The 72089-nt window shown below is 46.9% G+C and overlaps 1 protein-coding gene across 1 annotated transcript; it reads left to right on the top strand.

The window, feature by feature from the left end:
• Window positions 1–14674: 14674 nt before the first annotated feature.
• LOC122386429 (katanin-interacting protein-like) lies at window positions 14675–69946 on the top strand. Its single transcript, XM_043375608.1, has 20 exons — window positions 14675–15078; window positions 17724–17825; window positions 18381–18472; window positions 18749–18928; window positions 23168–23289; window positions 23639–23803; window positions 24040–24175; window positions 24470–24677; window positions 25145–25342; window positions 25593–25730; window positions 57843–57983; window positions 60551–60722; window positions 61169–61265; window positions 61788–61953; window positions 62070–62273; window positions 65544–65688; window positions 66341–66480; window positions 66904–67005; window positions 67312–67463; window positions 67867–69946. The coding sequence occupies exons 1-20, from the start codon at window positions 15049–15051 to the stop codon at window positions 68036–68038; spliced, it is 2862 nt and encodes a 953-aa protein (XP_043231543.1). The 5' UTR covers window positions 14675–15048; the 3' UTR covers window positions 68039–69946.
• The last annotated feature ends 2143 nt before the right edge of the window (window positions 69947–72089 follow it).

Raw genomic sequence — 72089 nt, 5'->3', positions numbered from 1 at the left:
AAATGTCCTATCCCCAAGACAGCGCCTATCATCATACTTGCAATGCACATTACGACACACTTAAGCGTGGCAATGGGATAGCCGATAGAACTTATGTCACTCGTGCATCGAGGTGCGGAGCTATATTTTGTATAACATATTAGTATTAAGGCCTTGATTGAGCAGATTGGTGTCTATTGTTTCGCACGGCAAGTTATTGAGTAGTGCCGCAGCCAACGCTCCAATTTAAAGCGATTATTACTGTTGCTCTAATATGTGGTCGCAGCCTCCAATAGCAAACCGTTCCAACTAGGAGCCAAAAAGTCGGCCACTCAGGGGGGTTCGAACCGGGCTTCTCCCACCGGCCAATTCACGACACGAGCGTTCATCCACTGAGCTACCGAGAATGGTCCTCGTCCGCACAAAACAAAATGACATTCACCCGCTGACCGCCAATGACAGTATTGTGACATTTGATCGCGTTTGACCGCGGCGGGTGGTCGCTGGTTTCGGCAGCTCGGTGAATACACGCTAGCGTCGTGGGGTGACCGGTTGGAGAAACCCGGTTCGAACCGTCCCAGGTGCGCTACTTATTTGTTCCTAGATGGAACGGTTTGCTATTGGTGGCTGCGACCACACATTAGAGGAACATAAGAGTTGCTTAAAGTTGGGACGCCGCGCTATCCAAAAACCCCAGTTCCCACGTCTCTGGACGATTGCTGTGCGAAATAATAGACACCAATGAGCTCAATCAAGGCCTTAACCCGGCAGTTGCTGGGGTATTTCGCCACCCACCGTTTGCTGGGGGGGGGGGCGTTAAACGCCCCCAGCCGATAACTCGAGAACCAATAAGCGCAGCGAAACGCACGAGGCGGCAAACGAAAGAGCGCGACGAGACGCTTCAGATGAGTACTTTAAAGTTGAATTTTGAGGTCACAGGTCGGGTCAAGGTCAGGTCAAACACCTGAAATCGGGCTTTCAGTAGCATGGACTTCAGGACTTCGCAATGGGCGCCTCTCGCCATAAACTCTGTCAAAACGGTGCACAATCCACCCTCTAAGGCCTACAAGAGTGTCAGCTCCATATAGGGGTCAGTCAAGCATAGGTCAGGGTCAAGGTCAGGTCAACCGGGTAGGCACATATCCCCGAAAATCAAAACTGATATTCGCAGCCTGTGACACATGTTTTATAGGTAATTTGGGGCGTAGAACACGATGGTGACATTCATTTTATCATATGTGTACGTGTTTGGCTCAAAAACTTCAATTTAAGAAATTCATGTATCATGGTCGTGAAGTAGTCACGAAAAATTGCCAAGATTCAGTTCAAGATTTTGGAAAATGCGGAACGATAATCAATAATCGAAGATAGCCATTTGATTGATCATGGTATTGGCAGTCTAATGGCGTTTACGGCATGTCTGTATGTCTATTCTGTGATTTTATATGATTTTTTGAACATATGCCGTTTTTGGTCGAAAACTCAGAAATCATGACGTCACTAAAACCTCGATATCTCAAAAATTTTCCGACCGATTTTTTTTGAAACTTTGTCACAATAAACTTCAATCAATTCCCTACAGGTACCCAAAATTTGGCGCGCCTGCGGCGCGCCGTTTTTATGCTATGGCCCGGCGAAAAAAGTGGGGGCGTTTAACGCCCCCCCCCAGCAACTCGCGGGTTAATACATATCTGTTAAAAACAATGTAGCTCCGCAACTCGATGCACGTGTGATATAAATTCTATCGGCTGTCCCAATGTCACGTTTAAGTGTGTCGTAATGTGCATGGCAAGTATGATGATAGGCGCTGTCTTGGGGATAGGACATTTTAACAACTGCTTTAGCACAATTGTTAGGTAGAATAATTGGCGCCTTGAGACGCGAAAGTTAACTACACTCGCTCAGCCGCGCGATGGTCCGTGCTCCCACCCCACCTCACTCCCAGCCCTCGCCAGCCGCCGCGCCGCGCCGACCCGAGCCATGCCTCCGGGCTCGGCCTTCACCGCTGCGCTGACGTCACAGGCGGCCCACATCGCCTTCCAGCCACCGACCCAGACCGGTGGCATACGGTGTGGGTAGGCTGTGCCGCTTGACAAGTAAGTGAAGCGGCACAGTCTACCGGTACCAGGCGGCTGCTGCCAATGCTGAGCCATAGGAACCCGGTGGATAAAGAGTTGTGGAACATCAATCTGCCCCCGAGTGTACCGGTAATATTGATATTAGCTGATGTATGACGCTAACAGGAACAGGCTCTGAGCCGGTATAGAAAAACCATCCCAAGAGTCATTTGACAACGTTGAGGTGACACCTACGAGGGGTGTTTTTTGAAGCGTACCAAAAACGCGCAGTTTCCAGGAGTCCGATTACACCCGGAATCAGACACCCCCCGAGGTAATCTGACTCTGGTTGGGAGTGTATTTTATACCACATGTCGTCAAATGATTCCCGGAATCATACACCGTGTGGGATCAAAATACACCCTCAAAATCCGATTACTCCCTGAAGTGACACCTAAAAGGGGTGTTTTTTGAAGCGTACCAAAAACGCGCAGTTTCCAGGAGTCAGATTACACCCGGAATCAGACACTTCAGACACTTCCTAGAGTATTATGACTCTGATTTGGGGTGTATTTTATACCACATGTCGTCAAATGATTCCCGGAATCATACACCGTGTAGGATCAAAATACACCCTCAAGATCCGATTACTCCCTGAAGTGACACCTAAAAGGGGTGTTTTTTGAAGCGTACCAAAAACGCGCAGTTTCCAGGAGTCAGATTACACCCGGAATCAGACACTTCAGACACTTCCTAGAGTATTATGACTCTGATTTGAGGTGTATTTTTATTCCATAAGGCGTATGATTCCGGGAATCATTTGACGACGTACGGTGTAAAAATACACCCTCAACCAGTGTCATAATACCCTAGAAAGTGTCTGATTCCGGGTGTAATCGGACTCCAGAAAACTGCGCGTTTTTGGTACGCTTCAAAAAACACCCCTTTTAGGTGTCATTATTTTTTTCAGTGTAGGCCTTGCACCTGGCCGGGCTCGGAGTTAAGGTTCCGCCCCATGCATTGGCTCTCCCCCGCGTCCGGCCCCCGATACGGCTTCAGAATATTGTGGTGCAGCACCCTCTCTCCACCATCACGTGTTAGAAATCGTGCGCACGTCCTTGTTCTTGTATTGTGCATGCCAACATACCCCAGCCTACCATTCGTGGTCAAGCGCACCGCCTGACTGACTCACAATGATAAATCACTTAACTCGTCGACTCAATGACAATAATCGACAACACATTGTGAATAACACGTGCGCCTTCGGCGCTGGCGCCTTTAACATGTATCCCTAACACCCCTCCCCTCTCCGAAACACACGCTCACATCATACGGCTATGTACACATGTCATCACTGCAGTGCGCCTCATTGTCTTCTTCCGGCTCATCCATTGCTGAAAGGCGCCACTGGGCGCGACAGGCGCCCGTACCGTGTGAACACCGGGGTGGGTGGGCCATAAGCCACTTCCCGCACGCTCACGTCATACGGCTATGTACACATGTCATCACTGCAGTGCGCCTCATTGTCTTCTTCCGGCTCATCCATTGCTGAAAGGCGCCACTGGGCGCGACAGGCGCCCGTACCGTGTGAACACCGGGGTGGGTGGGCCATAAGCCACTTCCGGACCCTCCTCAGTAGCGCCGGGACGCCCCACTGCGCCCAGTGGGGCTGGACCGGGAGCGCTGCCCAGCCATGCATCTACCAATGGGTCGGACACCCCGCCCCTGCCCTCTGGTGTAGGCGCTCCGCCTTGCACCTGGCCGGGCTCGGAGTTAAGGTTCCGCCCCATGCATTGGCTCTCCCCCGCGTCCGGCCCCCGATACGGCTTCAGAATATTGTGGTGCAGCACCCTCTCTCCACCATCACTGTCTTTCACTCGGTACGTGACGCCCCCGCCACCTCGGTCTGGTTGACCAAGTACTGTCCATGGCCCCTTATATTTGAGTCCCAGTTTAGGTTTCCCTCCCGCCGATGCTCGGAAATCGCGAACCCACACCAGGTCCCCGTTGCGGTAATTCACCTGCCGGCTCATAGCATCATAGCGCTGTGCTGCTTCGGCGGCTGCGCTCGTCATATTGGACCGCGCCCTGGCATGTGCTTCCCTCAGCGCACTGAGACGGTTTTCCATGTAACTGCTTGGCCGAATCAGCGCGGTCGGCATCTCGTATGCGACGTCCAGCGGAGACCGAGGTTCGAGTCCATGCAGTAAGAAGAAGGGTGTGTGACCTGTCGCCGCGTGCACCGAAGAATTGTACGCGAAGACACACGGCTGAACTTTCCGGTCCCAGTCCGTCCCGTCGGTTCGAATATACTTGCTGATCATATCCTTTAAAGTCCTGTTGAATCTTTCAACCATCCCATCACTTTGTGGATGGTAGGGAGTAGTCCGAGTTTTCCGAATCCCCATCGTCTCACACATGGCCTGGAATAGGCGCGATTCAAATTGCCTGCCTTGGTCGGAATGTAGGCGTTTCGGAGCACCGAATGCGTATACCCAGTCCATGAACGCATCCAACACCGTCTCCGTCGTCTGGTCCTTCAGCGGGTACACGCGTACATACTTGCTGAAATAATCCATTATCACCAACGCATACCGGTTGCCCTCGGTAGACGTCGGCATCTCTGTGATGTCGATACCTACTCTTTCGAATGGCTCCGAGGGCGTCTCTGTTTCCAAAGGAGCCTTCATATTCGGCCCGGGAACACTCCGCCGCTGACACGGCACACACGAGTCACAAAAAGCACGCACATCGCGGCTCATCCCTGGCCAGATGAAGCGCTCTTGTAGCCGACGCGCTGTTCGTTTCCTTCCCATATGGCCACTGCTGGGATGGCAATGCGCCATTCTCAAGATCCCCACACGGAGCTCCTCAGGAACAGCGACCCTAAATTTGCCATCGTCTGCGATGCCGACCACCCCTTCGACAATCGCCATTTTTCGACCATGATGTTTCAAAGTCCCTGACCATTCTCCGTGCTCCTTTGGATCCAGGGTCAGGCCCTCCCGTATACAGTTTCTAATGGCCGCCAGAGACGGATCGTCACGCTGAGCCTGTTGCAGGTCGGTCGGGTCCATGGCTGTTACGGGAGAACGATCCGTCGCCGCTCCGGTGCTGGTGACCGGTGCCGCGACACGAGGGACGGCGTCACCGCCAGAACACCCAAGTGTTGGTGAACCGGCCCTCACCGGGTCGGGCCCTGGCGCACCCAGCCGCTCACTCGACCCTGCGTCCGTATTGTCGCCCGTTGACTCCTGTGCCGCCTCGGCGCTGTCGTCTGGTGCCCCAGCCGCCGTCATCTCCGGCGGGGGCACACCGCCCCACGTCGGGTCTGACCCCAGACACGGCTCCGGCGAGCAACTCTGTACCGAACCTGACTCCTGACACGCCCCCGGCGAGGGCGCACCGCCCTCCACCGAGCCTAGCCCCTGAGACGCGACCCCATTCCTCAGTGGGTCTGCCACTGACTCATCGCGGGTGGCGGGCGAGTACCACCCTGCGAATATCCGAGAGAATAAGGACACGACGGCCACAAGCAGACACCGGATCATAACCGAAGCCGTCGGGGCGGCGCGACCGGTCCGTTGTACCTCCGCCGCTCGCACCGCTGCAGACACGACCCCCCGACTGAGGACCGGCGCGACAATGGCCGGCTCCTTGTAAGTCTCGGTCCCAGACGGCCGCCTCGAGAGGGCGTCTGCATTGCCATGGGCGGAGCCCGCCCTGATTCTCACCTCGAACTCGAACGAGCTGAGCTCAACAGCCCATCGGCCTCGACGGCCAGTTCCATCGCGCTCCACCGCGATCGATCCTGGGATATTGGCGAGCGGCTTGTGATCAGTGACTATGACAAACTTTGACCCGACTGTATATTGTCGGTACCTTCGAATGGCGTGAACCACAGCCCACAGCTCCTTGTCATATGTGGGCCATTTCACCTGGGCCTTGGTTAAGACTTTGCTGTCATAGGCGATTACTCGCTCCGTCCCATCGACCAGCTCACTAAGAACTGACCCGACGGATGAGTTGCAGGCATCGGTGTACAAGATGAAAGTTCCTCGGAACGTGGGAAGGGCCAGAACTGGGGGCGCCGCCAAGACTCGCCTGAGATGCTCAAACGCTTCGTGCATTTCATCGGACCACTGCAACCGTCCCGGTCTTTGGGCCGCGTCGCGCAGTGGTTTGCAAACCTCTGTGTAGTTCGCTATGAACTTGCCGTAGTACCCACATAGGCCGAGAAAACTCGCCATCTCCTCTGCAGTTTCTGGTTTTGGCCATGAGAGTACCTTCTCAACGTTTTTCGGGTCTGGCTGGATCCCTTTTTCCGTCACCAAATGTCCCAAGAAAGTGACTTCCTTTTGTGCTATCTGGCATTTTTTGGGCTTTAGTTTGAGTCCTGCGGCCCGGATGCGTTCGAATACCGCTTCCAACGCCTTTAGATGCTCATCCTCCGTCTGGCTGAAGATGATGAGGTCGTCCAGGTATACCAAGCACGTTTGCGTATCCAGTCCGGATAGCACCAGCTCCATTAACCGCTGAAATGTTGCGCTAGCGTTTTTCAGGCCCATTGCCATGACCCGGAACTGGTGCAACCCTGTCCCCGTGGAGAAGGCAGTCTTCTCACGGTCTTCCTCGGCAATCCCCACCTGCCAGTACCCCGAGGCTAAGTCCAGCGTCGAATAGAACCTCGCGCCTGCCAGACAATCCAGAGTAGAGTCTACACGGGGTAGCGGGTGTGCGTGACCTTTGGTGACCCCGTTCACGGCGCGTAGGTCCACGCAAAATCGGAACGTACCGTCCTTCTTACGCGCGAGCACCACCGGCGACGACCACGCGCTCGTGCTGGGTTCGATAATGCCGTCCTGCAGCATACGCTCTTTTTGCTCCTCAATTTCAGCTCGCACCGAAACGGGGATACGGCGTGGGGGCTGTCGAATCGGTGCTGCATTTCCCGTGTCGATGACATGCTCTACCAAGTGCGTGTGGCCGATATCGCCGTCATGCCGACTGAAAATATCCTTATAGGCGGACACAATTTCCTGAGCTCTCTCCTTTCCCTTCGGTGATTTCCCTGCAGCCCAAGATGATGTGCGCACCCGAGTAGAAGCCCTGCTGTCCCAGGCGAAAGAAGATCCTGGCCCCGCTAAGCGCGTCACTGCAGGAGATGTAGCTCGCTTGATCCCGCAAATCAACCGCAACGCATCACCAGGACCGGACGGCGTCACCGCTGAGCATCTTGTCTACGGCTCTTCAGGACCACTGCACGAGGCTATCGCCTCTCTACTCTCTGCCTGCCTCGCTGAAATGCGTGTCCCTGTCAGTTTCACATGCAGCACAGTGGTGCCTATCATGAAGAAGACCGGGCTGGACCCCGACTCTGCCGATAGCTACCGCCCCATCTCTCTCGTGTCGACTATCTCCAAACTTCTGGAACTGATCCTTCAGGAAGAGATCGACACGTCATTTGAGGCCTCTGAACTTCAGTTTGGGTTCTTAGGGCATAGGGGCACCAGCGAAGCGTCTATGCTTGTACACGAGACCGCGCAACATTACCTATGCTATAAACTCCCGCTGTTTGCAGCTAACCTCGATGCCAGGAAATGTTTTGATCGTTTGTGGCATGATGGCGTCCTCTTCCGAGCGAGTGAGCACCTCCCACGCCGGAGCTGGGCGCTTCTGGCCTATTGGTACTCTCACCTGTCAGCCCGAGTACGTTTTGGTGGGAAGCTGTCAGACGCCTTCTGTGTGCGCCGAGGAGTGAGACAGGGTGCGCTTTTATCGCCGTGCCTCACCAATATGTTTTTATACCCGCTCATCCAACAGCTCGATGACTGTCGCTTGGGCGCCACGCTGTATGGCCACCACATCCCAGCAGTTGCATATGCTGATGATATTCTGATTATGTCTAGTAACGCACGCGATCTTCAATCAATGCTTCATATCGTCTCCTCCTTCTCAGTGTTGTGGAGGATAGATTTTGTACATGTGAACCAAAGCTTGACCAAGAGTCACAGCTTTATATTCGGGGCCGAGTTCCTCTCTCGGACGCCTCAGTGGCAGCTATGCGGACAGATCCTGAAGCACCGACAGGAAACCACACACTTGGGTGTTGAGCTGCGCTCCCAGCTACACGGTGCCGATCAGGTGACTGCCCGAATTCAGCGGAGCAGGGGTGCGTTCTTTGGCCTAACGCCGGCCGGCATGTTTAATCAGCACCTCTCCGCTGTTGATAAGGCATTTCTATGGCGGATGATTGTCGCTCCTGTTCTGATTTATGGATGTGAGGTCTGTTTTTTAAGCTCTGGAGATATTGCTCGCCTCGAAGGCTGGCAAGCCTCGGCGGTCAAAAGCGCGCTACGCCTACCGCGCACTGCCCACCACTCCGCACTAATGGCGGCACTTCGCATCCCAAGTGTACAAGCTCTCGTCCGGCGGTCTATTTTTCGCGCTACTCAAAACGCTTTTCGTGGCCAGCACCGCCTCCGTTGTGTGCTGGTGAGTAGCCTGGCCCAGTTGGCGACCAATGCGAGATTCGCGGAAACATCTGCTTCTATTGTGTGCCATCTAATGTCGCTATGTGGGGGAAACTTCATGAGGGTACTGGAGGCTGCCAGCGGTCATATAAACGGAGACTGGGTGCACACGCCCAGGCCCGAGTGTGGCCTTGCGGACTCGCTCAGCTGGCTGATGGACAGCAACAGCGCCGAGTCATGGCAGCTAGTAAGGCTGCTTGTAACAATACATCCAAACTGATTCTCCTAGTCCGCCTGATGTAAAAAGCTGCCCGTGCTTTGCAAACGTGACTTTGTTGTGCCGTGCTGTGTTTGTATCTTCATGTGTCACGGTTATGTTATGAAGATATGTTCTCCTTGTTTTGTCCTCAAAGGATGTCAAATAAATATGATGATGATGATGATGATAAGGCTGTGTCTCCAAGACCCAAATCCGGTATGACTGAGTTTGCGGGCTCAGAGCCAGCGCTGTCACGAGGCACACCGCCGTCTGCGACAGTGCTGGCTACCACGTGCGGAGCCTGGTCTGGACACAGTTGGAACTCGCTCTCACCGCTCGGGAAAAAAGGGTAAAAAGTGCCACAGTCAGTACCCTTTAGAAGCCGTGCTTCCTCGTAGGCTGTGTTGGTGAGCTGCAGCGGGACTAGTCCGCTGCCGTCACTGGTGACTATTTCCCGCGGGACCAGCACATCAGCTATCCCTTGGGTCGCACTGGGTTCCAGAACCCCTTGAATTGCGATCAGCCTGCGCGACTTACCGCCCACTGGGTTTACCCTCGCTCCCACCAGCATGGTAGACCGCGGCGGGATAGTGACATTAGTCACCAACAACACTCGTGCACGGCGAGGCCAGATGTCGGAGTAGAGAGGCAAAGGGACGGTTAGCTCCCCAATTCTGAGCGTGCCCTCCTGGTCATCGATTATCGTGCCGAATCGGCAACAGAAATCTCGCCCTAGCACGAGGTCGTAAACCAAACCCCTTACAACAGCGACGCCGTCACACAGGAACTCTTTACCCTGGATGGTGATTGGTACTTTGTGAATTACCCCCGCGATGTGGAGCGGCTCTCCGCCCGCTCCTGTCGCTGATTGAGTGGGCAGTGTCAGTTCCCTTCCCAATGTATCGTGTAGACCCTCGCGCATCATCGAGAAGTCGGCCCCGGTGTCCACCAGGGCCCACACTCGCCTCCCCCCAATCTGTATTTCAACGACCGACGCTGTGAGGTGGGACCCTGATGGACGCCCGGCTGACATTTGTCCCTCAATGCCAGCTGCATCTAGTTTCCCTGGGTCTGTCCGGCACCGGGGCACGCGGGCGCACCGCCCATCGTGGCCGGGCCGTGCAGACTGCAGTCGGACATCCAATGACCATCACGTCTACAGCGCAGACAGAAGGGCCCCCCTGCGGTACAAGTTTTGGGACAATCACGAAATAGATGCCCCATTTCCCCACACGCGTAGCACTGTCGGCCCTCAGTATGGCCGCGCCGTTTGGGACAGAATCGTCGGGTGTGTCCCGAATCGCCACAGTCAAAACACCGAGGGGGTGGACGGCGGTTTCCTGATACGAATGCGGTGCCTCTCCGGGCGCCGCCGTCGCCATCTTCAGCGAGGCCGCCGGTGTTCTGCCTCCTCGGGGCGTCGGTACACAGCTGCTGCAGAGCCTGCTGGATGTCGTCCATGCGGCGCTCCAGAGACTGGAGAGCCACGGCCTGGTTAACGCCGGAACCGCCGCTTGAAGCCACCATGACTTGCGGTGTCATTGCCTCGTGTGCTCCCACTGCCGTTCCAAACTGCTGCATGGCCACGAGCGCAGTCTGCTGGCTCTTGAATTCGCGAGCGATCTTCACCGCCGCGTCCATAGAGTCTGGGCTTTTGTTGCAGAGCACGCTCTTCAGTCCAGTGTCTCTCAGCCCACATATGAAGAGGCCTCGCAGACTGACGTCGAGCGTCGGGTCATCTGGGACGGCTTGCGGATAGGCTAGGCGGCCCAGCTGCCGCAGTCTGTCGGCAAAGTCCGATACCGTCTCACCCGGCTGTTGACAGGCGCGAGCCAGCTCCACTTGTGCCTGCAGCGGATTCTGTAGCTGGCTATAGCGCTCTGCCAGGGCGTTCTTGGTGGTTTGATAATCCCCGCGAATTTGCTCCGGCAGGGATGCAAAAAAAATCCAGCGCACCACCCTGCAGCACGCTGATCAGGCACGGAAGTCGGTCGGCAGCCGGTAGCGCCGAGGTCTTGGCTTCGAAACGACGCACCCATTGCTGCCAATTTTGAGAGCCGGTTCCAGAAAAATGCTCAAAGTGGGACATGAGCAGTATGTGGTGATCCATTTCGATATAACAGTTAAATGACCGCCAAAAAAGTCACGTGAAAAACGACAAAATATGCTTACGTTATCCGAGTGAAATTAATAAAACCGCTACAACTTCAGCAAGGACATGACTTAACAATGAAAATGATTTAGCGGCACGTAGGAAAGTGAACATGCGACCGCGCCAGTGTTAGAAATCGTGCACGTCCTTCTCCTTGTATTGTGCACCAACATACCCCAGCTCACCATTCGTGGTCAAGCGCACCGCCTGACTGACTCACACACATAACTCACTTCAATCGTCGACTCAATAACAATAATCGACACACATTATGAATAACACGTGCGCCTTCAACACTGGCGTCCCACGTCTTCTATATTCCTAACACGCGTATAATTTGGCAATTTTTGAAGATATTTGGCCAAAACTTGCTTGAGTAAGACATAAGCATGTGTTCTATTACATATAATCCGTTTTTTTCAAAAGTAAGAAAAGGAAAATATATAAAGTCTAAATTATATTCTATATAATTTTCAAAATTTTTATAATTTTGAAATCCGATATAGCAGTTTGATAGCGCAGTCTATTCTGAGTCCTCTCATGCAACGAAATTGGATCTAGCTTAACCCTCTAATGCCCACACATAGTTCCACGGTTCCTAAAATTAGCACCTTGTGACATATGATTCATTTTGGGTCCCTTGTTCGAAATCTGGAGTCAAATATTTTTTCGCAGTTCAAATTTCGGAAATAAATTTTGTATCAAATATGATACATTGGGCATTCCACTTGGTAATTTTTAGTGGTATCAGACCACACAGAAGGAAGTGAAGACATAGATGAGAAAACGTTAAAAATTGCAGTGATAAAAGTGGCAGTTAAATTGTGTAAAATGCCAACAAGACATAACGCTAATCATAGGCATCTATTTACGAGTGCCTTCTATTCCTTCAATTTCCACGATACAGCGCGTTGCACTTGTGCAATTTTTTCATAATTCAGACATGTGGGCCGTGCTTCTCAAACGTAGATGCGTTATGCATACTTGATATAGAAATGAAGACATTACAGTTGGCTCGCGGTAAGTGCAGTTGAAATGAAGCAGTTCTGATGCAAAATGCTGGTCAGCCTGCCGACGGACCGGAATCAATGCCAAAGACGATGTTGGTTTATCTTCATGATAGCCGGACAATCTCGGGTGACTGAAACTCTCAGCCTGTGAATCGTCAGTTAGTACTTTGACTGGTCGTGCGGTCCTGATGTCATCGGCGCCAGTATAACAGCCGCGCACTGACCAGTGCAAGAACCGTTGTACGTGTCAGACAACAAAGGTACAGGTAACTGTGCACCGATCGGCAGGAACTTGCACAATATTCATTGACCTCATATGGAGGTGAGCATACGCAATACGCAATGCCGCACTTTAACTTTTATTCTTGTGGTCAGTACAAAAGTAGTATCCATGTTTTAGTACCTATAAATCCTTTTTGTTCAGTGGCACTCAGCTACCACAGTTGGCGGTATATGTCAATATATGACAACAAATGACATGCCTGGCAGTGAAAATGCTTGCCAGGTGTCAGGCACCTGCTGGAACCTGGCAGCAGTGCATGGTTGCCTACTTCTTAGATAGGAAATCAAAGGAACCACGGCCTTCGGTCCGGAGTCTGTCTTCATGGCGAGCCCGTTTAGCCAGCTTCCTCTGAAGATGACGATATAGTTTTCCACTCCACATTCAATCTCTTACTACTGGGATGAACGGAGGAGATTTGAATCGCAAACAAATTGTGAGTCGTTCTCCAATATGAATGAAAAATGCTGGCTGGCTGCTAATGCAAGTCTTCAGCCATGCCCAGCTAACACATAGACCCACAAGACATAAATAAGCCCGTCCACAACCCCTGTTGGAATATCGAAATTGTGCAAGAGACCGCTGAATCCTCCTGTCCCTAACATCAAGTCTCAATTTTTGGTTTCACGAGTATAAATGCTCGCACGGATGATCGTTCCTTGAAATCAACAAGCTTGTCATCGATAGCATGTCATTCCTAACGTGGTTTTAGAAGACCTGCGGGCCCTGCTAGAATACAGGTCTGCTAGTGTCCTGCAGATCAAAAAGTTCACTATTGTCATCGTCAAACAGTTGCAAAACCATATTCCTATGAGCGTTAGAAAAGTCGAGATGTATGAGGCATGTAAGGCCACTCATAGAAAGCTAGATGTTGGAAGATTGACAAGGATGAGAGGCGGCATAAGCGTACCAATATCGTTAGGACATTTTAAGTCTGGAGCGAAATAGAGTTACCTATCTGGCGCAAGAGGTGCGAACTTCACAAATTTATGCATCTTGTACCATCGTCATTTGCAATGACTCACAGGCCATTGCAATGCTTATCACCTGAGAAAACTATGGTATTGGCACACCGTATGTTGCAGCGGCGAAAATTTCATAGAAAATATTGGAGTGCTATGCCCACTGTATCATATCTAGTATCCCCAAAAATAGGGGTCCATATCTTTGACCCTGAAAAAGTTGCGATGTTTTGCAACATACTATGATATATGTTGAACATTTGTCTCACAGTATACCAAGTTTCTTTCCAAATAACTAATTTTTGTTTTCAAAATGCTTAAATTTACACTTGCATCTCAAATTGATTTTCGGCAAAGGACAAACTGACCCTCTTCAAAATCACCTGGTGGGAAACTGAGAAATCATTACTTAAAAATTTTGCCACCAGGTGGTTGCCAAAACGTACCACTTCTGATACAGCAGGGTTTTCAACAATTTTCACCTCTATAATTAGCAGGCGAATTTTCTGCAAATTGACTTACAGATATGATACCGGGGGCACTAGAGGGTTAAAAACTGAGCTCTTGGGAGCGACTGCCGTGGTTCAATGTTTTGCGTCGAAATTGGCCGAACATGACGTCACTCTGATGTCATTTCCAGCCGACGTATGGTAGCTACGAAGTTCATATTTTGACACAAGGTGCAAATTGATGCAGGCGAAGATACTTAAAGATTTGCGTTGATACGTCAATCGGTTTGGATGTTATTGCAGTAAAACTGGAGGGGGGCTATGAATAGCCCCCCCTCGCGGGGCGCAGGTGAGAGCTTTGTTATCCCATGACCGCTGAGCTAGTTCAAGTTTACACTGACCTTGTAAGTACCAGTTTTGTGACCTGGCGACCTGACCTGAAATGGCTAGAACCTAAAATTTCAATGGAATGTGCTAAACGAATACCCCAGAAGGTACCCACGCTAAATATTGGCGTCGCTTGGCCGCCATTTTTACGCTGCCTTCGAAAACCTTAGAGTTTGCATCAACCCCCGTAGCCGGGCGAGGGCTAATAATGACATTTACCAGAATGGCCCAGAGGTTTATTCTAAATGCCGGCACCTGTGCCGCGGTGTGCCGGTGAGGAGTCAGCTGGTCGGACGGCGGACCTGTGTTACCGTCGTATCCCTGACAACCATCGACCAGTGGTGGTGCAGTGAGCTCCCTCCGAGCGGGCGGCAGTGGTCGCTCCGGGGTGCACGGGGCGCAGCCGGAGCCCGGGCGTTCGACCCCGTGTCCGCCGGCTCTGCGAGCGACACAGTGTGTGCTGACGGTGGCAAACAGTGCAGCGACGGTGGGACAACAGTGAAGCGGCATAAGAACAACAGTGTGGTCACCGTGGGACAATAATAGAGCTACAGGACAGCAGTGCGAGCAGCGGCAGGGGTCCCAGTGCACGCACTAAACTGAATGGGCGTGTGCAGGTGACAATTTAGTCCTCGCTTGTTGCGGCTGGACGGTGCACTCTTGGTTTTTGGTCCCAGTGGGACACTGTAATGTGGTACATTGGGTGATAAAAAGTGGAGGGCTTGGCGAGGCCCTGGAAAGTTAAAAAGTTCGGCACACATTGCATTGCGTATAATTGGACGTGACTCGCAACAACGGCCAGTTCTTTTAAAGAACTGTCAACAGCGCAGAAATAAAATGAGAGATCTGCATAAGTTATGACCAAAAATGTAGGCAATGAATATCATTCCGTTGCCAAAGCTCGGTGGTGAACTGCTCTGTCAGTGATTACTTCAGTGCAAAGTAAACACGTGTCTTATCTTTTATTTTGGTTTGAACTGGTCGCATTTGATGATCGAATCACAAAAGAAGCAAAAGGGAGAACGAGGACGAAACTTCAGATGAACAGCAATTCACTGAAGAACGGAGAGGTAAGTCAATCTGCTGCGCAAAATGATATTTAGATTAACCCGCGCCCTGATGGGGGGGATTTTGGCCCCCTGTGGTTTTTCTTGAATAGCGAGAAGACGGCGGCGCGCAGCGCCGCCAAATTTTGGGTAGCTTATTGAGCATCAATTTGACACCTTTACACAAAATTTCAAGTCACAGGTCACCTCGAGTCAGGAGTTATTGAGGTGAAACTGAGGTCATGTTCGAGTAAAAATGAGCAAAAAACTTGACATCTTGAAACGCTCACCAATTCTACAGTTAACAAGTAATTTTAAAGTTCTTTATGTGGTTGTGTAGAGAAAAGACGGTGCTACAAAACTGCTATCTCCGATTTTCGAAATTTGGGGTTTTTGACCCGAAAAATAAAAAAATGATTTTTTTTTTAGAAAAACTAAAAAAAAATCCAAGAATTTTTCGAATTTCGAAAAAAAAACAGAATATTTGTGATATTCCCTTCGCTCTTCGATATACATACCAAATTTCAGATCAATACCTCTTTTTTTGGCCAAGTTATAGCGAAAAAACTGTTAAAAATTGATGACGTCAAATTTTATAACTCAATTTTTTTCACTTCTAGACCACGTAGCGCAAAAAAGAGACCACCATTGAACTCCCCGTGACGAGCTGCATCGAATCGATACCCATTTCATGCAAAAATATCAACTTTGAAATTTGACCTAATTTGACCTGACCTTGACCTGACCTTGACCTGACCTTCACCAAAACATAATCTGAACCGACCCCAAGGGCGGCCTGTCCCACATAATCGCATTTGGCATATAAAATGAACCATAAAACATGCATCACATGATATTCCTACTTTGTGACCCTCAGTGACCTGACCTCTGTGACCTGACCTGGTATCAGTGACCTCAAATTGCAAAATATGTGTTTGACCAACATTTCCCCATCGATGATTTTCAATGAAATGCATTTTACTCGATTTTACAACGCATTTCTTGAAATACCTGTAAACGGTGAAAATTCGACCTTTGACCTGACCTGTGACGTCATCGGTTTGACCTAGGTCAATGAAATTCGGTCACAAGGTAGTTCCCCATTAGGGCTATCCAACGCCGTTTGCTGCTTGTCGCTATGTTGCGTAGTTCTCGAGATCTTAGGGGGCCAAAATGCCCCCCCCCCATCAGACCGCGTTACTCGGCAGACCCCATCAGGGCGCGTATCAAGTCCCACGACTTGATAGGGAGGCGTTGGGTGTTGGGAGATACATAAAACGTCAATAAATTTTTACCATACCTCAGATAAAAAGAAAAATAAGGAACGGATACGTGTTGCAAATTAATTGACGCCTGTTTTGACAGAATTTGAAAAAAAGTCGGTACAAATTTTTAACCCTCGCCGGACCTATTGGTTTTCTACATACGCGCCGGCTGAGGGGGGGGGGGGCGGGTACGACCCCCTCGCCGTTTCGCCCCTGGTGGAGCTAGCGCGTCGCGGAAAAAACGAGCGTGTGCGCCTTTACGAGACGCAGATATTGATACCCATCTTTAAGGTCCTAGGTCATCCGGTGACCTCTGAGGTCAGGTCAAGTGCCGCAAGGTACGGTTCCGTTTTTGGTGAATAACTTTGCAAAAAAACGGCCGCAGAGCCGCGATTTTGGCAGCATTGTGCTCGACTCGCTCAGGCGCGTCGAACGATTTTTTGTTTGTTTGGGTGAAGTCAACTGGGTGTTGACCTCAGGTCACGGTCAGGTCAGCGCCCCCAGGTCACGAAATTGGTCGAAAGAGGTCATGTCGCATATCATTCGATTCGGAAGGTTTTCCTGAGTCCATTGGTGGCTTTCCCGACTCGCTAGCTCAATTTGATCGGGAGTTATTGACGAAAAAGTAATATGACCCTGATGACGTCATAAATGACGTCACGCAAGGTCAAAATTGCCAAAGTGACGCATCAAACCTTGCAAGGAGTGCATCAAATCACGATTCTGTGTGCTTGAGATAGTTGGAGATCGTTCCCGGCGCCAGAATAGCAGTTTTCATTTTTCCCCTTTGACTTATAATGGTGAGGTCACGAAAATGACCTGACCTCATATGACCTTTAGAAAAAATCCGAGATATAAAAGTTGTGAGACTCGTAATGGATAATAGATCCTGCAAGTTTCATTTCCCTGTGAAAGCTCCTCTGGCAGTGAGGGCGTTGCGAAGTTGCGACATCTGAAGACCTTGCAGAGGTTCACTTTTGACGTAGGTCAGTGACATGACCTGACCCGAAAATGCGGTTGGTGTAAAAAAATCCGGCTTGAATCAAAGGTCAGGTATGCAGAGTTTCAGCTCTCTATCCTCAGCGTGTTCGGAGCTATCGCGAAAAAATTTATGTGTGTGGGGGGGCGGCACACGCCCCCCCCCCCCCCCCCTAGGCCGGCTTGGGTTAAGTTTGCCTCTGCACCATAAAAACAGCAGCAGCAGCAGCAGCAGCAGCAGCAAGTGTTATCTAACCTGACGCCTCCATCAGGTGCTGTCTCCCGCTAAACTGAGACCTTCTGTTTATCCGCTGCTGTCTCCCACTAAAATGAGACCCTCTGTCCACCTGCGGCTGTCCCCCGATAAACTGCCGTCTGTCCATCAACTGCTGTTTCCCGCTAAACTGACGCCTCTCGTTCCATCAGGTGTTGTCGATGGCAGCTCACGAGAGCCGTGAATCTCGGCCCCGTACCAGCTGGAATGGAGAGGCCCTCACACACACATCAGCCGAGATGGATCGGTTACAGGTGGGTCAAATAATAGCATACACACACCGAAACACACCTTCAGAAACTCCCAACCCGCCGATTCATGATATTTGACGTCAGGTGTTTTGTGAAAACTGTCTGAAAAAGTCTGAACTCTGAATTTCCTGAGCTAGTTAGTTGACATTTCTCCGCAGGTACAGCGTGCTTGGATAATTTACTTGGCTTATGTAACATCAATGCCGTGTATGTAATGCACTCATGTCTTGCAATCTGCACTATCTGAATAGCTTGAAGCCTTAGAAACTTCATTGATTTCATAAATGAGATGGTTTTAGCAGGCGATACCTAACAACCGAATAACTGTATCTGTACTGCTAGATGATAAAGTAACGCAAAAGAAGATAGCCTCATGGTTCATGAAAACCATTGATACCTACAATTCGTGACTAATTGAATGAACATTTGTGCTTCACAAGCTTCAGACATTTTGAGATGGTTTTCCTCGCGACCTATCGCCCATTCTTGAATGCACAAGCAGTAAGCACCCCTATATCCGTGCACGTGGCGGTATGATTGAAATAATTTCTTTTTCAGCTGTTTCGTGATGAACATCGACCGCCCACCTCCAGTCCCGGAAGTGTGGGCAGTGTGCCAAAATGGTTCGACTCTATGCTGAAATGTGATAGGTGAGCTGCAGTCTTCGATTTTTTTTTTTCTAGCCCATGCTCACATTTACATTGCTGTGAAATGTGCATCACCTTTGCGATATGATATTTGGACATGCGTGATCGATAATTTACATAGAACTTTTGTTTATGCCTATTATTTACGTGTTTTTACTGCAACTCCATAATCGGAGCACCATTGTCACTCTACATATCTGTCACATGTCAGGCATCCCAAATGGTTTTCAATCCATGTCGCTTTCAGCTCACTGCAATAACCGCTATCCTGCGCTGCAGGGGCTCCCGCTCCTCCTCTCAGGAGAGGATGGCTCCGCGGACTGCCGAGCCAGCAACTCGCGTCTTTGACCTTGACCTGGCCGGAGCGACGCGCCTGCGGACAACGTCAGGCCTGAGGGCGCGTCACCTCTCTGAAGAGGTCGACCTGGACCTGGCCGCCGGCAGTCGTCGAGGATCGCGGTCAGTGCCGCCCCCACTCACAGCCAATCAGGAGCGCAGTGTCCGCTCAATGAATGTTTCAGTGTCTTGCGTATGCCGGCCAATCGATTAATTTTTGTAGCTTGCTTTGGTAGTCATAACGCTGGAAATTATTTACGCTTTAGTTGATGTCGTTTAGTGAGAGACAAATATATGCAGCCGACAGTGAAGCTGTATACCTATTGATTAGCTTTCCAGCCGACTGGTGGCCTTGACAGTGTTATCCCGCGCCCCGTTGGGCTCTGCCGAGCAACGCGCCCGGTTGGGGGGGGGGGGGCATTTTGGCCCCCCCCCTAAGATCTCGAGAACCACGCAACATAGCGACAAGCGGTAAACGGCGTTGGATAGCCCCAACGGGGAACTACCTTGTGACCTAATTTTATTGACCTAGGTCAAACCGATGACGTCACAGGTCAGGTCAAAGGTCCAATTTTCACCGTTTACAGGCACTTCAAGAAATGCGTTGTAAAATCGAGTAAAATGCATTTCATTGAAAATCATCGATGGGGAAATGTTCTTCAAACACATATTTTGCTATTTGAGGTCACTGATACCAGGTCAGGTCACAGAGGTCAGGTCACGGGGGGGTCACAATATGAAAGTGTCGTGTGTTACATGTTTTATGGTCCGTTTTACATGACAAATGCGATTATATGGGTCAGGCAGCCTTTGGGGCCAGCTTAGATCACGTTTTGGTCAAGGTCAGGTCAAGGTCAGGTCAAATTAGGTCAAATTTCAAAGTTAATATTTTTGCATAAAATGGGTATCGAATCGATGCAGCTCGTCACGGGGAGTTCAATGGTGGTCTTTGTTTTGCCGTACGTGGTCTAGAATTGCTAAAAATTGAGTTCAAAAATTTGACGTCATCATTTTTGAACAGTTTTTTCGCTATAACTTGGCCAAAAAACGAGATATCGATCTGAAATTTGGTATGTATATAGAAGAGCGCTAAGAATATCACATATATTCCGTTTTTTTTCGAAATTCGGAAAATTTTTGGATTTTTTCAAAGTTTTTCTAAAAAAATCAATTTTTTGAATTTTTTTTTGGTCAAAAACCAAAAAATTTGCAAATCCGAGATAGCAGTTTTGTAGCGCCGCTTTTTGTCTACTAGACCATATAAAGAACTTTGAAATTGCTTGATAACTGTAGATTTGGTGAGCGTTTCAAGATTGCATGTTTTTTGCTCATTTTTGCTCGAACAAGACCTCAGTTTGACCTCAATAACTCCTGACCTAAGGTGACCTAAGACTTGAAATTTGGTGTGAAGGTGTCAAATTGATGCCCGGGAAGGTACTGAAAATTTGGCGGCGCTGCGCGCCGCCGTTTTCTTGCTATTCAAGAAAAACCACAGAGGGGGCCAAAATGGCCCCCCCCAACGGGGCGAGGGATATTTGTGTCGCATTTATAGGTCAGAACGAAACGCGATAGCTCGGATTGTTTCGGTCTTAAATCTTCGAGAAAATAGTTATGTTCTTAAAGGGACTATCCCACCTTTAACATGGGGTTTGAGTTGAGATAGCCAAGTTTGAGGCGAGGTTCAGAAACCACTATCTATCTAGGTTGCAACCCCCGCGGCCTCTTGGTGTTGAAGAAATTCGTTCCCTTCATTTGAAAATGGGCCTTGTACAAGGCCCTATCTTCAACATGGAGCGACCGTTAGTGTGACGTCACCTCGTTTAGTCATTCTGATTTAAATGGGTTTGTTCGTTGAAAAATCGCTTAAAACTTGGTCTGAACTTTGTTGTGGTGCCTACAGAGTAAAAAGAATCAGCTTTATGACAGTAATGTGGCCTGGGGAAGGAGGTACTTTTGGGCTGTGACGTCACATATTTGAAAGTTTGTGTTTGGAATAGGTATGGGAAGCCTAAGATGTTTAATGAAAAATAAATGCCAGAACCGTGTTCCTGGTCATCCAATCTATAAAGTCGGGCACAATTTAACTGGTTTTAACAACATTTTAGAAGGTGGGATAGTCCCTTTAAATGGAACTGTCAAAAGCCGCTCCCAAGATTAGGAAGCAAAGCATACAAGCAAGTAAAAAGCTGTGTTGCATTGGATGATTTTTTTTTTTCGATTTTTCACCTAAAGCCAGATACAATACATCCAATCGCCCCACGTCACATCGGTAAAACGTCCACTATGGTCGAATGTTGGGCTCAAATAACGTCGAAAAAAGGCAGAAATTGCACGGGATTCCCGTGAAAGCTGACCGTAGCGTGCTCCTAGATTGCCATATTGACCCGGGAGCCATGACGAGCCTATAACCGGCTATTTAGTCCAGGCCAGCCCACACGGCTTCAAAGGTCAGAGGGCAATGCTGGCCCGTGTGCAATGGCTAGGCCATCAGATGCATGCATTACATAACTATACCAGAACAGAAAAAAACAAAATTGGATATGCATCCATTTTGTACCCAGAGTATGGTACCAGAGTATGGTAGCTAGAAGAGTATGGTACTTGCCTTGGTATCCGACTTGCCATTAGACATTCAAGTTGGATACCAAGTTTATGGTATACGGATACCGAAACAATATCAAGCTGATATTTGATATTTCAATTATTTTATGCTTGGCATATTTCAATTCTATCATGGATCCTGACTAGTGTATTGTATTGAATGATCTGAACTCGCTAGAAATATTACATTTCTATCAATTTCTAAAAATGGTTCGGTTTTGGTATTTTATCGTGGTTTTTGGTCGGTATTTGGTTTGATATCACATTTATGTTCCTAGACATAAATATGTTCTGTTCCTTCACATTTAACAGCATTTCACCGGTGCATTTTCGGCTGAATGATATCTCTGCTTTACTTAACTGCGAGTCAATGACTAACGGTCAGACACTGCATGCGTTTCGCTTAACAAATTGTCTGTTCAACAGCCGCACATTTTGGTTGTCTGTCTGTCTGATTACGCCGCACATTTTGATTGTCTGTCTGCTCTGTCTGACTGCCTATGTGCAGCTCCGTAGCTCGTTCAGTTAGTCTAACTGTTGGTCGGCTTTACGGTCGGTCAGTTGATCTAGCCGTCGGTCGGTCGGTCTGTCAACTGACCTATCCGTCGGTCAGTCGGTCGGTCGGTCGGTCGGTCTGTCGGTCGCTAGTGTCTCGACGCATGGGTCACTCGGTAGATCGCTCGCTCGCCCGCTCGCCGGTCCGCCGCTGACAGGCGTGGTGTGTATGTTGGTGGACTGGTTGGCATGGCTCCGTCTACACTGTGCCGTGCCGGTCACCGGAACGGTCTACCCACGGGCTCGTACTCGGGTCGCGTGACCCCAGTTCACGGAGCCTCCGCTCCCTGTCACTGCGCGAAAATGGACCGAACAGGGGCCCGTGTCTCGGTGATGGAGCGAGCAGAATGGTGCACACAACTGAGCCATCATAGGAACGGAAATGGAGCACGCAGAGGCGGAAATGAAAGTGGGTCTAGAAGACATTGGATGGGAGGCTCGCGGCCTACTTGCAATGGCTAATCGGATAATACTTCAAAAGCATCACGGCGGACACGTGCGTTATCAGTAAACGTGAGCGCACACTACGCGCTTCATAGAAAGTATATGTACATTGCACACACACGCAACTCTTAAGTTTTTTATGTCTTTTCTTTAGATATCATTAAAAGTTAAAACATTTATTGTTTCTCTTCTTGTGGGAGTTGTGCCTGAATTCTAGTTGATTCACGATACACTGAATTATGAAGCTCGTTATCGATTAGAGTCACAAAGGATGTGGGTCAGTTAGTGGATCCAGGCGGGGCTGAACGAGGGACAAAAAGACGAAGTTGTTGTCGTGTGTTCTCTTAGATACCGTTGTGCATGACTTCAGAGGCCTGTTTGGAGCACCTGGAGTCCCTCAGATGTCTTCGTGAGAGCCCTCAGAACGCTGTCTCCCTAAGCCCCGTTCCCTCTCGAGTACCACCCTCCTTCATATCCGATACCTAGCGCTTTCCTCCATCAGCTCTCATCCCGTTACCCTTTCGTTTGCTGCCCTCCCTCCGTCATTCCCCAGTTTTATCTCGCTTGCTGCCCGCCCTCAGCCATTTTCCGTTCCCTCTCGAGCGATTTCCTCCCTCAGCCTTCCTCCCGTTCCCTCTGGTTGCTATCCTCGCTCAGTTCTCCTTTTGTTCCCTCTCGAGCTCTGCTCTCCCTCAGCCCTCCTCCCGTTCCCTCTCGATTGCCACCCTCCATCAGCTATCCCTCCGTTCCCTCACGTTGCAGCGACCAGGAGCTGGTGGAGGTGGAGCGACCACGGAGGGAGGGATCGGCGCGGTACGGTCGGAGGGCAGCCGGCACACCCAAAACGCCCGACAGCTCCCGCAACACGGGCACCGCTTCGTCAGGTAGGCAGGGAAGGGCTGGTGCTGTTTCATCAGGTAGCAAGGGCAGGGACAGGGCCTGCCACGGTAGGTATGTACCAAGGGCAGGGCTGGCGCTGCTTCTTATAAGGTAGGGGCTGGCGCTTCTGCTGCCTCAGCGGGGAAAAGAAAGCCGGGGAGGGCAAAGCCTGTGCTCCGTCGTAAAACATTGGGGAAGGGTATGCTTTGGTATATGCCAATCTCCTGAATTATGGAGCCTTTGAAAGGGCAAGGAAAGCAACCACGGGATCATCAGTGGGCCTCTAATGCGGGGCTTGCCCAAACCTCTTGAAACATCTTGATCGTCAAACTCTCCGCTTGGCCGTGCCGTCAGACTCGTCCAGCGGCCGTCTGAGCTCGCCAAAGGCGATCCCGGAGGACTGGCTAGACACGATGCCCGGGCATTCAGTGTTGTCACCCATACCGTCTAGCCGTGGCGACCTGAGCTCCCCGTCAGCCGGGACGACTGGACCACACTTCTGGGAGGCCGCTGCGCCAGGTTAGAACACCCTGCGTCTGTCGGTCTGTGCGTTTATCGGTCCGTGCGTTTGTCGCTTATGGTCGGTCTGTAGGTCTATTGGTTTGTTGGCCTTTTGGTCTTGTTGCCTGCCGATCTGTCGGTTTATCGGCTTGTCGTTCTGTCGGTCTGTTGTAAGTAACCTTGTTTCGAACGCATTACCTTGTTTCGCATACGCTACGCTCACTTCCACCCTAACGTAGTGTGTTATCCGACAGGTTTGCCGACCGTGGTGCACAACCCTGCCTCACTGGAGGAGTCATGGAGCCACCTACAGATGTTTAACCGGCAGCAGCGAGGTCGGATCAGCAGTCTCCAGACCGACTCCGAGCTCTACCAGTTGGGCAGGGAGAGGTCAGTGCCGGTACACTACCAGGACTGGTGTCTGACAGCCATCCGTTGTATGCTTCAAAGTAGCTTTGGAAAGTGCTTTGGAAGCGTTACCTGCGTTGGACTCCTTGCAATGCGTTTAAGGGAACTCCGAAGCACCAGGAAGTGTTCTTGCATCTTCGATGAATGAAATGCAAAAAGCGATGTTTTATATATTTTATATCGAAGGCCATCGTTATTAGTCATCGTCGAGGCCATCGGTGGCCTCGTCCCTCACACGGACACATATTCACCTGTCTGTTCTCATTCCTGTAACAGGTTCGCTGGCGCCAAGCTGGCCCTGCTTCCGCAGGTCGACGAGGGCGCCGAGTCGTCCTGCGAGGAGGAGGACTTCTTCATCCCGGAGCTACCGCGAGGCAAGAACCTGACCATCAACATCAGGAGCACCTGGGGCGACCGGCACTACGTGGGCCTCAACGGCATCGAGATGTTCTCCGCCTCCGGCGAGCCCATCAAGGTGGACAAGGTCAGTTCTGAAGGGAGTCCATCGGGGAGACATTGTCAGTCCTGGAGTGGGTCCATAAGGCCGACAAAGTCAACTGGCGCCAGTTTGTCAGGAGGACAATAAAAAGTCTGGAATGAATCTGCCAGGTAAACAAGAAGACATTCAAAAAGTCCCCCTAAGAAGTTATTCACTTACGTATCTTACAGCATACGCCGATCCTAAGGCTTATCATTCGATATGAAAGCGCATTGTTCCACAGTACACACTCCCCTGTGGCCCGCCTCTCACTCATGCCTTCTCTCGGTATCCATATCCTCGCTGACATATGTCCCCTTTTCACCCATCTTCTCTCGTTTCTCTATCGCTTTCCTCTTCTTCTTCGTCTCACTACCACCTCCCCACTCGCAGATAGGTACATCTCCGCCAGCTCTGTATAGTTTCTTCCCTCCTCCCCCACGCTTCTTCGCTCACTCCTGTCCATCCCACAGATATCGGCCGACCCTGCCGACATCAACGTTCTTGACGAGTACAGCGGCGACCCGCGTGTAGTCTCCAACCTCACGGATGGGGTGTACCGCACGCGCGACGACATGCATCTGTGGTTGGCGCCCTTCACTCCAGGCGGCGACCACCTGGTCAACGTGCGCTTCGCCCACACCTCCCAGCTGGCCATGCTCAGGATATGGGTGAGTTAGAGGAAGGGGGAGGGATTCTGGGATGTGAAGGTGGGGTTCTTTTGAGGTGGAATAGGTGGCAAGGAAGTCATTGAACATAAGGTGAATGTAGATGTTAGTGCATGGCAGATGTCTGGTTTTAGCTTTCCTTCGTTGGTATTATTTCTACGTCATTTACATCAAATTAGGTACGTCATATATCTTTTCCCCAGGCCTGTATAGTTTCAAACCTGTTTACCCCATACACCACTTGTTTTTTCAGAACTACAACAAGTCGCGGTGCCACTCGTTCCGTGGAGCCCGTCACGTGGACGTAACGCTGGATGGAAAGACAATCTTCAGTGGCGAGATCGCGCGCGCCTGCGGGGGCATCCTCGGGGGCACCGAGGCCTTCGGAGACGTGAGTTCGGCAACGAGAGGGTTAGAGGGAGAGAGAAAGAGAGAGGGGGAGAGAGAGAGAGGGAGAGGGGAGGGAGAGAGAGAGAGAGAGAGAGAGAGAGAGAGAGAGAGAGAGAGAGAGAGAGAGAGAGAGAGAGAGAGAGAGAGAGAGAGAGAGAGAGAGAGAGAGAGAGAGAGAGAGAGAGAGAGAGAGAGAGAGAGAGAGAGAGAGAGAGAGAGAGAGAGAGAGAGAGAGAGAGAGAGAGAGAGAGAGAGAGAGAGAGAAAGGGAGAGGGGAGGGAGGGAGAAAAGAGGGATATTGGTTGATCAGATAGCATTTTAAATGCATACAACATTAAACATTTGAGTAGATCTTCATTCTTCTAAGATTAAGGAATATTTTATGAGAATGTGTATAACGCACGATGGCACTTATACTTGGCACTTACAATGACAGCGCTTAACCCGCGCGGGGCTGGGGGGGGGGGGTAAATTTTACCCCCCCTGTTATCTCCCGAACTAACGGTCCGATTTGGAAAATTCAAACGCCAATCGAAAGCTCTCATCACGAACTACTAAAAACATGTACTTAATTGAAAGTTTGAGGTTAAGGTCAAGGTCAGGTCAAGGGTACAAATTGCAAGTTTCTACAGTATCGGCCTTGCACCGTAGTTGCCGAAGGATGGAGTCATGGACTGAGACTGATCGCCCAAAACGTGTTCTTAGGCTACCAAGACAATATTCGTTGCATACAATATCATTCAGAGGTCAAGGTCAAGGTCAGGTCAGGTCAGGTCACCAAAAAACAAAATATAGAAAAGGGCATGTGCGACACATGTTTTATGGGTCATTTTACTCATAGAATTCAATAGGCACACTCAATAAGTGATATGGACCACCTCTGGATGAATTTCAGGTCGAGGTCAGGTCAAGGTCAGGTCAAGTGAGGTCAAATTTTGAAGTTGATTGTTAAGGCCTAAAAAGGTGTCTATCTGATGCAGTTTTTCACGGCGAATCGAATGATGGTGCTATTTTTGTTTCCGTACGAGGTCTAGAACTTCCAAAAAAAGTCATTTTTCAAAAATTTTGTGTGTCGTGACGTCATAAAATTTTGAATAACTCCACATTTTTGAACCGATTCTTCTAAAATTTGGTATGTTGGTGAACATAGACCACTTCTCTGACATATACCTATTCCGGTTTTTTCGATAGACTCAAAATTTTGGATTTTATAATGATTTTCCCAAAAAAGTCAGTTTTTTGAAAAAATTTAGGCCAAAATCCAAAATTTTCAAAAAACCGAGATAGCCAATTGATAGACAAAGTAAAATTACGTATAACCTTTTTTGTTACGTCTTGATTCCTTTAAAAATGAAGATGTTAGCGGCGTTTGAACTTTTGCCGTTTTTGAGGCGAAAATGACGAACATGACGTCACTAAAACGTCAATTTCTCAAAAAATTTCCGAGGGATTTCGCTCAAATTTTCAGGGAACGTGTTAAATTGATGTAAGAAAAGGTACTGAAAGTTTGGCGGCGCTGCGCGACGCCGTTTTTGAGATATCGCAAAAATTCGCGAGGGGGGGTAAAATTTACCCCCCCCCAGCCCCGCGCGGGTTAACCCTCGCCCCGTTGGGGGGGGGGCCATTTTGGCCCCCCCTCTGTGGTTTTTCCTGAATAGCAAGAAAACGGCGGCGCGCAGCGCCGCCAAATTTTCAGTACCTTTCCGGGCATCAATTTGACACCTTCACACCAAATTTCAAGTCTTAGGTCACCTTAGGTCAGGAGTTATTGAGGTCAAACTGAGGTCATGTTCGAGCAAAAATGAGCAAAAAACATGCAATCTTGAAACGCTCACCAAATCTACAGTTATCAAGCAATTTCAAAGTTCTTTATATGGTCTAATAGACAAAAAGCGGCGCTACAAAACTGCTATCTCGGATTTTCAAAATTTTGGGTTTTTGACCCAAAAAGTTTCAAAAAATTGATTTTTTTTAGAAAAACAAAAAAAAATCCAAAATTTTTCCGAATTTCGAAAAAACCGGAATATATGTGATAGTTTCTGCGCTCTTCTATATACATACCAAATTTCAGATCGATATCTCGTTTTTTGGCCAAGTTATAGCGAAAAAACTGTTCAAAAATGATGACGTCAAATTTTTGAACTCAATGTTTAGCGATTCTAGACCTCGTACGGCAAAACAAAGACCACGATTGAACTCCCCGTGACGAGCTGCATCGATTCGATACCCATTTTATGCAAAAATATCAACTTTGAAATTTGACCTTATTTGACCTGACCTTGACCTGACCTTGACCTGACCTTGACCAAAACGTGACCTAAGCTGGCCCCAAAGGCTGCCTGACCCACATAATCGCATTTGTCATGTAAAATGGACCATAAAACATGTCCGTGAAGTTGGCGAAGTCGCCAGCGACTTTTCCAGCGACGAGCACCGATTTTAGCCAAAACCTCGTCCAAGGTCAATTGGACCATGAGGATCACGAAAATCGAACCCATTCACCCCATAAACCTTGACCTTCAAGGTCAAATTTAAGGTCAAAGGACGGGGAACTGAAAAAGTGCCACTAAATATTGTCCGATCTTCAAAATTTTGGCACCAAAATGTAGCGCGTGCAAAGTTCTAGCCGCACATCGAAAACCATTTTCATCAAGGTCAAACTTCAAGGTCAAATTCAAGGTCAAAGGACGGGGAACTGAAAAAGTGCCACTAAATATTGTCCGATTTTCAAAATTTTGGCACCAAAATGTAGCGCGTGCAAAGTTCTAGCCGCACATCGAAAACCATTTTCATCAAGGTCAAACTTCAAGGTCAAATTCAAGGTCAAAGGACGGGGAACTGAAAAAGTGCCACTAGATATTGTCCGATCTTCAAAATTTTGGCACCAAAATGTAGCGCGTGCAAAGTTCTAGCCGCACATCGAAAACCATTTTCATCAAGGTCAAACTTCAAGGTCAAATTCAAGGTGAAAGGACGGGGAACTGAGAAAGTGTCACTAAATATTGTCCGATTTTCAAAATTTTGGCAACAAAATGTAGCGCGTGCAAAGTTCTAGCCGCACATCGAAAACCATTTTCATCAAGGTCAAACTTCAAGGTCAAATTCAAGGTCAAAGGACGGGGAACTGAAAAAGTGCCACTAGATATTGTCCGATCTTCAAAATTTTGGCACCAAAATGTAGCGCATGCAAAGTTCTAGCCGCACATCGAAAACCATTTTCATCAAGGTCAAACTTCAAGGTCAAATTCAAGGTCAAAGGACGGGGAACTGAAAAAGTGCCACTAAATATTGTCCGATCTTCAAAATTTTGGCACCAAAATGTAGCGCGTGCAAAGTTCTAGCCGCACTTCGAAAACCATTTTCATCAAGGTCAAACTTCAAGGTCAAATTCAAGGTCAAAGGACGGGGAACTGAAAAAGTGCCACTAAATATTGTCCGATTTTCAAAATTTTGGCACCAAAATGTAGCGCGTGCAAAGTTTTAGCCGCACATCGAAAACCATTTTCATCAAGGTCAAACTTCAAGGTCAAATTCAAGGTCAAAGGACGGGGAACTGAAAAAGTGCCACTAGATATTGTCCGATCTTCAAAATTTTGGCACCAAAATGTAGCGCGTGCAAAGTTCTAGCCGCACATCGAAAACCATTTTCATCAAGGTCAAACTTCAAGGTCAAATTCAAGGTCAAAGGACGGGGAACTGAAAAAGTGCCACTAAATATTGTCCGATTTTCAAAATTTTGGCACCAAAATGTAGCGCGTGCAAAGTTCTAGCCGCACATCGAAAACCATTTTCATCAAGGTCAAACTTCAAGGTCAAATTCAAGGTCAAAGGACGGGGAACTGAAAAAGTGCCACTAAATATTGTCCGATCTTCAAAATTTTGGCACCAAAATGTAGCGCGTGCAAAGTTCTAGCCGCACATCGAAAACTATTTTCATCAAGGTCAAACTTCAAGGTCAAATTCAAGGTCAAAGGACGGGGAACTTTAAAAATGCTACGTCACCAGCGACTTTTCCAGCGACGAGCACCGATTTTAGCCACAACCTCGTCCAAGGTCAATTGGACCATGAGGATCACGAAAATCGAACCCATTCACCCCTAAACCTTGACCTTCAAGGTCAAATTCAAGGTCAAAGGACGGGGAACTGAAAAAGTGCCACTAAATATTGTCCGATCTTCAAAATTTTGGCACCAAAATGTAGCGCGTGCAAAGTTCTAGCCGCACATCGAACCTGAAAAACCATTTTCATCAAGGTCAAAGTTCAAGGTCAAATTCAAGGTCAAAGGACGGGGAACTGAAAAAGTGCCACTAAATATTGTCCGATTTTCAAAATTTTGGCACCAAAATGTAGCGCGTGCAAAGTTCTAGCCGCACATCGAAAACCATTTTCATCAAGGTCAAACTTCAAGGTCAAATTCAAGGTCAAAGGACGGGGAACTGAAAAAGTGCCACTAAATATTGTCCGATTTTCAAAATTTTGGCACCAAAATGTAGCGCGTGCAAAGTTCTAGCCGCACATTGAAAACCATTTTCATCAAGGTCAAACTTCAAGGTCAAATTCAAGGTCAAAATACGGGGAACTGAAAAAGTGCCACTAAATATTGTCCGATTTTCAAAATTTTGGCACCAAAATGTAGCGCGTGCAAAGTTCTAGCCGCACATCGAAAACCATTTTCATCAAGGTCAAACTTCAAGGTCAAATTCAAGGTCAAAGGACGGGGAACTGAAAAAGTGCCACTAGATATTGTCCGATCTTCCAAATTTGGGCACCAAAATGTAGCGCGTGCAAAGTTCTAGCCGCACATCGAAAACCATTTTCATCAAGGTCAAACTTCAAGGTCAAATTCAAGGTCAAAGGACGGGGAACTGAAAAAGTGCCATTAAATATTGTCCGATCTTCAAAATTTTGGCACCAAAATGTAGCGCGTGCAAAGTTCTAGCCGCACATCGAAAACCAACTTTGCACGTGCTACATTTTGGTGCCAAAATTTTGAAAATCGGACAATATTTAGTGGCACTTTTTCATTTCCCCGTCCTTTGACCTTGAATTTGACCTTGAATGTCAAGGTTTAGGGGTGATTGGGTTCGATTTTCGTGATTCTCATGGTCCAATTGACCTTGGACGAGGTTTTGGCTAAAATCGGTGCTCGTCGCTGGAAAAGTCGCTGGTGACGTAGCATTTTTAAAGTTCCCCGTCCTTTGACCTTGAATTTGACCTTGAAGTTTGACCTTGATGAAAATGGTTTTCGATGTGCGGCTAGAACTTTGCACGCGCTACATTTTGGTGCCAAAATTTTGAAGATCGGACAATATTTAGTGGCACTTTTTCAGTTCCCCGTCCTTTGACCTTGAATTTGACCTTGAAGTTTGACCTTGATGAAAATGGTTTTCGATGTGCGGCTAGAACTTTGCACGCGCTACATTTTGGTGCCAAAATTTTGAAGATCGGACAATATCTAGTGGCACTTTTTCAGTTCCCCGTCCTTTGACCTTGAATTTGACCTTGACGTTTGACCTTGATGAAAATTTTTTTTCGATGTGCGGCTAGAACTTTGCACGCGCTACGTTTTGGTGCCAAAATTTTGAAAATCAGACAATATTTAGTGGCACTTTTTCAGTTCCCCGTCCTTTGACCTTGAATTTGACCTTCAAGTTTGACCTTGATGAAAATGGTTTTCGATGTGCGGCTAGAAATTTGCATGCGCTACATTTTGGTGCCAAAATTTTGAAGATCGGACAATATCTAGTGGCACTTTTTCAGTTCCCCGTCCTTTGACCTTGAATTTGACCTTGAAGTTTTACCTTGATGAAAATGGTTTTCGATGTGCGGCTAGAACTTTGCACGCGCTACACTTTGGTGCCAAAATTTTGAAGATCGGACAATAGGTATTTAGTGGCACTTTTTCAGTTCCCCGTCCTTTGACCTTGAATTTGACCTTGAAGTTTGACCTTGATGAAAATGGTTTTCGATGTGCGGCTAGAACTTTGCACTTGCTACATTTTGGTGCCAAAATTTTGAAGATCGGACAATATTTAGTGGCACTTTTTCAGTTCCCCGTCCTTTGACCTTGAATTTGACCTTGAAGTTTGACCTTGATGAAAATGGTTTTCGATGTGCGGCTAGAACTTTGCACGCGCTACATTTTGGTGCCAAAATTTTGAAGATCGGACAATATTTAGTGGCACTTTTTCAGTTCCCCGTCCTTTGACCTTGAATTTGACCTTGAAGTTTGACCTTGACGAAAATGGTTTTCGATGTGCGGCTAGAACTTTGCACGCGCTACATTTTGGTGCCAAAATTTTGAAGATCGGACAATATCTAGTGGCATTTTTTCAGTTCCCCGTCCTTTGACCTTGAATTTGACCTTGAAGTTTGACCTTGATGAAAATGGTTTTCGATGTGCGGCTAGAACTTGGCACCCGCTACATTTTGGTGCCAAAATTTTGAAAATCGGACAATATTTAGTGGCACTTTTTCAGTTCCCCGTCCTTTGACCTTGAATTTGACCTTGAATTTTGACCTTGATGAAAATGGTTTTCGATGTGCGGCTAGAACTTTGCATGCGCTACATTTTGGTGCCAAAATTTTGAAAATCGGACAATATTTAGTGGCATTTTTTCAGTTCCCCGTCCTTTGACCTTGAATTTTAACTTGAAGGTCAAGGTTTAGGGGTGAATGGGTTCAATTTTCGTGATCCTCATGGTCCAATTGACCTTGGACGTTGTTTTGGCTAAAATCGGTGCTGGTCGCTGGAAAAGTCGCTGGTGACGTAGCATTTTTAAAGTTCCCCGTCCTTTGACCTTGAATTTTACCTTGAAGTTTGACCTTGATGAAAATGGTTTTCGATGTGCGGCTAGAACTTTGCACGCGCTACATTTTGGTGCCAAAATTTTGAAGATCGGACAATATCTAGTGTCACTTTTTCAGTTCCCCGTCCTTTGACCTTGAATTTGACCTTGAAGTTTGACCTTGATGAAAATGGTTTTCGATGTGCGGCTAGAACTTTGCACACGCTACATTTTGGTGCCAAAATTTTGAAAATCGGACAATATCTAGTGGCACTTTTTCAGTTCCCCGTCCTTTGACCTTGAATTTGACCTTGAAGTTTGACCTGGATGAAAATGGTTTTCGATGTGCGGCTAGAACTTTGCACCCGCTACATTTTGGTGCCAAAATTTTGAAAATCGGACAATATTTAGTGGCACTTTTTCAGTTCCCCGTCTTTTGACCTTGAATTTGACCTTGAATTTTGTCCTTGATGAAAATGGTTTTCGATGTGCGGCTAGAACTTTGCATGCGCTACATTTTGGTGCCAAAATTTTGAAAATCGGACAATATTTAGTGGCACTTTTTCAGTTCCCCGTCCTTTGACCTTGAATTTTACCTTGAAGGTCAAGGTTTAGGGGTGAATGGGTTCGATTTTCGTGATCCTCATGGTCCAATTGACCGTGGACGAGGTTTTGGCTAAAATCGGTGCTCGTCGCTGGAAAAGTCGCTGGTGACGTAGCATTTTTAAAGTTCCCCGTCCTTTGACCTTGAATTTGACCTTGAAGTTTGACCTTGATGAAAATGGTTTTCGAAGTGCGGCTAGAACTTTGCACGCGCTACATTTTGGTGCCAAAATTTTGAAGATCGGACAATATTTAGTGGCACTTTTTCAGTTCCCCGTCCTTTGACCTTGAATTTGACCTTGAAGTTTGACCTTGATGAAAATGGTTTTCGATGTGCGGCTAGAACTTTGCACGCGCTACATTTTGGTGCCAAAATTTGGAAGATCGGACAATATCTAGTGGCACTTTTTCAGTTCCCCGTCTTTTGACCTTGAATTTGACCTTGAAATTTGACCTTGATGAAAATGGTTTTCAATGTGCGGGTAGAACTTTGCACGCGCTACATTTTGGTGCCAAAATTTTGAAAATCGGACAATATTTAGTGGCACATATTTTAGTTCCCCGTCAATTGACCTTGAAATTAACCTTGAAGGTCAAGGTTTAGGGGTGAATGGGTTCGATTTTCGTGATCCTCATGGTCCAATTGACCTTGGACGAGGTTTTGGCTAAAATCGGTGCTCGTCGCTGGAAAAGTCGCTGGTGACGTAACATTTTTAAATTTCCCCGTTCTTTGACCTTGAATTTGACCTTGAAGTTTGACCTTGATGAAAATGGTTTTCGATATGCGGCTAGAACTTTGCACGCGCTACATTTTGGTGCCAAAATTTTGAAGATCGGACAATATTTAGTGGCACTTTTTCAGTTCCCCGTCCTTTGACCTTGAATTTGACCTTGAAGTTTGACCTTGATGAAAATGGTTTTCGATGTGCGGCTAGAACTTTGCATGCGCTACATTTTGGTGCCAAAATTTTGAAGATCGGACAATATCTAGTGGCACTTTTTCAGTTCCCCGTCCTTTGACCTTGAATTTGACCTTGAAGTTTGACCTTGATGAAAATGGTTTTCGATGTGCGGCTAGAACTTTGCACGCGCTACATTTTGGTGCCAAAATTTTGAAAATCGGACAATATTTAGTGGCACTTTTTCAGTTCCCCGTCCTTTGACCTTGAATTTGACCTTGAAGTTTGACCTTGATGAAAATGGTTTTCGATGTGCGGCTAGAACTTTGCATGCGCTACATTTTGGTGCCAAAATTTTGAAGATCGGACAATATCTAGTGGCACTTTTTCAGTTCCCCGTCCTTTGACCTTGAATTTGACCTTGAAGTTTGACCTTGATGAAAATGATTTTCGATGTGCGGCTAGAACTTTGCACGCGCTACATTTTGTTGCCAAAATTTTGAAAATCGGACAATATTTAGTGGCACTTTTTCAGTTCCCCGTCCTTTGACCTTGAATTTGACCTTGAAGTTTGACCTTGATGAAAATGGTTTTCGATGTGCGGCTAGAACTTTGCACGCGCTACATTTTGGTGCCAAAATTTCGAAAATCGGACAATATCTAGTGGCACTTTTTCAGTTCCCCGTCCTTTGACCTTGAATTTGACCTTGAAGTTTGACCTGGATGAAAATGGTTTTCGATGTGCGGCTAGAACTTTGCACCCGCTACATTTTGGTGCCAAAATTTTGAAAATCGGACAATATTTAGTGGCACTTTTTCAGTTCCCCGTCCTTTGACCTTGAATTTGACCTTGAATTTTGTCCTTGATGAAAATGGTTTTCGATGTGCGGCTAGAACTTTGCATGCGCTACATTTTGGTGCCAAAATTTTGAAAATCGGACAATATTTAGTGGCACTTTTTCAGTTCCCCGTCCTTTGACCTTGAATTTGACCTTGAAGGTCAAGGTTTAGGGGTGAATGGGTTCGATTTTCGTGATACTCATGGTCCAATTGACCTTGGACGAGGTTTTGGCTAAAATCGGTGCTCGTCGCTGGAAAAGTCGCTGGTGACGTAGCATTTTTAAAGTTCCCCGTCCTTTGACCTTGAATTTTACCTTGAAGTTTGACCTTGATGAAAATGGTTTTCGATGTGCGGCTAGAACTTTGCACGCGCTACATTTTGGTGCCAAAATTTTGAAGATCGGACAATATCTAGTGTCACTTTTTCAGTTCCCCGTCCTTTGACCTTGAATTTGACCTTGAAGGTCAAGGTTTAGGGGTGAATGGTTTCGATTTTCGTGATCCTCAGGGTTAATTGACCTTGGACGAGGTTTTGGCTAAAATCGGTGCTCGTCGCTGGAAAAGTCGCTGGTGACGTAGCATTTTTAAAGTTCCCCGTCCTTTGACCTTGAATTTGACCTTGAAGTTTGACCTTGATGAAAATGGTTTTCGAAGTGCGGCTAGAACTTTGCACGCGCTACATTTTGGTGCCAAAATTTTGAAGATCGGACAATATTTAGTGGCACTTTTTCAGTTCCCCGTCCTTTGACCTTGAATTTGACCTTGAAGTTTGACCTTGATGAAAATGGTTTTCGATGTGCGGCTAGAACTTTGCACGCGCTACATTTTGGTGCCCAAATTTTTTAAGATCGGACAATATCTAGTGGCACTTTTTCAGTTCCCCGTCCTTTGACCTTGAATTTGACCTTGAAATTTGACCTTGATGAAAATGGTTTTCAATGTGCGGCTAGAACTTTGCACGCGCTACATTTTGGTGCCAAAATTTTGAAAATCGGACAATATTTAGTGGCTCTTTTTCAGTTCCCCGTCATTTGACCTTGAATTTAACCTTGAAGGTCAAGGTTTAGGGGTGAATGGGTTCAATTTTCGTGATCCTCATGGTCCAATTGACCTTGGACGAGGTTTTGGCTAAAATCGGTGCTCGGCGCTGGAAAAGTCGCTGGTGACGTAACATTTTTAAATTTCCCCGTTCTTTGACCTTGAATTTGACCTTGAAGTTTGACCTTGATGAAAATGGTTTTCGATGTGCGGCTAGAACTTTGCACGCGCTACATTTTGGTGCCAAAATTTTGAAGATCGGACAATATTTAGTGGCACTTTTTCAGTTCCCCGTCCTTTGACCTTGAATTTGACCTTGAAGTTTGACCTTGATGAAAATGGTTTTCGATGTGCGGCTAGAACTTTGCATGCGCTACATTTTGGTGCCAAAATTTTGAAGATCGGACAATATCTAGTGGCACTTTCAGTTCCCCGTCCTTTGACCTTGAATTTGACCTTGAAGTTTGACCTTGATGAAAATGGTTTTCGATGTGCGGCTAGAACTTTGCACGCGCTACATTTTGTTGCCAAAATTTTGAAAATCGGACAATATTTAGTGGCACTTTTTCAGTTCCCCGTCCTTTCACCTTGAATTTGACCTTGAAGTTTGACCTTGATGAAAATGGTTTTCGATGTGCGGCTAGAACTTTGCACGCGCTACATTTTGGTGCCAAAATTTTGAAGATCGGACAATATCTAGTGGCACTTTTTCAGTTCCCCGTCCTTTGACCTTGAATTTGACCTTGAAGTTTGACCTTGATGAAAATGGTTTTCGATGTGCGGCTAGAACTTTGCACGCGCTACATTTTGGTGCCAAAATTTTGAAAATCGAACAATATTTAGTGGCACTTTTTCAGTTCCCCGTCCTTTGACCTTAAATTTGACCTTGAAGTTTGACCTTGATGAAAATGGTTTTCGATGTGCGGCTAGAACTTTGCACGCGCTACATTTTGGTGCCAAAATTTTGAAAATCGGACAATATTTAGTGGCACTTTTTCAGTTCCCCGTCCTTTGACCTTGAATTTGACCTTGAAGGTCAAGGTTTAGGGGTGAATGGGTTCGATTTTCGTGATCCTCATGGTCCAATTGACCTTGGACGAGGTTTTGGCTAAAATCGGTGCTCGTTGCTGGAAAAGTCGCTGGTGACGTAACATTTTTAAATTTCCCCGTTCTTTGACCTTGAATTTGACCTTGAAGTTTGACCTTGATGAAAATGGTTTTCGATGTGCGGCTAGAACTTTGCACGCGCTACATTTTGGTGCCAAAATTTTGAAGATCGGACAATATTTAGTGGCACTTTTTCAGTTCCCCGTCCTTTGACCTTGAATTTGACCTTGAAGTTTGACCTTGATGAAAATGGTTTTCGATGTGCGGCTAGAACTTTGCATGCGCTACATTTTGGTGCCAAAATTTTGAAGATCGGACAATATCTAGTGGCACTTTTTCAGTTCCCCGTCCTTTGACCTTGAATTTGACCTTTAAGTTTGACCTTGATGAAAATGGTTTTCGATGTGCGGCTAGAACTTTGCACGCGCTACATTTTGTTGCCAAAATTTTGAAAATCGGACAATATTTAGTGGCACTTTTTCAGTTCCCCGTCCTTTCACCTTGAATTTGACCTTGAAGTTTGACCTTGATGAAAATGGTTTTCGATGTGCGGCTAGAACTTTGCACGCGCTACATTTTGGTGCCAAAATTTTGAAGATCGGACAATATCTAGTGGCACTTTTTCAGTTCCCCGTCCTTTGACGTTGAATTTGACCTTGAAGTTTGACCTTGATGAAAATGGTTTTCGATGTGCGGCTAGAACTTTGCACGCGCTACATTTTGGTGCCAAAATTTTGAAAATCGGACAATATTTAGTGGCACTTTTTCAGTTCCCCGTCCTTTGACCTTGAATTTGACCTTGAAGGTCAAGGTTTAGGGGTGAATGGGTTCGATTTTCGTGATCCTCATGGTCCAATTGACCTTGGACGAGGTTTTGGCTAAAATCGGTGCTGGTCGCTGGAAAAGTCGCTGGTGACGTAGCATTTTTAAAGTTCCCCGTCCTTTGACCTTGAATTTTACCTTGAAGTTTGACCTTGATGAAAATGGTTTTCGATGTGCGGCTAGAACTTTGCACGCGCTACATTTTGGTGCCAAAATTTTGAAGATCGGACAATATCTAGTGTCACTTTTTCAGTTCCCCGTCCTTTGACCTTGAATTTGACCTTGAAGTTTGACCTTGATGAAAATGGTTTTCGATGTGCGGCTAGAACTTTGCACGCGCTACATTTTGGTGCCAAAATTTCGAAAATCGGACAATATCTAGTGGCACTTTTTCAGTTCCCCGTCCTTTGACCTTGAATTTGACCTTGAAGTTTGACCTGGATGAAAATGGTTTTCGATGTGCGGCTAGAACTTTGCACCCGCTACATTTTGGTGCCAAAATTTTGAAAATCGGACAATATTTAGTGGCACTTTTTCAGTTCCCCGTCCTTTGACCTTGAATTTGACCTTGAATTTTGTCCTTGATGAAAATGGTTTTCGATGTGCGGCTAGAACTTTGCATGCGCTACATTTTGGTGCCAAAATTTTGAAAATCGGACAATATTTAGTGGCACTTTTTCAGTTCCCCGTCCTTTGACCTTGAATTTGACCTTGAAGGTCAAGGTTTAGGGGTGAATGGGTTCGATTTTCGTGATCCTCATGGTCCAATTGACCTTGGACGAGGTTTTGGCTAAAATCGGTGCTCGTCGCTGGAAAAGTCGCTGGTGACGTAGCATTTTTAAAGTTCCCCGTCCTTTGACCTTGAATTTGACCTTGAAGTTTGACCTTGATGAAAATGGTTTTCGAAGTGCGGCTAGAACTTTGCACGCGCTACATTTTGGTGCCAAAATTTTGAAGATCGGACAATATTTAGTGGCACTTTTTCAGTTCCCCGTCCTTTGACCTTGAATTTGACCTTGAAGTTTGACCTTGATGAAAATGGTTTTCGATGTGCGGCTAGAACTTTGCACGCGCTACATTTTGGTGCCAAAATTTTGAAGATCGGACAATATCTAGTGGCACTTTTTCAGTTCCCCGTCCTTTGACCTTGAATTTGACCTTGAAATTTGACCTTGATGAAAATGGTTTTCAATGTGCGGCTAGAACTTTGCACGCGCTACATTTTGGTGCCAAAATTTTGAAAATCGGACAATATTTAGTGGCACTTTTTCAGTTCCCCGTCCTTTGACCTTGAATTTGACCTTGAAGGTCAAGGTTTAGGGGTGAATGGGTTCGATTTTCGTGATCCTCATGGTCCAATTGACCTTGGACGAGGTTTTGGCTAAAATCGGTGCTGGTCGCTGGAAAAGTCGCTGGTGACGTAGCATTTTTAAAGTTCCCCGTCCTTTGACCTTGAATTTTACCTTGAAGTTTGACCTTGATGAAAATGGTTTTCGATGTGCGGCTAGAACTTTGCACGCGCTACATTTTGTTGCCAAAATTTTGAAGATCGGACAATATCTAGTGTCACTTTTTCAGTTCCCCGTCCTTTGACCTTGAATTTGACCTTGAAGTTTGACCTTGATGAAAATGGTTTTCGATGTGCGGCTAGAACTTTGCACGCGCTACATTTTGGTGCCAAAATTTTGAAAATCGGACAATATTTAGTGGCACTTTTTCAGTTCCCCGTCCTTTCACCTTGAATTTGACCTTGAAGTTTGACCTTGATGAAAATGGTTTTCGATGTGCGGCTAGAACTTTGCACGCGCTACATTTTGGTGCCAAAATTTTGAAGATCGGACAATATCTAGTGGCACTTTTTCAGTTCCCCGTCCTTTGACGTTGAATTTGACCTTGAAGTTTGACCTTGATGAAAATGGTTTTCGATGTGCGGCTAGAACTTTGCACGCGCTACATTTTGGTGCCAAAATTTTGAAAATCGGACAATATTTAGTGGCACTTTTTCAGTTCCCCGTCCTTTGACCTTGAATTTGACCTTGAAGGTCAAGGTTTAGGGGTGAATGGGTTCGATTTTCGTGATCCTCATGGTCCAATTGACCTTGGGCGAGGTTTTGGCTAAAATCGGTGCTGGTCGCTGGAAAAGTCGCTGGTGACGTAGCATTTTTAAAGTTCCCCGTCCTTTGACCTTGAATTTTACCTTGAAGTTTGACCTTGATGAAAATGGTTTTCGATGTGCGGCTAGAACTTTGCACGCGCTACATTTTGGTGCCAAAATTTTGAAGATCGGACAATATCTAGTGTCACTTTTTCAGTTCCCCGTCCTTTGACCTTGAATTTGACCTTGAAGTTTGACCTTGATGAAAATGGTTTTCGATGTGCGGGTAGAACTTTGCACGCGCTACATTTTGGTGCCAAAATTTCGAAAATCGGACAATATCTAGTGGCACTTTTTCAGTTCCCCGTCCTTTGACCTTGAATTTGACCTTGAAGTTTGACCTGGATGAAAATGGTTTTCGATGTGCGGCTAGAACTTTGCACCCGCTACATTTTGGTGCCAAAATTTTGAAAATCGGACAATATCCCAGCAAACATGCCCACATGGTTCCCATATGGGACCCACATGGGCCCCCCACCTCTTCCATATGGGTCCCACATGGGAATGGCAGTGGGTGACACGTGGGACCCATATGGGCCAGCCCACGTAGGCCCCATATGGAACCCACGCGGCGCCCACATGGGACCCATATGGGTAGCCCATCTGTAGCCCATGTCCCACGTGGGCCCATCTGGCCCATGTTCACCCCATATGGGACCCACATGGGATGCCCATCTCCAGCCCACATGCGTTTGGCCCATCTGGCCCATTTTTATCCCATATGGGGCCCATATGGGTAGCCCATCTGTAGCCCATGTCCCACGTGGGCCCATCTGGCCCATGTTCACCCCATATGGGACCCATGTGGGCATGTTTGCTGGGATTTAGTGGCACTTTTTCAGTTCCCCGTCCTTTGACCTTGAATTTGACCTTGAATTTTGTCCTTGATGAAAATGGTTTTCGATGTGCGGCTAGAACTTTGCATGCGCTACATTTTGGTGCCAAAATTTTGAAAATCGGACAATATTTAGTGGCACTTTTTCAGTTCCCCGTCCTTTGACCTTGAATTTGACCTTGAAGGTCAAGGTTTAGGGGTGAATGGGTTCGATTTTCGTGATCCTCATGGTCCAATTGACCTTGGACGAGGTTTTGGCTAAAATCGGTGCTCGTCGCTGGAAAAGTCGCTGGTGACGTAGCATTTTTAAAGTTCCCCGTCCTTTGACCTTGAATTTGACCTTGAAGTTTGACCTTGATGAAAATGGTTTTCGAAGTGCGGCTAGAACTTTGCACGCGCTACATTTTGGTGCCAAAATTTTGAAGATCGGACAATATTTAGTGGCACTTTTTCAGTTCCCCGTCCTTTGACCTTGAATTTGACCTTGAAGTTTGACCTTGATGAAAATGGTTTTCGATGTGCGGCTAGAACTTTGCACGCGCTACATTTTGGTGCCAAAATTTTGAAGATCGGACAATATCTAGTGGCACTTTTTCAGTTCCCCGTCCTTTGACCTTGAATTTGACCTTGAAATTTGACCTTGATGAAAATGGTTTTCAATGTGCGGCTAGAACTTTGCACGCGCTACATTTTGGTGCCAAAATTTTGAAAATCGGACAATATTTAGTGGCACTTTTTCAGTTCCCCGTCCTTTGACCTTGAATTTGACCTTGAAGGTCAAGGTTTAGGGGTGAATGGGTTCGATTTTCGTGATCCTCATGGTCCAATTGACCTTGGACGAGGTTTTGGCTAAAATCGGTGCTGGTCGCTGGAAAAGTCGCTGGTGACGTAGCATTTTTAAAGTTCCCCGTCCTTTGACCTTGAATTTTACCTTGAAGTTTGACCTTGATGAAAATGGTTTTCGATGTGCGGCTAGAACTTTGCACGCGCTACATTTTGGTGCCAAAATTTTGAAGATCGGACAATATCTAGTGTCACTTTTTCAGTTCCCCGTCCTTTGACCTTGAATTTGACCTTGAAGTTTGACCTTGATGAAAATGGTTTTCGATGTGCGGCTAGAACTTTGCATGCGCTACATTTTGGTGCCAAAATTTTTAAGATCGGACAATATCTAGTGGCACTTTCAGTTCCCCGTCCTTTGACCTTGAATTTGACCTTGAAGTTTGACCTTGATGAAAATGGTTTTCGATGTGCGGCTAGAACTTTGCACGCGCTACATTTTGGTGCCAAAATTTTGAAAATCGGACAATATTTAGTGGCACTTTTTCAGTTCCCCGTCCTTTCACCTTGAATTTGACCTTGAAGTTTGACCTTGATGAAAATGGTTTTCGATGTGCGGCTAGAACTTTGCACGCGCTACATTTTGGTGCCAAAATTTTGAAAATCGGACAATATTTAGTGGCACTTTTTCAGTTCCCCATCCTTTGACCTTGAATTTGACCTTGAAGTTTGACCTTGATGAAAATGGTTTTCGATGTGCGGCTAGAACTTTGCACGCGCTACATTTTGGTGCCAAAATTTTGAAAATCGGACAATATTTAGTGACACTTTTTCAGTTCCCCGTCCTTTGACCTTGAATTTGACCTTGAAGGTCAAGGTTTAGGGGTGAATGGGTTCGATTTTCGTGATCCTCATGGTCCAGTTGACCTTGGACGAGGTTTTGGCTAAAATCGGTGCTCGTCGCTGGAAAAGTCGCTGGTGACGTAGCATTTTTAAAGTTCCCCGTCCTTTGACCTTGAATTTGACCTTGAAGGTCAAGGTTTAGGGGTGAATGGGTTCGATTTTCGTGATCCTCATGGTCCAATTGACCTTGGACGAGGTTTTGGCTAAAATCGGTGCTGGTCGCTGGAAAAGTCGCTGGTGACGTAGCATTTTTAAAGTTCCCCGTCCTTTGACCTTGAATTTTACCTTGAAGTTTGACCTTGATGAAAATGGTTTTCGATGTGCGGCTAGAACTTTGCACGCGCTACATTTTGTTGCCAAAATTTTGAAGATCGGACAATATCTAGTGTCACTTTTTCAGTTCCCCGTCCTTTGACCTTGAATTTGACCTTGAAGTTTGACCTTGATGAAAATGGTTTTCGATGTGCGGCTAGAACTTTGCACGCGCTACATTTTGGTGCCAAAATTTTGAAAATCGGACAATATTTAGTGGCACTTTTTCAGTTCCCCGTCCTTTCACCTTGAATTTGACCTTGAAGTTTGACCTTGATGAAAATGGTTTTCGATGTGCGGCTAGAACTTTGCACGCGCTACATTTTGGTGCCAAAATTTTGAAGATCGGACAATATCTAGTGGCACTTTTTCAGTTCCCCGTCCTTTGACGTTGAATTTGACCTTGAAGTTTGACCTTGATGAAAATGGTTTTCGATGTGCGGGTAGAACTTTGCACGCGCTACATTTTGGTGCCAAAATTTTGAAGATCGGACAATATCTAGTGGCACTTTTTCAGTTCCCCGTCCTTTGACCTTGAATTTGACCTTGAAGTTTGACCTTGATGAAAATGGTTTTCGATGTGCGGCTAGAACTTTGCACGCGCTACATTTTGGTGCCAAAATTTTGAAAATCGAACAATATTTAGTGGCACTTTTTCAGTTCCCCGTCCTTTGACCTTAAATTTGACCTTGAAGTTTGACCTTGATGAAAATGGTTTTCGATGTGCGGCTAGAACTTTGCACGCGCTACATTTTGGTGCCAAAATTTTGAAAATCGGACAATATTTAGTGGCACTTTTTCAGTTCCCCGTCCTTTGACCTTGAATTTGACCTTGAAGGTCAAGGTTTAGGGGTGAATGGGTTCGATTTTCGTGATCCTCATGGTCCAATTGACCTTGGACGAGGTTTTGGCTAAAATCGGTGCTCGTTGCTGGAAAAGTCGCTGGTGACGTAACATTTTTAAATTTCCCCGTTCTTTGACCTTGAATTTGACCTTGAAGTTTGACCTTGATGAAAATGGTTTTCGATGTGCGGCTAGAACTTTGCACGCGCTACATTTTGGTGCCAAAATTTTGAAGATCGGACAATATTTAGTGGCACTTTTTCAGTTCCCCGTCCTTTGACCTTGAATTTGACCTTGAAGTTTGACCTTGATGAAAATGGTTTTCGATGTGCGGCTAGAACTTTGCATGCGCTACATTTTGGTGCCAAAATTTTGAAGATCGGACAATATCTAGTGGCACTTTTTCAGTTCCCCGTCCTTTGACCTTGAATTTGACCTTTAAGTTTGACCTTGATGAAAATGGTTTTCGATGTGCGGCTAGAACTTTGCACGCGCTACATTTTGTTGCCAAAATTTTGAAAATCGGACAATATTTAGTGGCACTTTTTCAGTTCCCCGTCCTTTCACCTTGAATTTGACCTTGAAGTTTGACCTTGATGAAAATGGTTTTCGATGTGCGGCTAGAACTTTGCACGCGCTACATTTTGGTGCCAAAATTTTGAAAATCGGACAATATTTAGTGGCACTTTTTCAGTTCCCCGTCCTTTGACCTTGAATTTGACCTTGAAGGTCAAGGTTTAGGGGTGAATGGGTTCGATTTTCGTGATCCTCATGGTCCAATTGACCTTGGACGAGGTTTTGGCTAAAATCGGTGCTGGTCGCTGGAAAAGTCGCTGGTGACGTAGCATTTTTAAAGTTCCCCGTCCTTTGACCTTGAATTTTACCTTGAAGTTTGACCTTGATGAAAATGGTTTTCGATGTGCGGCTAGAACTTTGCACGCGCTACATTTTGGTGCCAAAATTTTGAAGATCGGACAATATCTAGTGTCACTTTTTCAGTTCCCCGTCCTTTGACCTTGAATTTGACCTTGAAGTTTGACCTTGATGAAAATGGTTTTCGATGTGCGGCTAGAACTTTGCACGCGCTACATTTTGGTGCCAAAATTTCGAAAATCGGACAATATCTAGTGGCACTTTTTCAGTTCCCCGTCCTTTGACCTTGAATTTGACCTTGAAGTTTGACCTGGATGAAAATGGTTTTCGATGTGCGGCTAGAACTTTGCACCCGCTACATTTTGGTGCCAAAATTTTGAAAATCGGACAATATTTAGTGGCACTTTTTCAGTTCCCCGTCCTTTGACCTTGAATTTGACCTTGAATTTTGTCCTTGATGAAAATGGTTTTCGATGTGCGGCTAGAACTTTGCATGCGCTACATTTTGGTGCCAAAATTTTGAAAATCGGACAATATTTAGTGGCACTTTTTCAGTTCCCCGTCCTTTGACCTTGAATTTGACCTTGAAGGTCAAGGTTTAGGGGTGAATGGGTTCGATTTTCGTGATCCTCATGGTCCAATTGACCTTGGACGAGGTTTTGGCTAAAATCGGTGCTCGTCGCTGGAAAAGTCGCTGGTGACGTAGCATTTTTAAAGTTCCCCGTCCTTTGACCTTGAATTTGACCTTGAAGTTTGACCTTGATGAAAATGGTTTTCGAAGTGCGGCTAGAACTTTGCACGCGCTACATTTTGGTGCCAAAATTTTGAAGATCGGACAATATTTAGTGGCACTTTTTCAGTTCCCCGTCCTTTGACCTTGAATTTGACCTTGAAGTTTGACCTTGATGAAAATGGTTTTCGATGTGCGGCTAGAACTTTGCACGCGCTACATTTTGGTGCCAAAATTTTGAAGATCGGACAATATCTAGTGGCACTTTTTCAGTTCCCCGTCCTTTGACCTTGAATTTGACCTTGAAATTTGACCTTGATGAAAATGGTTTTCAATGTGCGGCTAGAACTTTGCACGCGCTACATTTTGGTGCCAAAATTTTGAAAATCGGACAATATTTAGTGGCACTTTTTCAGTTCCCCGTCCTTTGACCTTGAATTTGACCTTGAAGGTCAAGGTTTAGGGGTGAATGGGTTCGATTTTCGTGATCCTCATGGTCCAATTGACCTTGGACGAGGTTTTGGCTAAAATCGGTGCTGGTCGCTGGAAAAGTCGCTGGTGACGTAGCATTTTTAAAGTTCCCCGTCCTTTGACCTTGAATTTTACCTTGAAGTTTGACCTTGATGAAAATGGTTTTCGATGTGCGGCTAGAACTTTGCACGCGCTACATTTTGTTGCCAAAATTTTGAAGATCGGACAATATCTAGTGTCACTTTTTCAGTTCCCCGTCCTTTGACCTTGAATTTGACCTTGAAGTTTGACCTTGATGAAAATGGTTTTCGATGTGCGGCTAGAACTTTGCACGCGCTACATTTTGGTGCCAAAATTTTGAAAATCGGACAATATTTAGTGGCACTTTTTCAGTTCCCCGTCCTTTCACCTTGAATTTGACCTTGAAGTTTGACCTTGATGAAAATGGTTTTCGATGTGCGGCTAGAACTTTGCACGCGCTACATTTTGGTGCCAAAATTTTGAAGATCGGACAATATCTAGTGGCACTTTTTCAGTTCCCCGTCCTTTGACGTTGAATTTGACCTTGAAGTTTGACCTCGATGAAAATGGTTTTCGATGTGCGGCTAGAACTTTGCACGCGCTACATTTTGGTGCCAAAATTTTGAAAATCGGACAATATTTAGTGGCACTTTTTCAGTTCCCCGTCCTTTGACCTTGAATTTGACCTTGAAGGTCAAGGTTTAGGGGTGAATGGGTTCGATTTTCGTGATCCTCATGGTCCAATTGACCTTGGGCGAGGTTTTGGCTAAAATCGGTGCTGGTCGCTGGAAAAGTCGCTGGTGACGTAGCATTTTTAAAGTTCCCCGTCCTTTGACCTTGAATTTTACCTTGAAGTTTGACCTTGATGAAAATGGTTTTCGATGTGCGGCTAGAACTTTGCACGCGCTACATTTTGGTGCCAAAATTTTGAAGATCGGACAATATCTAGTGTCACTTTTTCAGTTCCCCGTCCTTTGACCTTGAATTTGACCTTGAAGTTTGACCTTGATGAAAATGGTTTTCGATGTGCGGGTAGAACTTTGCACGCGCTACATTTTGGTGCCAAAATTTCGAAAATCGGACAATATCTAGTGGCACTTTTTCAGTTCCCCGTCCTTTGACCTTGAATTTGACCTTGAAGTTTGACCTGGATGAAAATGGTTTTCGATGTGCGGCTAGAACTTTGCACCCGCTACATTTTGGTGCCAAAATTTTGAAAATCGGACAATATCCCAGCAAACATGCCCACATGGTTCCCATATGGGACCCACATGGGCCCCCCACCTCTTCCATATGGGTCCCACATGGGAATGGCAGTGGGTGACACGTGGGACCCATATGGGCCAGCCCACGTAGGCCCCATATGGAACCCACGCGGCGCCCACATGGGACCCATATGGGTAGCCCATCTGTAGCCCATGTCCCACGTGGGCCCATCTGGCCCATGTTCACCCCATATGGGACCCACATGGGATGCCCATCTCCAGCCCACATGCGTTTGGCCCATCTGGCCCATTTTTATCCCATATGGGGCCCATATGGGTAGCCCATCTGTAGCCCATGTCCCACGTGGGCCCATCTGGCCCATGTTCACCCCATATGGGACCCATGTGGGCATGTTTGCTGGGATTTAGTGGCACTTTTTCAGTTCCCCGTCCTTTGACCTTGAATTTGACCTTGAATTTTGTCCTTGATGAAAATGGTTTTCGATGTGCGGCTAGAACTTTGCATGCGCTACATTTTGGTGCCAAAATTTTGAAAATCGGACAATATTTAGTGGCACTTTTTCAGTTCCCCGTCCTTTGACCTTGAATTTGACCTTGAAGGTCAAGGTTTAGGGGTGAATGGGTTCGATTTTCGTGATCCTCATGGTCCAATTGACCTTGGACGAGGTTTTGGCTAAAATCGGTGCTCGTCGCTGGAAAAGTCGCTGGTGACGTAGCATTTTTAAAGTTCCCCGTCCTTTGACCTTGAATTTGACCTTGAAGTTTGACCTTGATGAAAATGGTTTTCGAAGTGCGGCTAGAACTTTGCACGCGCTACATTTTGGTGCCAAAATTTTGAAGATCGGACAATATTTAGTGGCACTTTTTCAGTTCCCCGTCCTTTGACCTTGAATTTGACCTTGAAGTTTGACCTTGATGAAAATGGTTTTCGATGTGCGGCTAGAACTTTGCACGCGCTACATTTTGGTGCCAAAATTTTGAAGATCGGACAATATCTAGTGGCACTTTTTCAGTTCCCCGTCCTTTGACCTTGAATTTGACCTTGAAATTTGACCTTGATGAAAATGGTTTTCAATGTGCGGCTAGAACTTTGCACGCGCTACATTTTGGTGCCAAAATTTTGAAAATCGGACAATATTTAGTGGCACTTTTTCAGTTCCCCGTCCTTTGACCTTGAATTTGACCTTGAAGGTCAAGGTTTAGGGGTGAATGGGTTCGATTTTCGTGATCCTCATGGTCCAATTGACCTTGGACGAGGTTTTGGCTAAAATCGGTGCTGGTCGCTGGAAAAGTCGCTGGTGACGTAGCATTTTTAAAGTTCCCCGTCCTTTGACCTTGAATTTTACCTTGAAGTTTGACCTTGATGAAAATGGTTTTCGATGTGCGGCTAGAACTTTGCACGCGCTACATTTTGGTGCCAAAATTTTGAAGATCGGACAATATCTAGTGTCACTTTTTCAGTTCCCCGTCCTTTGACCTTGAATTTGACCTTGAAGTTTGACCTTGATGAAAATGGTTTTCGATGTGCGGCTAGAACTTTGCATGCGCTACATTTTGGTGCCAAAATTTTTAAGATCGGACAATATCTAGTGGCACTTTCAGTTCCCCGTCCTTTGACCTTGAATTTGACCTTGAAGTTTGACCTTGATGAAAATGGTTTTCGATGTGCGGCTAGAACTTTGCACGCGCTACATTTTGGTGCCAAAATTTTGAAAATCGGACAATATTTAGTGGCACTTTTTCAGTTCCCCGTCCTTTCACCTTGAATTTGACCTTGAAGTTTGACCTTGATGAAAATGGTTTTCGATGTGCGGCTAGAACTTTGCACGCGCTACATTTTGGTGCCAAAATTTTGAAAATCGGACAATATTTAGTGGCACTTTTTCAGTTCCCCATCCTTTGACCTTGAATTTGACCTTGAAGTTTGACCTTGATGAAAATGGTTTTCGATGTGCGGCTAGAACTTTGCACGCGCTACATTTTGGTGCCAAAATTTTGAAAATCGGACAATATTTAGTGACACTTTTTCAGTTCCCCGTCCTTTGACCTTGAATTTGACCTTGAAGGTCAAGGTTTAGGGGTGAATGGGTTCGATTTTCGTGATCCTCATGGTCCAGTTGACCTTGGACGAGGTTTTGGCTAAAATCGGTGCTCGTCGCTGGAAAAGTCGCTGGTGACGTAGCATTTTTAAAGTTCCCCGTCCTTTGACCTTGAATTTGACCTTGAAGGTCAAGGTTTAGGGGTGAATGGGTTCGATTTTCGTGATCCTCATGGTCCAATTGACCTTGGACGAGGTTTTGGCTAAAATCGGTGCTGGTCGCTGGAAAAGTCGCTGGTGACGTAGCATTTTTAAAGTTCCCCGTCCTTTGACCTTGAATTTTACCTTGAAGTTTGACCTTGATGAAAATGGTTTTCGATGTGCGGCTAGAACTTTGCACGCGCTACATTTTGTTGCCAAAATTTTGAAGATCGGACAATATCTAGTGTCACTTTTTCAGTTCCCCGTCCTTTGACCTTGAATTTGACCTTGAAGTTTGACCTTGATGAAAATGGTTTTCGATGTGCGGCTAGAACTTTGCACGCGCTACATTTTGGTGCCAAAATTTTGAAAATCGGACAATATTTAGTGGCACTTTTTCAGTTCCCCGTCCTTTCACCTTGAATTTGACCTTGAAGTTTGACCTTGATGAAAATGGTTTTCGATGTGCGGCTAGAACTTTGCACGCGCTACATTTTGGTGCCAAAATTTTGAAGATCGGACAATATCTAGTGGCACTTTTTCAGTTCCCCGTCCTTTGACGTTGAATTTGACCTTGAAGTTTGACCTTGATGAAAATGGTTTTCGATGTGCGGCTAGAACTTTGCACGCGCTACATTTTGGTGCCAAAATTTTGAAAATCGGACAATATTTAGTGGCACTTTTTCAGTTCCCCGTCCTTTGACCTTGAATTTGACCTTGAAGGTCAAGGTTTAGGGGTGAATGGGTTCGATTTTCGTGATCCTCATGGTCCAATTGACCTTGGGCGAGGTTTTGGCTAAAATCGGTGCTGGTCGCTGGAAAAGTCGCTGGTGACGTAGCATTTTTAAAGTTCCCCGTCCTTTGACCTTGAATTTTACCTTGAAGTTTGACCTTGATGAAAATGGTTTTCGATGTGCGGCTAGAACTTTGCACGCGCTACATTTTGGTGCCAAAATTTTGAAGATCGGACAATATCTAGTGTCACTTTTTCAGTTCCCCGTCCTTTGACCTTGAATTTGACCTTGAAGTTTGACCTTGATGAAAATGGTTTTCGATGTGCGGGTAGAACTTTGCACGCGCTACATTTTGGTGCCAAAATTTCGAAAATCGGACAATATCTAGTGGCACTTTTTCAGTTCCCCGTCCTTTGACCTTGAATTTGACCTTGAAGTTTGACCTGGATGAAAATGGTTTTCGATGTGCGGCTAGAACTTTGCACCCGCTACATTTTGGTGCCAAAATTTTGAAAATCGGACAATATCCCAGCAAACATGCCCACATGGTTCCCATATGGGACCCACATGGGCCCCCCACCTCTTCCATATGGGTCCCACATGGGAATGGCAGTGGGTGACACGTGGGACCCATATGGGCCAGCCCACGTAGGCCCCATATGGAACCCACGCGGCGCCCACATGGGACCCATATGGGTAGCCCATCTGTAGCCCATGTCCCACGTGGGCCCATCTGGCCCATGTTCACCCCATATGGGACCCACATGGGATGCCCATCTCCAGCCCACATGCGTTTGGCCCATCTGGCCCATTTTTATCCCATATGGGGCCCATATGGGTAGCCCATCTGTAGCCCATGTCCCACGTGGGCCCATCTGGCCCATGTTCACCCCATATGGGACCCATGTGGGCATGTTTGCTGGGATTTAGTGGCACTTTTTCAGTTCCCCGTCCTTTGACCTTGAATTTGACCTTGAATTTTGTCCTTGATGAAAATGGTTTTCGATGTGCGGCTAGAACTTTGCATGCGCTACATTTTGGTGCCAAAATTTTGAAAATCGGACAATATTTAGTGGCACTTTTTCAGTTCCCCGTCCTTTGACCTTGAATTTGACCTTGAAGGTCAAGGTTTAGGGGTGAATGGGTTCGATTTTCGTGATCCTCATGGTCCAATTGACCTTGGACGAGGTTTTGGCTAAAATCGGTGCTCGTCGCTGGAAAAGTCGCTGGTGACGTAGCATTTTTAAAGTTCCCCGTCCTTTGACCTTGAATTTGACCTTGAAGTTTGACCTTGATGAAAATGGTTTTCGAAGTGCGGCTAGAACTTTGCACGCGCTACATTTTGGTGCCAAAATTTTGAAGATCGGACAATATTTAGTGGCACTTTTTCAGTTCCCCGTCCTTTGACCTTGAATTTGACCTTGAAGTTTGACCTTGATGAAAATGGTTTTCGATGTGCGGCTAGAACTTTGCACGCGCTACATTTTGGTGCCAAAATTTTGAAGATCGGACAATATCTAGTGGCACTTTTTCAGTTCCCCGTCCTTTGACCTTGAATTTGACCTTGAAATTTGACCTTGATGAAAATGGTTTTCAATGTGCGGCTAGAACTTTGCACGCGCTACATTTTGGTGCCAAAATTTTGAAAATCGGACAATATTTAGTGGCACTTTTTCAGTTCCCCGTCCTTTGACCTTGAATTTGACCTTGAAGGTCAAGGTTTAGGGGTGAATGGGTTCGATTTTCGTGATCCTCATGGTCCAATTGACCTTGGACGAGGTTTTGGCTAAAATCGGTGCTGGTCGCTGGAAAAGTCGCTGGTGACGTAGCATTTTTAAAGTTCCCCGTCCTTTGACCTTGAATTTTACCTTGAAGTTTGACCTTGATGAAAATGGTTTTCGATGTGCGGCTAGAACTTTGCACGCGCTACATTTTGGTGCCAAAATTTTGAAGATCGGACAATATCTAGTGTCACTTTTTCAGTTCCCCGTCCTTTGACCTTGAATTTGACCTTGAAGTTTGACCTTGATGAAAATGGTTTTCGATGTGCGGCTAGAACTTTGCATGCGCTACATTTTGGTGCCAAAATTTTTAAGATCGGACAATATCTAGTGGCACTTTCAGTTCCCCGTCCTTTGACCTTGAATTTGACCTTGAAGTTTGACCTTGATGAAAATGGTTTTCGATGTGCGGCTAGAACTTTGCATGCGCTACATTTTGGTGCCAAAATTTTGAAAATCGGACAATATTTAGTGGCACTTTTTCAGTTCCCCGTCCTTTCACCTTGAATTTGACCTTGAAGTTTGACCTTGATGAAAATGGTTTTCGATGTGCGGCTAGAACTTTGCACGCGCTACATTTTGGTGCCAAAATTTTGAAAATCGGACAATATTTAGTGGCACTTTTTCAGTTCCCCATCCTTTGACCTTGAATTTGACCTTGAAGTTTGACCTTGATGAAAATGGTTTTCGATGTGCGGCTAGAACTTTGCACGCGCTACATTTTGGTGCCAAAATTTTGAAAATCGGACAATATTTAGTGACACTTTTTCAGTTCCCCGTCCTTTGACCTTGAATTTGACCTTGAAGGTCAAGGTTTAGGGGTGAATGGGTTCGATTTTCGTGATCCTCATGGTCCAGTTGACCTTGGACGAGGTTTTGGCTAAAATCGGTGCTCGTCGCTGGAAAAGTCGCTGGTGACGTAGCATTTTTAAAGTTCCCCGTCCTTTGACCTTGAATTTTACCTTGAAGTTTGACCTGGATGAAAATGGTTTTCGATGTGCGGCTAGAACTTTGCACCCGCTACATTTTGGTGCCAACATTTTGAAAATCGGACAATATTTAGTGGCACTTTTTCAGTTCCCCGTCCTTTGACCTTGAATTTGACCTTGAATTTTGTCCTTGATGAAAATGGTTTTCGATGTGCGGCTAGAACTTTGCATGCGCTACATTTTGGTGCCAAAATTTTGAAAATCGGACAATATTTAGTGGCACTTTTTCAGTTCCCCGTCCTTTGACCTTGAATTTGACCTTGAAGGTCAAGGTTTAGGGGTGAATGGGTTCGATTTTCGTGATCCTCATGGTCCAATTGACCTTGGACGAGGTTTTGGCTAAAATCGGTGCTCGTCGCTGGAAAAGTCGCTGGTGACGTAGCATTTTTAAAGTTCCCCGTCCTTTGACCTTGAATTTGACCTTGAAGTTTGACCTTGATGAAAATGGTTTTCGAAGTGCGGCTAGAACTTTGCACGCGCTACATTTTGGTGCCAAAATTTTGAAGATCGGACAATATGTATTTAGTGGCACTTTTTCAGTTCCCCGTCCTTTGACCTTGAATTTGACCTTGAAGTTTGACCTTGATGAAAATGGTTTTCGATGTGCGGCTAGAACTTTGCACGCGCTACATTTTGGTGCCCACATTTTTTAAGATCGGACAATATCTAGTGGCACTTTTTCAGTTCCCCGTCCTTTGACCTTGAATTTGACCTTGAAATTTGACCTTGATGAAAATGGTTTTCAATGTGCGGCTAGAACTTTGCACGCGCTACATTTTGGTGCCAAAATTTTGAAAATCGGACAATATTTAGTGGCTCTTTTTCAGTTCCCCGTCATTTGACCTTGAATTTAACCTTGAAGGTCAAGGTTTAGGGGTGAATGGGTTCGATTTTCGTGATCCTCATGGTCCAATTGACCTTGGACGAGGTTTTGGCTAAAATCGGTGCTCGGCGCTGGAAAAGTCGCTGGTGACGTAACATTTTTAAATTTCCCCGTTCTTTGACCTTGAATTTGACCTTGAAGTTTGACCTTGATGAAAATGGTTTTCGATGTGGGGCTAGAACTTTGCACGCGCTACATTTTGGTGCCAAAATTTTGAAGATCGGACAATATTTAGTGGCACTTTTTCAGTTCCCCGTCCTTTGACCTTGAATTTGACCTTGAAGTTTGACCTTGATGAAAATGGTTTTCGATGTGCGGCTAGAACTTTGCATGCGCTACATTTTGGTGCCAAAATTTTGAAGATCGGACAATATCTAGTGGCACTTTTTTCAGTTCCCCGTCCTTTGACCTTGAATTTGACCTTGAAGTTTGACCTTGATGAAAATGGTTTTCGATGTGCGGCTAGAACTTTGCACGCGCTACATTTTGTTGCCAAAATTTTGAAAATCGGACAATATTTAGTGGCACTTTTTCAGTTCCCCGTCCTTTCACCTTGAATTTGACCTTGAAGTTTGACCTTGATGAAAATGGTTTTCGATGTGCGGCTAGAACTTTGCACGCGCTACATTTTGGTGCCAAAATTTTGAAGATCGGACAATATCTAGTGGCACTTTTTCAGTTCCCCGTCCTTTGACCTTGAATTTGACCTTGAAGTTTGACCTTGATGAAAATGGTTTTCGATGTGCGGCTAGAACTTTGCACGCGCTACATTTTGGTGCCAAAATTTTGAAAATCGGACAATATTTAGTGGCACTTTTTCAGTTCCCCGTCCTTTGACCTTAAATTTGACCTTGAAGTTTGACCTTGATGAAAATGGTTTTCGATGTGCGGCTAGAACTTTGCACGTTGACCTTAAATTTGACCTTGAAGTTTGACCTTGATGAAAATGGTTTTCGATGTGCGGCTAGAACTTTGCACGCGCTACATTTTGGTGCCAAAATTTTGAAAATCGGACAATATTTAGTGGCACTTTTTCAGTTCCCCGTCCTTTGACCTTGAATTTGACCTTGAAGGTCAAGGTTTAGGGGTGAATGGGTTCGATTTTCGTGATCCTCATGGTCCAATTGACCTTGGACGAGGTTTTGGCTAAAATCGGTGCTCGTTGCTGGAAAAGTCGCTGGTGACGTAACATTTTTAAATTTCCCCGTTCTTTGACCTTGAATTTGACCTTGAAGTTTGACCTTGATGAAAATGGTTTTCGATGTGCGGCTAGAACTTTGCATGCGCTACATTTTGGTGCCAAAATTTTGAAGATCGGACAATATCTAGTGGCACTTTTTCAGTTCCCCGTCCTTTGACCTTGAATTTGACCTTGAAGTTTGACCTTGATGAAAATGGTTTTCGATGTGCGGCTAGAACTTTGCACGCGCTACATTTTGTTGCCAAAATTTTGAAAATCGGACAATATTTAGTGGCACTTTTTCAGTTCCCCGTCCTTTCACCTTGAATTTGACCTTGAAGTTTGACCTTGATGAAAATGTTTTTCGATGTGCGGCTAGAACTTTGCACGCGCTACATTTTGGTGCCAAAATTTTGAAGATCGGACAATATCTAGTGGCACTTTTTCAGTTCCCCGTCATTTGACCTTGAATTTGACCTTGAAGTTTGACCTTGATGAAAATGGTTTTCGATGTGCGGCTAGAACTTTGCACGCGCTACATTTTGGTGCCAAAATTTTGAAAATCGGACAATATTTAGTGGCACTTTTTCAGTTCCCCGTCATTTGACCTTGAATTTGACCTTGAAGTTTGACCTTGATGAAAATGGTTTTCGATGTGCGGCTAGAACTTTGCACGCGCTACATTTTGGTGCCAAAATTTTGAAAATCGGACAATATTTAGTGGCACTTTTTCAGTTCCCCGTCCTTTGACCTTGAATTTGACCTTGAAGGTCAAGGTTTAGGGGTGAATGGGTTCGATTTTCGTGATCCTCATGGTCCAATTGACCTTGGACGAGGTTTTGGCTAAAATCGGTGCTCGTCGCTGGAAAAGTTGCTGGCGACGTCGCCAACTTCACGGACATCCATAAAACATGTATCACACGACACTTTCATATTGTGACCCCCCAGTGACCTGACCTCAGTGACCTGACCTGGTATCAGTGACCTCAACTAGCAAAATATGTGTTTGAAGAACATTTCCCCATCGATTATTTTCAATGAAATGCATTTTACTCGATTTTACAACGCATTTCTTGAAATGCCTGTAAACGGTGAAAATTGGACCTTTGACCTGACCTGTGACGTCATCGGTTTGACCTAGGTCAATAAAATTGGGTCACAAGGTAGTTCCCTGATAGGGCTATCCAACACCGTTTGCCGCTTGTCGCTACGTTGCGTGGTTCTCGAGATCTTAGGGGGGGGGGGCCAAAATGGCCCCCCCCCCCAACGGGGCGCGTTGCTCGGCAGAGCCCAACGGGGCGCGGGTTAATTCAAAGTTCCAACTGCCGAACTCTGAAGCCGCTACAATACCAGTAGGGCGACTTCCAATTCCCCGACGTCCGTATTCCATTTCCGTCAAATTACTGTTTGTCTCTTCGCCCCCGTACGGGCAGCTCCACGTTTGTATCGGCTGCACCTGGTAATTGACCACTGAGTGCAGGTAGACCGCACCACATCAATAGTCAATACCGCTGCGGTGAACCGCGCCACAGTCGCCAATTCTCGTCAACAACGCGCCTCGCCGCTGACGTCGCCTGGCCATGTTTATTTGATTCGCTCCCGGGCCGAGCGCGCCTCAAAATCGATTCGGTATAATTTCCACGGACCGTGCCAGCCGCCGCCATCGACCCCGACACGCAGTTTCAAGGTCACCGATGTCCGGCCGCCATCGTGAGGCCGGTCACCGCGATAGGGGTCAGTGGGTCACGACGGAGCCGGCAGTGGGGGGGGGGGGGCGGTTTGGGGTCAATACCTGACCGAGGGCTTTTGAGGTCAGGGCCGCGCGGCGGCTGGAATTATCACTCACGCGACCTTAAAAGGGTCGTTAGCCATAGGCTGGCGCCGTGATCCGAGCGCTCCTCGTGACTGATGGGTTGTTTTACGCTCTGAATAGCCATTTTATTTGTGCAGTTTTAGCATCCACGTAGAAAACGTAGTTCCTAGCCAAATAACGGGGAACACTGTATTTCCTGACAAAACTAAAAGAAGTGAAGTTCCCGAAAGGACTTTTGTGTCAAGCTGGAGCCGGGACTTGCGATACGTTGAAGTTTCGATTAAAGTGATCAACGGTGAACCGGGCGCGGGCAAAGTCGTGTAGTGGGCCCGTGGTGGTATCGTTCGCAACAACGATCGCTTAGCGTGGCGCCCGGGTCCAAGACCGACCCCTTATACATCCAGAAAACAAGTATAAAAGGATCTCAAATGGACGAAGACATATCATCCAGCGTAATGAAGAGTGGAGCATCCTTAGAGGCTGGCACTAAGCATACATAAAGGTGTTCGCAGTGATCGGCATGGTGCATGTCCTGAGGGAAGTAATTGAAAGCAGGTTTGTTATGTTGTTACACTGCGCTACTAGCACTCCCACTGCAAAAAAAAGAAAGAAAGAAAGAAATATGGACGAAAATGGCTCACTAAGTCCAACGGGTTAGTGTTCAATTCCACTTTGTGAAATTTATTATTTGCTGCCATGAATCCCGAAAGTTTTATCGAGTTTTCAAACACCGAATAACTACATATGTAAGTTTTTCGACATTTCCTTCCCCATTGTCACAAATTTATGAAAATAAAAATATTCAGTACAGATTTCCGTCAGGGCATGCGGGAAGGTAACGATGGGACATCAGTTCTTTTATTCGCCACATATGACGCCTGTCGTGCCCTGATGGGACCACTAATCGGAAATGTGCGTGTACAGAGGACCGCCAAAGGCTGATATCGATTCGGGCTGATCGTGGCTAGTCTTTCAGACGCATCGGGGATTCATCGGATTTCCAGTCACGTAGGCGAGAAAAGAGGTTGCTGACTGAGATACAGCTCTGGCAATAGCATTTTGATATTGTGAGCAACACATTTTTCCATATATATCGTAATGCTCTCCGGATTAGAGATAGCCTTCGGTTGAAATAAGGCCTTCCCAATCATGAGTCAGTCTCAGACGATTTTACCCAGGGTTTTTGTATACCTACTGCCGGCCACATGTGTTCTCTCTGACGTGACCTCTGGCCCTCCACGCCGCAGACGATTCTCTTCACCACCGACGACGAGATTTTGGACAACATCTCTCAGTTCGACGAGTCGTTCGGCAGCTACTGCGCTGATCCAACGGCCACCATCCACGCCGAGCTGCCCGTCGACCGGCCACGCACCGCCGACATCGACGTTAGTCGATGAGCAGCACCTCCCTACAGCGGATGTACCCCAGTGGCACCCGTCGGCACCCTGGCGGCGCCCCGGCGGCACCCCGTCGGGACCCCAGCGGCACTCAAGCAGCACTCCGGCATCAGGCCCGTCGTCACCCCCCGCACTCCAGCAACGCATGGTGTTACGCGCTGCACCATAAAGGGTACTTACATAACGCAGTCGCATCGAACAGTCGCTCACTGCACAACAATGCCATTTATAATGTATACCAAGGCCGTATAAGAGAGGTAGAATCATCCCGCAATTTCCAATGGACCGGTCGCTAAGCATTAGCGTGACGTCACTGGTGGATACCGCGCGGCGCCCGGCTCCAAGGCGCACGTCGGGTACATTTGGCACTTTATCGTTGCTATTACTGAACGTAACGACAACTTATGACTCTTAATAACTTTTTTACCGACCTAAAGCTGATTTCCTTGCCGATACATTGCCGACCCGAGGCCCGAGCCCCAGGGTTGACAATCTTGGGATATATGGGTCGGATGGGCGACCTCGCGACGGGAGAAGGAACGATTGCAATTGTTGTGTCCCGCACCGCCGATTGCATTCTCTATCTGCACCCGGAGGGGGGGGGGGGGCAGGGGCACGTGCCCCCATCGGATCAGGGGGCCTCTCGGGCCCGAGGGGCTGAGGGTCCATGCTGGCATTTTCGACTCAGAAGGGCCCCACAGGGCTCGAAAGGACACCTTATGTGCTCCGAATAGCCACACAATAGCCACACTTCTCTCCATAAGAGCCACACACCGGCTTTTTATTGTTCCTTGTCGGCATTTGAGGGCCCCTTGCCGGCCTCCCAGGGCCCATTGGCGACCTCTGAGGGCTACTTGCCGGCCTCTGAGGGCCCTTACCGGCCTATCAGGGACCAGCAGCTCTAAGGGTTCCACACACGCCTGTAATGACCCCCTAAACCAATGGTTGAAGGCCCCCACAACGGCGCCTGCGAGCTGGCCCTCACCGGCGGCTGTGAAAGCCCCAAAGCGGTGCCCAGCTGAGGGCCCCACCCTGCCACCTCTGAGTTCAACCGACACCCCTGAATGAAGTTCCAAAGGCCCAAACCAGTGCTTCTTAAGGCCATATATCGGCGGCTCTGAGGGCTCAACGCCGGAGCCTCTGACGGCCTAAGACGGGACCTTCGCATCGGACGGCCACTCACCGGTGACTTTTGAGGGCCCCGCACCGACGACTCTGAGGGCCCCCACCGGCGTCTGAGAGTACCTTGCTAGTCTCTGAGGACTCCACAGGGCTCCTGAATACACCGCAGACCTCTTAGGGCCCTTTGTCGGTCTCGGAGAGCCCCTGTCGGCTTATAAAGGGTTCGAGCCAGCAGCTCTAAGGGTCCCACATCCGACTGCGACGACCCCACACTGCTGTGTCTCAGAGAGCCCACAATGGCAACTGTGAGGACCCTCACCGGCGCCTCTGAGGGCCACACACTAGCACCTCAGAGGGCCCACAGCGGCACCTCCGGGGCCCCGCACCAATGCCTCTGAGGGCCCACACCAGTGCCTCCAAAGGCTTCATAACCGGCGGCCCTGAGGGCACTACACCAGTGATTTTTGGGGGCCTACCGAAGGCACAACACAATCCCTTAGTCTCGCTGAGTTTCCATCCCAATCCCATACCGGCTTCTATCCCAATTCCGGCTCTAGCAATCCCCCCCCCCCCCATGGGTCAGCGACGCCGCGCCGGTGTCGGTGCTGCTGGGGGCCAGCGCCATCGGGGCGGCAGTCGGCCACGCGCACTCAATGGTTAGCGCTTAGCACCGGCGGCTAGCGCACGCCCGGCGTGTTATCAGCCGTGAGCCGCTCCAAAACGGCTGCACTGGTCGATATAGGCAGTAAGCAGGTGGATTGATAACCGGCAAGCTTTTGTATTTTACGAGGGCGAAGGGTCGAAGTCGGCTGCTAAGCCGTGAGCGGATTTTATCAGATGCCGGTTCACTATGACCTTTATCCTGGTCCTGGTCCGCTGACGCACTCTTGGAGAGCCGAATCACAGCAAAACTACATCCACGACTGTATCTACATATACGGTTTACGCTTTTCTGAAAACGTCTGCGTTTGGCCTCCTACGGGCCCGGCCGGCCGGACGGCCCCGATTGGTGATCCACCAGTGACGTCACTGGTAGTGTTAAGCTGATTGGCGAATAATACATGGGGAGAACCGGGACGACATCCCCCTGATGTATACCATTACCAACAATCGGATATGACTAATGCCGCTGAGGTTGGCCATGCACTTGGAATGGTTTCAGTAACGAATATTTATGTAGGAATATAAAGCTGTGTAAGCCAGGGGTGGACAATTGTGCCGAGTTGGGGTAGCACGAGTCTTCCCAATGCCACGCCGCGCCGGCTGCGGTGGCTTGGCTTTGGAACCGCACCAGACAGCGGAGGTCAAGGTCACTGCCAGGGCGGCGGCGGATTTGCTGCGCCCGTGCAACCCCAACTCGGCATATTTCTCCACCCCTGGTGTAAGCATACTGTAACCGTTATCTTATTGCAATCGCGTCGTTGCGCTCCCAGGAGTCGGGCGGTCGTCCATTCACCTCCGGCCACGCGCTGACGGAGACTCAGAGTCGCGTACCGCAACTCTCCTCGGCTGAGATCGTCAACTTTGACTCGTCCGGCTCGGTACCGCGGGGTCAAATCATCCAGCTCACCTTCACATCTTCGTGGGGAGATCGCCATCAGCTCGGTCAGTGGAAGGCACACACAGTGGGGCGAATCGGGAACTAATGGCGGTGTGTGAGTCAGATAGAAATGCCGAGGGCCGATAAATTTGAGCATCAATTGCTGCTTGGTAATGGGTTGTTATTTTTGTGAGTGACATGTAAAAGATGTCCCTTAGCTGTTATCGACAAGGATTGCAAGAGAACCTACAAAACATGCAAAGCTTAAACCTACCAAACGTCATTAATGTTATTTCACTTGTTTTGAAATTTTATGATAATCCTTAGCGAGATAGGCATAAAACATATGAAAAATGTCAAATTATCTGTCAAACCTCTAACAGTTCAAGATAAGATTTCCTGTTGGTCGTCAAATGATTAGCAGCAGTTATTTCTTTGCATTCGATGTTCGTTCATGTTACGTTTTAGAACGCAACTAATCATGAACGTCCCCCTTCCCTCGTACTCCCAGGTCTGACTGGCCTGGAAATAATCAAGGACAACCAAAAGGCCATCCAACTGAAGGCCTCCCAGCTAACGGCATCCACCGCCACCACCACGTTACCAAGGTAACCAAGCCCACCCCACAGCAACGTGGTCAAAAGTTGTGGGGCCTGCTACAAAAGAAGAGAACGCTAACGGCTTTGTCGAACTTCAGCTCAAGGCGGCCTATTCAGGGCTTCTCTTCAAACCTATTAGCCGGTCGTAACGCAATTGTCATGGCTGTGCTCGTAAAACGAAGCTGAAGGTCACAATAGTTAGGTGCAATGTGTGGCTGCATGTTTGCATATGCGTGGTAAAGCGCATATTTCACAGTATGTACGTGCTCACGTTTCGCATCGTCTGTCCTGTCCCTTAGCAAAAGAAAAAATCAATAAGATAGCACAATGCATGCCACCTTTCAACGCACAACGCTTGAAACGTACAACTAAGCGTACATATAAGAAGGAACGAAACAACAGGATAAACATTGCCCTAAGCTGGTTTATCAATAGGCATAACCTACAATTTCAAACCTTTTTTGATTCAACGATGTACTTTTTTGATTCCCCCAACCAACGTTTCTCGCCGTGTGTTTTTATCCGTGGCAGACTGCTGGACGACGAGCGTCTGACCTCCGACCCGGAGCACATGTGGCTGGTGCCCTGGAAGGAGGGTCAGTCAGTAACAGTCATCGTACGGCTGGCGGCCGTCACTCCGATCGCCGCCCTCCGAGTCTGGAACTACAACGCTTCGCAGGAGGACAGCTACAAGGGGGTTAGTAGGCTAGTAGCAGGACTAGACCATTCCAGTCAAAATGAAATGGAAAAATAGACATGCGATTCCTTTCTCCACTTTAACTAATGCCGCTGTAACTCAGCTTTCCTGGCCAGGCCCGCAACTGCATCGTCAGCGTGGACAACAAGCGGGTCTCTCCTGCTGAGGGGTTCGTGCTGCGCCGGGCGCCGGGCAACACCCACTACAACTTTAGCCAGGAGGTGGCGCTGACCAAAGCGCCGGCAGGCAGCGCTGCCAGGCGACACGAAAAGCCCAAAAAGGGGCGCACGCACGTGCGGATCAGCGACAGCGTCTATCAGGTGAGACTTCCGCCGGTTTCCAAAAGTGGGATATGCCGAAACGCCTAGTGGGCTATCCTGCGGGGTCCCATTGAGCCACATATTCTTACACAGTAGGCTATAGTTTCAAAGTGTAGGTATTTCCATCACATTCACCACCGACATACACGCGACTCGTGTCTCAGAGTGCACCAAAATGAGCGACTATAGCCAGGAGACCAGATCATGATTCTTAACCCTCGCCCGTAAACGGCGATCTGCCACCTTCGCCCATGCAGGGGGGGGGGGGGTTGGTGCGACCCCCCCCCCTTGGCGTTTGAAAACGGAGCGTCGTAGAGCTTAGCGGAAAAGACCAACGGATTGCTCTCGCCGAGATCTCGCGATTGGTGGTATATTTTTTGGTCCTAGGTCAACATTTGACCTACTTTTGACCGGTCAAAGGTCAAATTTTCGGAAAAATAGACTTTTTTCAACTTTCCGCGGCGATTGCGGCAAAACGGTGGGAGATATCGACTTGAAACCTTCACTATCGTGTTCCTTGATCAATTCTCTATCGTTTGGTATGTATTTCGTTTCCCTAGCTCTAAAAATGGCGCGTTGGGAGCGCCGGAAGTCGGCAGGGGCATTCCACGTCAAATCAAACACCGAAATCCGTCATCCCCTTCGATTTTTCTGAAAATTTGTAGGCAGACTGGGCATGGTTCAAAACTGAGTTACGTATAATATTTTCAAAATTTGATAACGTATCGCTGAGATATAGGTCATCGAATATAGCGAAAAATGCCACACATCAATTTTTTAAATGGCTATAACTCTGGTTCCTTTTCTGGTATCAAAATGATGTTAACAGGGTCTTATAGGCAATTGATAAGGCTTTGATTTTTAATTATAAAATTAAATTGAAGTGACCTTGAAATGCATTTGACCTTGAATTAAAACAGAAAAATTTAAATAGCAAAAAACACGTCACCTTCGATTTGGGTAATTTTTACATATTATGTCCGTCACAATGTTCCTAACCATCTGTGAAAAAATTGGAGTGGGCCATTCATAACTTTCGCGGCAAACGCCGTTTTCATGCATCAACATCACGCAACCGCGCGTGACCTTGAAAGACAGAGTCAAGACATGCTTGCTTGTGTACACTTTCTGAAATGAATGATTGCTGATTAGTGATATCCCAAACTCTGCGAGAATGGAAATGCATAGTCATCGTAGTCAAGCATTCACGTTCCATAGTAAAAGTGTCTCAGGCAAACGGTATTTTGCGGTGAATTTTGAGCCGTGTGGAAATGCATCATGAAGTAAATTCAACGAAAACATTATCACGCTACGATATTTTCACGTCTTTTGATCTCCACTATACGAAAGAACATACATTTTTTTAGTATGTATGGGGAATTTCTAGTTAATCCAATAATAAATATGGCAGTTAGAGGCCTGCTAAGAGTAACATGTCGCCGGCTGAGGCGGGCGCGGCCGATGCGGGAAACGCAGCAATCACAATTTTGTGTTTACACGTTCATATTTCAATTGTTTACCAACCGATTTTCAAAATTCTTTCACCATAAGATTGCCTGTACATTTCTTAGTCTTCTCACAAAATTTGACGCGAATCGAAGGTAATCAGCGGTAGGGAGCGCGATGTAAAGACGGAACCGTTCCGTTCCGTCCCGGCACAGTCTACAATTCAGGCGGCGCGTAGCGGTCGGCGCCGGCTGCCGAGCCGCCGCGTTGCTGCGGCGACAGGATGATCACTTTACACCGCTATTACTAGAACAGTTGTGAACCGATTTTCTTATTGCTTGCACGATGAGATGCCCAATTCAATTCTTGACAGGTAGCCATAATTAATTTCGCATTAATCTTATGAGATATTGGCGAAAAACAGGAGGGGTGGGCGAAATTTGTTCTTCCCCCTCCACTGCGCGTGCTAACATACGTTTGCATATGTGCAATTTTCTTTAAAACTTATGAATGGCCCACTCTAATTTTTTCACAGGTTGTTAAGAATATAGTAGGCAATAAAATATATGAAAATGAGCCAAATCGAAGGTGACGTGTTTTTTGCTATTTCAATATTTGTGCTTAAGAACAGAGTTAAGCAAATTTCAAGGTCATATATTTAAATTAGTGCAGTTCTAAACAAATGCTTAAGAAATTACCTAAACAGTAAGGTTTATTTCATTCAAATCAAACAAGTACAACCAAAGTTATGGTCGTTCAAAAATATAAAGATGCAACATTTTGTAAAAATTTGATGCCCTATATTTAGAAGACCTGTGGTCAGAATGTGCAAAAAACATCAATGTAATGTCCGGAGCCACACAGGAACTCGCTCACAAATTTATAATGAAATCGCTGATGGTAAGGTGCAAAACAGCCGATTTTTGTTCGATTTGACGTGGAATGCCCCGGCAAGGTCACAGTCGGCGGCAGAAATTCGAAAAATCAAAATTTAAATTTTTGAAATCTGATTGTATTTTTGGATTTGGGAGGTCCATTTGCTCCCTATAGAAGCTAATATTGCTGCATATTCCCATTGAGGTGACAAGAATTAGCAAAATAGTGGTTCGGGCGCTTTTCAAAAATAGTACCGGACGCTGTTCCTCTTGTGACGTCATAGCTCCGTGACCTGACCTGACCCGGTCAAGTTTCTTATACCATATGATAGCCAATACTTGCCCCAACATGCATGGGAAGTTTCATCACGATCCATCAACCGATGTCCGTACCACCGGCAGGAAACCTCGGGCGTTGGCACTCCCGTTGGCACCCGTTGGCACGGGTTTGTGAAAATCCGACCGGAGGCTGTTCCCTTTGTGACGTCATAACTCCGTGACCTGACATGACCCGGTCAATTTTTTTTTATCAAAAGATGCGCAAGGTTTGCCGCATAAGGTACCCAAAATTTGGCGGCGCTGCGCGCCGCCGTTTTTGCACTATTTCCGAAAAACCTCAGGGGGGGGGGGGGGTTGCACCAACCCCCCCCCCCCCCCTACATGGGCGAGGGTTAAGATCATTATATGAGCTGGTAGTGCACCTTACACAGACACCCACGCAGAGACTGCACCAACCTGTAACACTGGCTTTCATGCGCCAATCATACTGATGCGTTTCGACTTTCGAGCCTTCGAATGCTTTTATTTTCTCCTATGGTCCCCCGCATGCCTGGCATAACGTCCCAACAGCGCCGGTGCCTTCTGTGCCTTTCCCCCGCCTGTGTGTCCCTGTCCTGTGTGTAAAGATCAGCCTCTCGCCCTCACCTGTATGTCTCTGTCTGTGTTTCAGGATGAGTACGAGGCGCCGATGATGCCGCAGGGCTTCGTGTTCCAGTTCCACCTTCTATCCACCTGGGGAGACCTGTACTACACCGGTCTGAACGGCATCGAGCTGTACGACGCCGCCGGTCACAAGATACCGCTCACCGATAAAAGTACGACACACCTGTTGGCTGATACTCGGTACACGGCTTTAGAGTTAGGAGCAAAGCATCACATTTTTACCTGAAACAATTTCCCTAAAATGCATTTGAATCTTAAGAAGCTTAGGAAGGTATATGCCTATTGCCTATACTGATCTGTGATTCGTTGCTACTGAAAGGATGAAAATAGGAATAAATGACATCCTGTCTGGTAGATTGCTAATTACTGGTGCATCACAAGCTACCACGGTCAGTTCAGTTGGGGAAAAAAACTGACCTAACATCAAACATTGAGCTCTATCAACATAATGACCGGTGGGTTAGCAGCATTCCAAAACGATAAACTGGTTGTGGTATGATCTTTCATATATGAGATATGATACAGTCTGCCCATCGATATGGAATGAAAGTTCCGTGAACATGTTCAACTCGCGCCTAGATGAGCACTGGGCCGACCTACTCTACTTTATCCCAGATGCCCAGTAAAGAACAAGTTCAGCGTGCAATGCGATTGACGAGACCGGGGTCTTCAGGTCTTGTGACCTTCACTGTACACCCGATCAATACATATGATGGGATGTGATACTCGTCTCACATTGCTTTCCTTCCACCGGCTGGTATTTTGACCCCTGACTTACGTGGTTGGTCCTCGAACATCCGGCAGACGTGGCCGCCTTTCCGGACAGTGTGAACGTGCTCGACAACGTGACCGGAGACGTGCGCACGCCCGACAAACTGGTGGACGGTGTGAACAGCACTCTAGACGGCCGGCACATGTGGCTGGCACCCATCCTGCCCGACATGGTCAGCAGCCGCACGGCGGCGGGCACAGAGACGAGGGATTGTGGCTTTTGTTTTTGCTTGATTTTTTGTTGATTGTATTAATGACGTAAATAATAATAATGTCGTTTTTCTGTTTTGCTTTCTCACTTTTTTATCACAAAAAAGAAATTTTAGTTTTATATTCTTACCATTTATAGGTAAACATTTTCAATATATCTTCAGCAAGACTGTATGACTGTGTTTTGTTACATGAGATAGGGTGCACCTTATTGAGACAATGAGATACACTCATAAAATGCTTAATTATTTGATGGGTTGCCTCATTTTGCTAGTAATTTATGATACACTCCTGTCATTAATTCGTAATCGTTGATTTTTTAAGCACGGCCTTGTCATGCGATCATTTTGATTAGTCTCTGATATTTGATCTGTTATCGTTCTCAGATCAACAGGATTTACATCATATTCGACGAGATACAGACGGTGTCCATGATCAAAATATGGAACTACGCTAAAACGCCAGCGAGGGGTGTGAAGGAATTTGGTGTAAGTTGCCGACCGGAATGTCATTATTTTGTTAGCTTCAACAAGCGCGTGGCTTCACCGGCATTTGGCTGCCTTTTTCCGCAGTGATACAGTAATATATTGGCGCTAATCGCTAATAAATGTCAGCAGGTTCACCTCAGCTACTCCGCCAATTAGGATAAACTCCGCCCGCACGAATAAATTATTCTTTTACCTCCGTTCGTTGTACAGGCTGATAACCTCAACTAAGCGTATTTCTGACGTCCGTTCATCTCCGCTGACCTCTGTTGACCTCTGTTGACCTCTGTTGACCCCTTTGGTCCTCAGCTGCTGGTCGATGACCTGCTGGTCTATAACGGTCAGCTGGGTCAGATTGCCGGGGGCCCCGCGCGCCTGGTCGGCCAGCCTGTGCCCTACCATACCGTGCTCTTTACCTCGGATCGCGAGCTGATACAGAGGGAACGCAACACGGTTATTCGGTGAGTGGGTCACGGGCCAATCAGCCACAAAACGACAGCTGGCGATCATCGAAATCTTACTTTTTGGGGTTCCTATGGTGTCCTGAAGCTTGCTTTTTTCAGGTCATGCTACAAATTTGCGTAGCGCCAAGGGCAGAAGTGGACAACAGCAGTCGCAGGGCCTTATCAATATCAGCTGCCTTTATCCGCAACCTTGGCATCTATGCATGCTTGTTTTCTTACATTGGATTGACCCCAGCTAAGAAGCCACAATGTAAGAATGTAGATTTTACGATATGGGTACGTAGATAAACACACGAATATATTAACCCGCGTCCCATGCTTGGGGGAGAAGGTTGAACACCCCCCCCCCCCCTACAACAAATAAATGATAGATAAATGGAAAAATCGGGTGTGTTCACAGCCCGATGAGTGCTGGCGAGAATGAGGTGCGGATGCTCAACAACAACCGCGGTACGTCATCAGCAATGACGGCTCAGATCGGCTCCAGTGTCGACCAGATGCGGCGTCCGTTCACCCAGCAGACGCCGGCTGCGGCGCTCGGCGGACACCGGAGAATGCCACTGAAAACGTAACTCGCCGCCGCGCCGATAGGTGGCGGTGATAGGCGGGATAGGTGGCGCACTGGAGACCGCCCGGGTAGGGTTGGCGCGCACATTTGTATCGGCCCCCTAGCTCACCTGGGTATCGGTCGAATACGGACACACTGGACGCCAGGCTGGTTGTCGTGGACGCGAATGGTGGCACACATGTCAGCGCGAAGCAGTGTCTCAACCGGGCTCTACTGGCTTCCCGGTCTCTTTCAGCCAGTTCCATTTCTGACTCGTCTCATTAAGGCGTACTACACCATCCCAGTTCAGGGCCCATGAAATAACCAGAAGCTCGGTAGGACCAGAACCCCAGCATCGCGAGTGTGACGTAATAAGCTATGCGTCTATTAGATGTGAAAGGCATCTATTGAGGTATCGTTATCTAACCTACCTATACCACTCACTTGGTATCCGATTGACATCTCTTGTTATGCCAAATAGCGATGAAATTGTTTGTCTATAAATGGTAAAAGCTTATGAAGCTATGGGTCTGTCTAACATTCTTTTGCCCCAAGATATAAGGTGGTCATTGTTCAATTTAGTTCAACTAGTATCCCCGTTCATATACAAGTAGTTACTTAGTACGTGTTCGCTTGCAGTATGAACGTCTCCCGATATTGCTGAAGTAGCACCTGAGATGCTCTATTCGCTTGCTAAACAGAGACCTTTGAGATTTATCTTCATTCGGTCACTGGCTGATCTAGAACCGGCGGAAGGAGGCATACGGCGGTAGAAGACATACCCTCATTGAAGTTTCTCAAAAAGCCCCCAACTCCCGCGATTTCGATTCCTTATGCACGGTTTTCGGCAGTTTAAAGTTTACTTTGCTTGTGCAAGTTGATAGGTTTTCCTTCTATTCAAGAAAAAAGAAAACGGTAAAACTTCTATCGATGTCAAGCGTAACGGGTCGAAGGGAGAATTTGTCCCGGATTTTCTCTGAATCTGCCAGTGCATTCGGCGACTGTCGCTGTTTCACGTTCAATTGCCAAATACAGCTCAAAATCTCGTGGCTTAGTATTGAGTTATGCTATTAAAATCGTTGAAGAATGCCACTGTGCTTGTAACCTATGTTGTATTACATCATTTTAGTCTGTCAGTTGCATAAAATAACATGCTAGGTTATGTCGCTTACTGCTTAGAATCAGCTAGTATCTAACGTGTCATTTTTGTTACTTGGCAGCTGCAGTAGGTATTCATGAATTAACAAGGCAGATTTACCATAATACTGAAAAAAAAACTAAATGCTGTGGTACCTGACCGCACATTTAATGGCATTATGAATCGCTGCGTCGTTCAACTCGTTGGGTGCAACCATTCAATAGCGACAACTGTGGCGAAGGACACATTTCGTCCATGGTTGTATGTCACTTGGTGGAATACTACTCGATAAAATGTGCCATGTGATGATGCCCAGACATATCCGGCTCTGTGAGATCGCTTGTTGGTGACCAAGTAGCACTGAGCTGTATGTGCTCGGGGTTCGACACATTTTCCGAACCGCATTGCATGCATTGCGTTGCCTGTTGTGATTCGCGTGCAGCGCGGATTGCTCTGATCTGTGTGCAACTGTCAGGATGGTGGGGTTGCGTTGTTAATTGTGAGTTCTGTCGCAAACACCACGGGAGATCTATCGTCTATCCTGGGCATTGCGAGAGGCAGCATCAATCGCGAACACGGCAGTGTTCACTATTCACTGTTCAGTACACGGCGAGCTAGTTCGAGTGCTAATGTGAAACGCACCGAAACGGCACCTGTACTCGCAGGTTGTTTGGCGCTGTCGGGGTGCCGTCAAAGGCAGCGTCCTCAGTAATTGACTGCTGGTGGCTCGCTTCGAACAGCCGATATCTTTAGTTTGTGAACAATTGTGTTAAGAAATAAACGAATGCAAATGTATCAATTGTTTCCTTTCGAACTTACGTGCATTGGACAGTTTTTTTTGCGAGATACGCCCTAAACCCGCGCCGTGCTGGTAGCCTGAGTTTTCCGTGTCGTGATGGGGGGGGGCGTTTCCCCCCCGTCTAACTCGGCTCCTGGGCCACGTAACAACACACGGTATGCGGCAATCGAAAGAGCAGCGTCAAACATAATGATGGAAACACTTCGGTCATTGTTTAGGTCAGGCCAGAGGCCAGGTTACCAGAGGTCATCAAAGGTCATATTTAGTCCATTTCACCAATTTTGGAAACTGCCAACCGCTAACTCGGGAATCAATAGAGCTACAGCGTCGCGGAAAAGCGCAATCGATATTCCTTTAACATACCATTTTAACCCGCGCCCTGATGGGGGGGGGCCATTTTGGCCCCCCCCCCTCTGTGGTTTTTCTTAAATAGCGAGAAAACGGCGGCGCGCAGCGCCGCCAAATTTTGGGTACCTTACCGGACATCAATTTGACACCTTCACACAAAATTTCAAGTCACAGGTCACCTCAGGTCAGGAGTTATTGAGGTCAAACTGAGGTCATGTTCGAGTAAAAATGAGCAAAAAACATGACATCTTGAAACGCTCACCAATTCTACAGTTAACAAGCAATTTTAAAGTTCTTTATGTGGTTGTGTAGAGAAAAGACGGCGCTACAAGACTGCTATCTCGGATTTTCGAAATTTTGGGATTTTGACCCCCAAAAATCAAAAAAATTGATTTTTTTAGAAAAACTTAAAAAAAAAATTCAAAATTTTTTCGAATGTCGAAAAAAACCGGAATATATGTGATAGTCCCTGCGCTCTTCTATATAGATACCAAATTTTAGATCGATACCTCTTTTTTTGGCCAAGTTATAGCGAAAAAACTTAAAAATTGATTACGTCAAATTTTTGAACTCAATTTTTAGCAATTCTAGACCTCGTAGCGCAAAACGGAGACCACCATTGAACTCCCCGTGACGAGCTGCATCGAATCGATACCCATTTTGTGCAAAAATATCAACTTTGAAATTTGACCTAATTTGACCTGACCTTGACCTGACCTTGACCTGACCTTGACCTGACCTTGACCAAAACGTGACCTAAGCTGGCCCTAAAGTCTGTCTGACCCACATAATCGCATTTGTCATGTAAAATGGACCATAAAACATGTATCACACGACACTTTCATATTGTGACCCCCCAGTGACCTGACCTCTGTGACCTGACCTGGAATCAGTGACCTCAAATAGCAAAATATGTGTTTGAAGAACATTTCCCCATCGATGATTTTCAATGAAATGCATTTTACACGATTTTACAACGCATTTCTTGAAATGCCTGTAAACGATGAAAATTCGACCTTTGACCTGACCTGTGACGTCATCGGTTTGACCGAGGTCAATGAAATTGGGTCACAAGGTAGTTCCCCGTTGGGGCTATCCAACACCGTTTACCGCTTGTCGCTATGTTGCGTGGTTCTCGAGATCTGAGGGGGGGGCCAAAATGGCCCCCCCCCCCCCCCATCAGACCGCGTTGCTCGGCAGACCCCATCTGGGCGCGGGTTAACCATTGTTCTCAGATTTGACCGCAGGTCAACGGTCATGTCACCCGCGCATGACTGGGGGCTCTAGAGAGTCCCCACACACAGAAAAATATTAACACCGTTAGCGGTGTAATTGCACAGTACATATCTGAGCACTTGAGGAAAGTTAACTTACCCTCGCATGTGTAGGGGGGGTCGGATGGACCCCCCCCCCATGGTTTTTCGCGAATAACTCGCGTAAAAAGCGGCCGATCGCGACGAAACTTTCAGTACCCTCGCATTGATCAATTTTACACCTACCCTGAAAATTTCATGACCCTGACCCAAATGACCTTTGACCTGTGACCTCTTTTCCGAGACCATGTTTGGCCGGAATCGCGATTTCGCGTATGTCGGCTCGCACTAGCCACGTGTTTGCAAGCTTTTCGTGGTTTCAAACGTTCAAACATGTGATTTGATGTTACTCCCGTGTGTGTCAAGGTCACCTGAAGGTCAGGTCAGGTCATTGACCTTTGGTGACCTCGGGTGACCTCGGTTCACTTTTTCGAGTTTTACATGTTTCTAGGCTAGTTTTTGGAGCTGAATTCGAATT

Source organism: Amphibalanus amphitrite, unplaced genomic scaffold (assembly GCF_019059575.1).
Source record: "Amphibalanus amphitrite isolate SeventyFive unplaced genomic scaffold, NRLGWU_Aamphi_draft 000250F_arrow, whole genome shotgun sequence".
NCBI lineage: Eukaryota > Metazoa > Arthropoda > Thecostraca > Balanomorpha > Balanidae > Amphibalanus > Amphibalanus amphitrite.
This window is presented reverse-complemented; position numbering and strand designations above follow the sequence as displayed.

Bases quoted from the DNA above. Each gene is read 5' to 3' on its own strand.
- LOC122386429 (XM_043375608.1), top strand. From the start codon at position 15,049: ATGAACAGCAATTCACTGAAGAACGGAGAG. The intron at 24,176-24,469 runs GTCAGTGCCGGT...TTCCTGTAACAG, and splicing joins TACCAGTTGGGCAGGGAGAG to GTTCGCTGGCGCCAAGCTGG. The intron at 65,689-66,340 runs GTACGACACACC...AACATCCGGCAG, and splicing joins GATACCGCTCACCGATAAAA to ACGTGGCCGCCTTTCCGGAC.